Source organism: Eschrichtius robustus, chromosome 10 (genome assembly GCF_028021215.1).
Source record: "Eschrichtius robustus isolate mEscRob2 chromosome 10, mEscRob2.pri, whole genome shotgun sequence".
NCBI classification, from domain to species: Eukaryota; Metazoa; Chordata; class Mammalia; order Artiodactyla; family Eschrichtiidae; genus Eschrichtius; species Eschrichtius robustus.
Window position 1 is genome coordinate 92241663 of NC_090833.1, and position 70167 is coordinate 92311829.

A 70167-nucleotide genomic window follows, 5' to 3' on the forward strand; every position below is an offset into this window, starting at 1 on the left:
TGAGAGGAAGTGACCTGCTACTAGATTGAAATATGCTGGGTCCCTGGGCACCACTTGGTTGAAAAGCAGGAGAGCCCCCTTACCCACATCAGGTGTGTGAGAGTGAGAAATAAACCACTCTGTATTAGCCACCAAAATGCTGGGGTTCATCTGATACCACAGCAGAGTTTGGCCTCTCGACCAAAATACTCACACTATTAGTTATCTATCACTTTAAAACAAATAAGTGGCTTTAAAAAATAATCATTTAGTGTCTCTAATAGTTTCTGTGGGTCAAAAATTCAGAAGTGTCTCTGCACAGTGGCTCTGGCTCAGGGCCTCTTATGAGGCTGCAGTCAGATGTCAGCTGGGGCTATAGTCTCACCTGAAGATTTGAGTGGAGCTGGGGATGTACTTCCAAGGTGATTCACTCCCTCATGGCCAGCTGGTACCGGTGGCCATTGCTTGGAGGCTTCAGCTCCTCCCCACACTGGGCTCTCCTCAGTGCTGCTTGAGCATCCTCACAGTATGGCAGCTGGCTCCCGCAGAGAGAGTGATCCAGGAGAGGAAGACAGAAGCCACAGTGCCTTCTATGACCAAGCCATAGAAGTCACAAGCCATCACCTCTGCTGTAATTTATTGGCCATATACACTAGCTCTGATTTACTGTAAGAAGAGACTACAGAAGGGTGTGAAAATGAAAGCAAGGATTATTGTGGCCATGTTTTTTTTTTTTAATTTTTGGCTGCATTGGGTCTTCATTTTGGCACACTGGCTTTCTCTAGTTGCGGGGAGAGGGGGCTACTCTTCGTTGCGGTGCATGGGCTTCTCGTTGTGGGGGCTTCTCTTATTGTGGAGCACAGGCTCTAGGAGTGTGGGCTTCAGTAGTTGTGGCTCGTAAGCTCTAGAGTGCAGGCTCAGTAGTTGTGGCACACGGGCTTAGTTGCTCTGCAGCATGTGGGATCTTCCTGGACCAGGGCTCGAACACATGCCCCTTGCATTGGCAGGCAGATTCTTAACCACTGTGCTACCAGAGAAGTCCCTTGTGCGCATCTTGAGGCCAGCTATCTCACTCCCTAAATCTGCTTTAGAAATTTATTCTTTAAAAAAGTCATGGGTATGTGCAAAGATTTAGGTACCAGGAGAGGATGATCATTGCAGTATTGATTTTAGAAGCAGAAGAAAAAGGTGGGGGGGACATAAATTCCATAAAGTTGAATAAGGCATAATATGACATTAAAATAGAATTGTATGCAGTCATATGTTGCAGAAGAATTTTTATGACACGGTAAGTTGTGTTTGTAACATAATTAAGCAACAAAATAACATAAGTAGAATGATTCTGTTGTGTAAAGAACATGTCTTTATAAAAAAGCATAGAAAAGGTATGAAAGGCTATACGTCTGGGGTAATATGGATTATAAATGGGCATGTATCCACACACCTCCCCTTCAAATGTGAGTGGAGGACACTTTCCCACCATGTTGATCTTGGGCTTGGCCAAATGGCTTGCTCTGGCAGCAGCATCAGTAGCCGATTCCATTCCTAAACCTTCAGAGGACTTCCATGCTCTTCTTGCCAATCTGGGAGCTCCGGACTCCCAACAGGAGAGGAGCATGCCAAGAAGCATGTCCCAGGAGAATGGGAGACATGCGGAGCACACCTGGACCACACCTGAAGCTGAGGCTGAGCCCCATCCAACCCACAGGTGCAAAAGCAAGACGTACACCCTCACCCTCCTGAACCTCCTAGTATTCACGATGGCTGTGACTGATGATACAACATCAAACTGGGAAAAGCTGTTATTCCTGCATGATAGAATCATTTTCCTTTTTTTCTCTTACCTTCATTGTCTAAATTTTCTGAAATGAACATAATATTATATTATTATATTAACTAATTATATATTTTATTCAATATATTCATTATTTATATAATACATTATATTTTATTATTTAATTATATTATATTATTTATATAAATTTTTATTGTTTATTTAAATGTTTTTATTATTTTATATAAAGAATGTGTGCATGTGTGTGTATGTGTAAAACAAGGTTTTGGGAAGTTTAAAAAGAAAACCTTCCCCTTAAGGCCACCCTGTCTCTCTGTTCCCTGCCTCCTGCAAATGCACCGTAACTAGTGATAATCACAATGCACATTTTGATATCCTGTCTTTTCTCTGAAGTTACATTGTAAACACTCTTTTTGTTACTATATGTCCTTCATGAGTAACATTTACAGTGATGACAGAATATCCCACCAAGTGAATATAACAGCATTCTCATGTGTTTTACCTGCTGGAAATTTAAGTTACAGGCATAACTTGTTTTACAGTGCTTTGCTTTATTGCACTTTGTAGATACTGCATTTTTCACAAATTGAAGGTTTGTGGCAACCCTGCATCAGATGATAGTTAGCATTTTTTAGCAATAAAGTATTTTAAAATTAAGGTATGCACATTGTTTTTTTAGACATAATGCTATTGCACACTTAATAGACTACAGTATAGTATAAACATAGCTTTAATTTGCTCTGGGGAACCAAAAAATTTGTGTGACTCACTCATTGAATTGTTCATTTTATTGCAGTGGTCTGGAACCAAAGCTGCAATATCTCCAAGGAGGTCTGTATTTCGGAATTGTCGTTTAGTGAATGTGTGACCATGAATATATTCATGCATGTGCATTGTGTTTTTCCCTTTGCTTCCCAAAGATAAAATCACAGACTTGAGACACACAGGAGGGGATGAATATTTTACTCCCTCTTGATATGTATTTAAAAGTTTGCCTTCCAGAAGGAATCAGCCAATGTACCTCTCCACCAGCTGTACTTACAGGTGTGCCGGCCTGTAGAAGACACCACAGATTACCCACTGCATGTCCCTCAGGAAATGAGACCTGATTTGATTCTAGAGTGTGGGGGGCAATTTGCCCATCCCACCCTGTATCTATGGGTAGCTAATGAGATGTAAGCAGAATTACTGAGTGAGTCATCTGGAAAGCTCCTTAAGAGGGGATAACTGGAAATGAGCCCTTTTTGCCCCCATGCCTGCTTTCTGTTGTGATGGTTGGATCTCCAGCAGCCATCTTGGGCCATGAGGCTATTTTGAGGATGGAAGCTCCACACTATGCAAGGCAGAAAAGAAAGATCCCCCCCACTCCCTCCTGCTGAGCTGACATTGCCCTGTTGCATATCCCAGCTGCTCTGTGGGTTTTGTGAAACTGTGTGTGAAATCTCTATCTCACTGTATTATATGCAGGCAAGACTGAACTCTCCTACAGATGTCTGGAGTAAGCTATGGTGTAGTGTTTTTTTTGGCACATAATAAGCACGTTACAGCAGAAAAAAAATAATAATAATAATAATACTGTGGAGGAGCCATGCCAGCCTTAGATTTCCTGTCTCCAGGCTTGTTTCAATGTGAGAGTAAAATAAATCCAGTATTAGTTAAGTCTTTGAATTTTAGACCTCTATTACTAGTAACTGAGCTACTTCTTAACCTCTCCAGAACATTACTAGCATTGGCTTTAGCACATTACATTTTTTAAAATTATGTATAGGTGTCAAATAAGACTTAATTGTTGCTTAATTGTACATTTTTGGAGGAACATTACAGGCAGAAGGAGTAGCACAAGCAAAGCTGTGCAAATTGGGAATGACAGCCATTTTCAAAAACACAACAGTCACTTCCTGGGGCATAACACCGTCTGATATCATCTTACTGAGAGGGTGTCAGGTAAGACATAAATGCACGTCACTCCCATCATGGAGAACCATTGAGGCAGAGCATCCCTATGGAAACTCAACCTGTGTTTTCATGTCTCTAGTCTCTCTCTCTCCTCTCTTGCTCCCTCTCCCCCTTTTTCCCTCTCTCTCTAACAGTTTTAGCAGGAGAGGGATCAGCGAGTCCCCTGCCCAGGACAGGGTGAGTAACTCACATAAAAAGGGACAGGTTGCACAGCTTGGAGAAAGAGCTGGAAAACTGACACCCTCAGAGCAGGAGAGCCCAGCCTTGCTGGCACTCTGTGAAAGGCTACTTCTCTCCTCCCTGCATTCAGATGGAGACACACCATCCAGCCCAATAAATGCCCCTTTGTGCTGGATGGGTTTCCATCAACTTATGAGATGTCTTTAATGAGAGCTGGTTGTACTCTGCCCAGCCTCTGCCCAGCAACAGGCCTGCCAGCCTGGACACCATAAGAGCCAGCAACAGGAGATGGACGTTTTGGGGAGACTCCCCGGAGTTTTTAGCATCTGCACAGTGCAGACAACATCCACGGGCTGGACAGGCAGCTGGCCCCATGGAGAGGCCAGTGGGTCACATGCAGGGCCTGGCTCTTGGACCTGCCTTGAATATGCAGCTGGAGGCCCCAGTGGTCTGGTGGTTCGGCCCCCAAGCAGTTGTGGCCCCAGAACCAGGTCCTGGGGTCAGCCAGCTCCCATCCCACTCCATGTCAGACCAGGAGGACACACCTGCTTCCTACCTGCTCCTAAAGGGACAAGGGTCCTTTCCTTGGGCAGGCCAATTCACCCCTCAAACCTCCACACCCTCTCCCTTAGATGGGAGGTAGCAGTTGTGGAATTGAAATGGAATATCTCAGCTTCCAAATTCTTCTGATCAGCCTTAGCTGAAAGCAAGGAAAGAACCAGGGGTTAGCCAACCAAACAGGATTCAAGAGAAACTTGAAAGAAGAGGCTGTGGGGACCAACATTTTCAGACCGAGAAGCACAGCCCAGGCATTACAGCAGGCGAGCAGCGGCCAGAGGGTAAAAGGCAAGTTAAAGTAAAACCATCTTTCTCCCTCACCTCGTTGCCCTACAGTTGTTCTTAGCAAACAAGGTCCTCTGGGAACTCCTGCTTTTTGATGACATAGGCTTTACCAGGATGAAGGTAGCCTTGCTATCTTTTGGACCAAATCTGCTCATCAACTGTGAGAAATGACCGATGACAGGACATCACCTGGTCATCGGGAACCCAGCCAGCATGAAAACTGTGTCGGCTGACCCTGGAACCTATACAGGATCCCTCTTTAGGACTCTTTTCTTCACGGATTTATGCAAGTAAAATAACTAAAAATGGTGCCTTTGCAGTATAGTCATTTCTAACATGCTACACTGAGCAGTCAATTTTTCCACAGCAGAAGACACATGCCCTGTGCTGAGGGGCAATTAGTGAGTGCATCTGTGCAAAGGTGCCATGGCAGGTGCTGAGAAGTGGGGTCTCTTCCCCTCTGCACCCCTCAGTCAAATCCACTTGACTCAAATTCCCACCTTGGGGCTCAGAGTGGGGTCCCCAAAGCAGCCACACCAGCCTCCCTGGGACCTGGGTAGAAATGCAGGGGGTGGGCAGCAAGTAATGTCTCTCAGCAGTTCTGATGCTGGCCTAACCAGGATCAGAACAAGGACACCCCTTTGGATGGCACTGCATGACATCCGGCAGGCACAGGGGCCAACCACTGTCCCCTCCCCACCTCAGAGCAGGAGAGATCTACGCCTGTGCTCAAAGCCCCAACCCTGTTGTGGCTCCTAGGGCATTTGCAGGGGTCTCCCTAAGGAAAGTGAAGCCATGGGTCAGCCTGAGATCTGAGGTGGGCCACGCTTCTCCAGGGTAGAGAGGAAAGGGCCTGAGATGGCTGAGTGCTCCTGCGGGACTCACCCCAGCCTCGCGGTATCTCCCAACACCCATCTGGGGTAGGTGGGGTGGACTCAGGGGACCTGGGTTAAAATCTCAGCTCTTAGAGCCTCAGTTTCCCCACATGCAGAATGGGTTCATAGTGAGATAGTGCACACCAAAGCCCCAGACCAGGGTCCCTTAGCAACGCCTGCTAGTTCTATCCTTGGCTTCTCAGTGGCAGTGTCTCCACTTGTCCACAACCTGTGGGAAGCTGTGGGTGCTAAAGGAGACAGCCCCCAGCCTGAGCCTCCAGAGCCTCAGTGGGGCTGGGGGTCGTGAAAGGTGGTGGGAAAGACCTGGGGATGCAGAAAGCATGTCCTCAGGGGCATCTGGAGGTTTCCTGGAGGAGGCAGTCCCCAGACTTGGATAATGAGGAGACTGACCCTGGGCCAGGAAAGGCAGGAAGGCGGGGGGCTTCAGGCTGGGTATGTGCGGGCCCCACCAGTCCCTCAGCAACTTTTCTCTGAACACCTGTGTGGAGCTTTCAGACCCAGTTTACTATGGAGGAGCCATCGCCTGTCCACAGGACCTCCTCATGGCCTGAGTTTGGGCCTTCTGCCCAGCTGGCTCCCTGGACAGGCCAAGGCTAGCAATCAACCTTCGGGAAAGGAAGGGGGGTACTTAGACTAGACCTGACCTGCCAGCAGACACCTCTTTGCCAAACCACAAGCCACCTACCCCAGCAGAGCTCCAGACACCTGTCCTCACTCCCACGTTCACCTGTGGCCCAGTGGTTTCGTGGTCTGAGTCAGCGGTCAATGTCAGAGCCAAGAACATGGCGCTCCATCATTAGTGGTTTGCAAAGCATGGGCTTGGCCGAGCCGGCTAGGCTGAGGAACTCCTGGAGACTGGACAAAGCCCACATGGCCAGGGCATGCCCCAGGCAGCCACCAGGTGTGGACTGAGGGTCAGCAGTACCTGGGGTTTTGCGTCTGTGGTTGCGAGGGAGGGGGCAGTCAACACACAAACAGCAAGCATGGTGCTTTCAGGAGCTGACCCAGTGCACGGGGTAAGGGAGGCCAGGGGCTACTGCAGACAGGTGGTCTACAATCAGAGGTTATGAAGAAGCAGGCCACATGGAGACCTGAGGGTAGGATCTTCAGGTAGGGAATATGGGGAGTGCAAAAGCCCTGAAGTAGAGATGAGTCCAAGGAACAAACAGAAGGGCAATGGGGAGGGTGAGGAGAGGGGAGGATGTAGGGGTTTCAGTTGTACAGGTTCCAGGAGTGAGGATTTTCACCAGAAGACTTCAGAGGGACTTAAGCTGGTCAGTGATATAATCTGATTTACTTTTTCAAAATAGGATTGTGGGGAGGGATGAGTGTTTTAATCTGTGATATGTCCTGTGTTTAAAGAAAAAAAACCCTATTTATCAATGAAAAATATAACATATAAAAACTAGGACTGAGATCAGATGTATCAGGAAAAAAACAAAATTACAGTACCCTAAAACAAGACAGTGGTTTTTTTTTTTTCACATTTAAGAAGTATTGAGGTGGGCAGCCTAGGGAAGCCCTGTGATCCAAGCATTGGGGACACAGGCTCCTTCTGTCTTTGGTTCTGCTGTGTGAGACTCCCATGCCCAAAGTCTCATGTTCCAATATAGCTGCTGGAGCTCCAGCCATTACAGCCACATTCCAGCCAATGAGAAGGCAGAAGTAATAAAGAATGGCATACGTCCTCTGTTTAAGGTCTCTTCCCTAATGTTGCACAACTCTTCCATTGCCAGAATGTAGCCACACGGCCACACTTCGATGCAGGAGAGGCTAAGAAATGCAGGAGAGACCCCTATTCTGGGAAGCCATTTGCTGAGCTAAAAATCAGGAGCCTGTGACTAAGAGAGAAGGGAAGAACCAATAGTAGGGATGACCACTGTTCCTGCCACCTTTGCCCTGCTCCTGGGGACAAGGACTTTGCTGGGCATAGATACCCATAGACGGCAAGTGGAGTCAGCCCCTCGGGGACTGGGGAGAGACCAATGCACAGACAGGCAGGACGGATGGGTGGATCAGGGCTCCACGGAGGAAGCTGCATCTCACTGTTCTCTCTCCACAGTACTGGGTGGGCACCTCCAAGCCAGCTGACCTGCCTCTCACTAGCTCTGTCGATAGCTACATGACAGTCCAGAACATGATGAGCATAACTCAGCGACAACCTCATGGGGGGAACTCACTTTGTTTTGGGGTTGAGGGCCTTACTGTGTGACCTTGGGCATGTCACGTCTCACTAGAGGATCAAGTGAGGTGGTGCATATGCCTGCCTGTGTGCCCATCTCATGCTACCTAGTCCATTACCATGCTTGACCCAGGCATGTCTGCATGACCTTGGCCAGTGCCTCCCCACCCCCGTCTTTAAAATGGGGGTGATGACACAGAACCTCCTCACAGGCCTGGCCTCCTTCCTCTGTCCTTCTGGAAATGGGGTGGCAGCCCTGCCCTGCCTCCCGGCTCTGTGCACTGAACTAGTGGGAGCAGTGGTGCCTGGAAGTGCCTGACAGAAATGCAGAATCCTAGGCCCACCCCACTGCCATGAGATGGTTCCCCTCAGGTGGGTGGCGGGCAGGCGGGCCACCAGCTCCCAGGGAGTGCCCATTGCCCCAGGCTGTCCTCCTCCTCCCGCACTCCCTGGTGGTGGGCATGTGTAGGCCAGCCTGGGCCCTGGCAGAGGCAGGAGCTGTAGCTGCAAAGCCAGCCTCCCAGGGTAGGGTTGAGCACAGGCCTGCTTCACTCAGCCTGGGGCACCTCAGACATGCCACACCATGTTTCCAACCTTGGTCTCTCTCTCTCTGTAAAATGGAAATGCCATCTCTGCCTCCTTGCCTCTCAGGAATGGAAAAGGGCCAGGGATTCAGCCACTTTCGAAGGTTCCCATTCATGAGGTCTATCTGAATGCACATCTTCCCAGATCCCAGGTGACACAGTCATGATCTCCCCACAGTAATTCGGGGGCACAGGCAGTGTTCATCCCCCTCCTGGTGGTGTATTGGGTGAAGTGGGGCCCAGGCCCTTCCAGCCATGAGACCCCCATCCCTCCTGATGAGTGAAGCCGGTCAGGCATCCTCATCTCTGTATCACCCGGAGCATGAAGCCACCGCCCTAAGAGCCACCAGACTCTGGTGATGTGGCCCTTGGCTATCACTGGCCGGCAGGATTTCAGCACCTGCTCAAGGCAGCAGCATGAGGAGGGGGCTTAGGTCAAGGCCACCATCACCCTCAGTGCCGGGAGCTGGTCTGGGCTTCACCTGGGCTGGGTCAATTCATCTTCACAGCATCCCCATTTTACAGACAGTAAATGTATCCCCAGTCACACAGCTCGGAAGGGGCAGGTGAACTCAGCATCATGCTGCATGTGTGTGTCTGCACATGTATGTTGGCTGCACATACAGCCCCTCTATCACATGTGTCTCTCTGCTGGAGCATAGCTGCTGGCCCTGTCCCTCCCCAGCCCACCCCCTCTCCTGGGACATTACCCAATTGTCACTTCCCCTTGGACCCAAGCCTCATGGTCAGCATCTGGGAACCGGCCTTGGACAGTCATACTGGTCTCTCCAGCATTAGAATTTGAAACCAGGTAGATGTGAGGACACATGGTAGGCACTGCCCCTTTCAGTCTGTCCTGGGAACAATCTGGTAAACAGACACTGCATAGGCAAATGAAAATGACAAAGCAGACAGGGGAAGTCCCTCCCTGAGGACAGGCACGCCTGGAGAATGAGACCCTGCCCAGGGCTGACCAAGCCCCCCACAGGTCTACCCTGGGAAGGTGAAGTGCCTGCCTGAGTCCCTGGTGGTCAGTATAGAGCAGTTACAAACCCAGGTTTAAATGCCCAATTATTCCACCACGATCTTCCCTCGCTTCCGCCTTTTGGACACAGGGAATAATGAACCTCAGCACAGAGCTGCCATGTGGTCCACATGAGAGACCCCTATGACATCCACCGAAACCCTCTCACTCAGCAAACAGGCAGGAACAAAGCCCTCTCCTCCCGCCTCTCTTCATCTGCCCCACCCCCGCACCTGGGGCCTCCCCTGCAACCTCAGAGCCCTCTCTCCTGGCTGCCTTCTCCCTGGCCCCTCCAGGAGCCAGCACTGCCCCTAGGGCAGAGAGGCTAGTGCTTTTGTATGAATAATACCAACTTAAAATATCTGGATTTCCAGCTGCTCATGAATAGTTAGCTGTGGGTTATGTGAGAATAACAGTAACTGCTACTTGTAATGGCCACCATGCCCAGGCCTGATCAGACCCCCAGGCACTGCTGTGTCCCCACTCATGGTGTTTTTGTGAACTAGGACTGAGGCAGTAGCCACCTCTGTGAGCCTCAGTTTCCTTAGCTATGAAGTGGGCCAACAGCAGTTCCTCCTTCATGAGACGGCTGTGTGTGGGCAGAACTGATGTCCCATTGGGATGCACTGGGCCCTCAGCAGTGCTGCGACTGGGCAGGCCCTGCCCACACCTGCACAAAAGGGATACCTGTCGGTCTGAACTGTGGGCTGCAGGACTTCAGGGCTAAGGTCAGGACAAGCTCCCAGGGCAGCCCATACAGACCCTAGATACTAGGCCCCCACCATGGGCAGAGCACTGAGGAATCAAATCCAAACACCTCACTGAACGGAGAAGGAAACCAGCCACATCATACAGCGGGCGAGCGCCCAGCTGGGTTCAGCCAGTACTGTGGGCACCCCATGGCCCCCAGTCTGTCCTCTACCACAAATGGTTTGGACATGCCAGCAGGTCAGGAGGAGGACCTGGAGCAGGGTTTAGCGGAAGATTCCTTTTTCTGATAAATCTCCAGGGTGACTTGCATTTTCCATGCCTTCTATTTCACTTTCAAAACTCCCTCTAGCAGCGGGGGTGAGGCTCTGGGCAGGGGGAAACAAGGAGGGTCCAGTGTGGAGGGCAATCACAGGTGAGGCAGGCACTAGGTTACAACGCCCATGGGTGCCCACCTGCTGGCTGGGTAGACTAGCCGGGAGAGCATCCAGTCCACGCTTACAGGACTGCACAATCTCCCCAGTTCTGAGCGTGGCCCTCCTGGGTCTCTTCCCAGCTGTGCCTCAGTTTCCTCCCATCATGTGAGGGGGTAACACCTGCTTCCCAGGGCTGTAAGACAAAAAGTGATGCACCTGCCCCCACACAGGGCTGTCCCATGCCACCTCCCACCTGCCCCAGAAGTCCTGTTCCAGCCCACAGCACCTAGAACAGGGCATGGCATACAGCAGGCACTCTGTGGTTACAGGATGAATGAATGAGCCTCCAGCTCCAGACCAATGTAACTCACTATCTCCTGACCTTGGGCACTGCTGCTTACCCTCTCTGGTCTTTGGTTTATGTGGAGGGGGAAGGTCATGCCCACATGGCCTTGGTCTCCCTCGCAGGCAGGGAAGCTGACGCACAGAGGTCAAGCCACCTGCCTGAGCCACTCTGCTGAAGACATCAGCAGACACCGTGAGAGAGGGCAGAAAAGGGGCAGGGGTGGGGAGGGGGAGGGCGGCGCGACTAGGAGGAGTGAAAAGCAGGTGGGCCTGAGAGCCGGGTCAGGGTCAGGACAGGAGAACACAGAGGCCTGTACTTTCGCATACCTGCCCGGGGAGATAATGCCTGGCCCCTTCGCACACGCCTGGCTTCTGGGAGAGGCCCGCGTCCTGGCCGACAGAGCCAAGGGCTGGAGGAACCAACACGCTCAAGCCACCCCCAACGGTTGGCACAGGCACAGACAGGGTGCCACCCCAAACAAGGGGGCCCTGCCTGAGGACACAGAGGCTGTTTCATGAGGGGCAACGGCGGGCACTGGCACAAAGCGGGCCCAACCGGTGGTGATCCGCTCTCTGCCTCCCCCCTCCCTCCCCTCGTGAGTGCGTAGGAGGCCTTCATGCCCCCATTTCCTAGACGAGAAGGCCGAGGCTCAGAGGGTGTGAGACCCACACGACTCGTTGACTCAGGTTCCGGGTGCGGGGCGGACGATGTGTTGGCGAGACCTGCAGTGGGGCCCCCGGGGTGAGCCTCACCCCGTTAAAAAAAAAAAAACAAAAAAACCCCACACCCGCGGGAGCGCCCAATCGCCTTCACAGCTCGTGCGGCAGTTAGCGAAGCGGCCGGGGAAAGGCTGGTTCTTGTCCTCGTTTTATGGATTAAAAGAGTCCACGACAGGAGCACAGAGGGCGACGTGCTTTACCCACGAACACGCGAGGTCCGGGGCCTAAGAGTGCCGAAACGCAGCGCGGGGTCCTGCGGCCCTTAACGCCCACGCGGCGAAGGAGAACGGTAGTCTAAGTCTAGCCAGCCGGGCCTCCAGAGCCGGCCTGGGGGCGGAGTCTGAGGGCTGTGGCGTGCACTGGGCGGGCCGGGGGGGCGGGCGCGCAGCAGGGTCTCAGCGGCTGAGGCGCCGGCCTCCCTGAGGCCCGGAGCAAGGCTGCCCCAGCGCCGCACCATGGACTCGCGACCCGAGGAGTATGAGCTCAATGGCGACGTGCGCCCGGGCTCGCCTGGCTCCCCGGACGCCTCGGTAAGCACCCCTAGCCCCGTGCCGCTGTGCGACCTTGGCCGATGCCCGCCCTCTCTGAGCCCGGCGCCAGCGGCTCCCAGGGACCTATGGGCGCCGACCAGCTGCGCGCCGCGGCCTTAGGGTGGCGGTGGTCGCCACGCGCCGTGCGTTCCGCCCCCTACCCGCGCGGTCGGGGGCCCCAGCGGTGGCCCTGGGGCTCCAGCCACCCCGGAAGGTGAGCGGGGGCGTGGGCTGTTGGCAGAATGCCGGACGTGGCCCGGGGCAGGTAGCGCCCACACCGAGCTGCACAGCCGAGGGGCCTGGGCGCCACCTTCCTCCCTCCCCCCGCCACTTCCCGCGGGCCCCTGCCTTCCCGGCTCCCACACCACACTCCAACTTTGCCTCTCCTCCGGTTCGATGCGCTCCCGGACTGGGCGGAGTGGATCTCGGCTTCTGGGCCCCAGGCCAGCAGCGGGCAGACAGTTACGTCACCCACGGTGTCCACGGAGACCGCACAATCTTGTGCGTGCCCTGATGGGGAACTTGGGGCCGCTGTGGCCCCCTCTCCTCTCTCCACCCGCATGAGAGGCTCTATTCAGAGCCTGCCCTGCTGGCCTGGAAGCGCTGTGGGCATGGGGCAGGCCCTGGCAGTGGTCCCATATTACAGCTGGTACCCTCCCTCCCTGGGGTCCTGTCCCACTGGCAGGGCCAGAGTAGCGGTTCCTAACTGGCTTTGCCTTGGACTAGCACTTCCCCAGGGCCTCTGTTCGTGGCGCAGTCCTGAGCACTGCCCTCCCAACTTGTTGACTTTGGACATTCTTTCAGTTTCTGACCCCCTGGGGATGGGGGTAGGGACGGTGGCCATGAGCGCCTGACTGGGGCAGAGACCGGCCCTGCTCAGGTGTGGGTGACCCTAGGCGATGTTGTGGTAACAGGCCACGTTTAGGGGATGGGGGGAGAACATGTGGGGCAAGCAAGGCCTTGCACTGGGGAACGGGCCCTCAGCAGGCAGGACGGGTGTGTTCAGGGATCACTGCATTCATTGGCTTTGGGACCAGTTGCAGTTGCTGCAGCCCTGTACCACTCGGTCTGAGAGCTGAGACCCGTCCAGATGGAGAAGCCACGGCCAAAGTGCTGAACTCCCTGGGGTTGGTCCTGAAGGCAGGTGGGAGTGGGGCCAGGAAGGCTTCCTGACCAGTGGGGACATTGGCACTGAGCCCTGGAGGACTGGAATGGGGTACGGGTATGCCTGGGAAGGGCATCCCAGGCAGGGAGAACAGTGGGAGAAAGGCCCAGGGGCTGGACCACCAAGTATCAATACATTGGAGCTGGGGAGCTGGAGGTGGTATGGGAGGTCAGACCTTGCCAGCTATGGAGGCCCATGGAGGGGCTGGAAGCTCATGTGAGAGTGAACACATTCGTCCAGGGTGGCTCCAGTCACAGGCAGCGAGGCTCTGGGAGAGATGGTCAGTACTGAAGGCTGCTCTGCTCACCCTGCCTGGGGCCCAGGCCCACCCAACACTGCCCTCCAGCCTCCGCCTTCCCCTTCCCACCCTCAGGACCTGCCTCACTGTGTTCTTGAGCACATCACTCTGTGTCTCAGTTTCTCATTTGTGAAATGGGGTGAGAGTAGTGCCTCCCTCAGAGGGTTATGGTGAGGATTAAATGGGTTAGTGCGTGTGAAGTGCTGTAGGAAACTGGGCACACAGCATTGTTAACATTCCTGCCTGCCACATGAGACCATCTCCCAAAGATGAAGCCCAGGCAGGGTTTGGAAGGGGCAGCACCTTCCCTCAGGTGCAATCCCTGTGGACAGGCATGGCCCTCCCCCTGCACCTCACCTGGCTTTTCCACAGCCTTTTCTCCCTGCAGTCCCTGCCTGAATCTGAGCCCCAAGCTCCTGCTTGAGGAGGGGTAGAAAGGCTTGCTGGGAGGAGGGGCAAACCCCAGGATCTTCAGATGTGTCCCCACTTAAGCAAGAGCCCCAGACAGCAGGGTGTGTGGGCTGGGTCACCACTATGTCCTTGGCTGCAAGAGGACTGAGTGGGAGGCCCAGGCCCAGAGCCCCCATCAGTCTCGAGACGCCCTGCCATGTGGCCTTGGGCAAGTGCAGACCCTCTCTGAACCTCAGTTTCCTCCTCTGTGAAGTGGGCAGGATCACTCACCTCCCAGGGTGGCTGGGCTCAGGGAAGAGTTGTATGTGTAATCCATGGGCAGATGAGCCCTGTCGGGCCAGGGTGGTGGGGGAGCTCTGCAGATGTCCCCCTCCACGTGCCCCATATCCCCATGGCCTCCATGCAAGGCCGGTCTGCTCAGGTGCCCCGCAGGAGTGAGTTGGAGTCTTCACTAAGTCAGCTCACTTTTGGCTGGCAGCAGAAGGAGTAGTAAACAGCAATTTTATTGTGAAAGTAAATGTGGCCCTTGACTGTGTCATGCCCAGGGATTTATCTCAGGGGGCAGCTGCGTTGGACCCTGCAGCAGACTCTGGGACCACAGCCAGCTGAGGACACAGCAGGGAGGTGGCAGGACAGGGTGCAGTGAGGCTCCTGGGGCCACAGTTGGGCTTGGAAGCCAAGTCCTGGGAGGGAGGGGTGCGTGCACAGCCTCAGCTGCTGGGGGAAGTTTGCTCCTTTTCTCTTAAACTTTTTTTTTGGCCATGCTGCACGACATATGGGATCTTAGTTCCCCGACCAAGGATCGAACCCATGCCCCCTGCATTGGAAGCGTGGAGTTTTAACCACTGGACCGCCAGGGAAGTCCCAAGTTTGCTCTTTTTCTCATTTCTGCTCTCCTGGCAGATCCCAAGGCTGGTGGGGTCTTGGCCATGTTCCAAAAGGCAGCCCTGACGTGGCTGCGGGGTTACTGCTGGCCATTGCTGAGTCCACAGGAAGCGGGACTGCCCAACCCAGCCCAGCTGCAGCAGGGAAACCCCCCTGCCCCCCGCCCTAGGAAACTTCCTGCCATGAACTCAGACATGGAGCAAGAGACATCTCGGGGCTGGCTGGGTGCTGACGTTATGGGGACAGTGCAGGAGTAAGCCAGTGTGACCTGAAGCAGGTGCCTTCATGCTGAGTCCAGGCAGTGGCCACAATAACAGCTTATGCCCCGCACTAGTGGGTCAGACAAGGGACACCCCAGGCCCCAACAGATCCTACTCAGTCAGTTCTCAGGTCCCAACCAGAGGCAAGGACACCAGAGACCGCACATCCACTGTTGCCCACTGAGCCCAAGGGGAGGGGCCTTATGCAGGAGTGGCTGCGATAGCCCAGCATCTGGACCTGGACCTCCAGTGCACCCTGGGTCTCACTCAGCTCATGCATTTTCTGGGACTAGTACTTTCTCTTCCTTGTTATGGATTTTTTAAATGGAATTAATTACAAATTGGTACAGTTCGTTTGGGAGGTAACCTTTCAAAGTGGTGAGGCCTGGGTGGCGAGGAAGAGGAACATCCAGTCCTGCCCTGCACCAGCTGTGCTCTGACCAGCCACTGGGCCTCTGAGCCCTTCATTCACTCCCCCTTATGTGCCCATTTTATAGATGAGGAAACCGAGGCACAGACCAGTCACTCTGTTGGTCCGTGGTGTGGCAGGATATGGGGATGATAAAAGATAGGTGCTGATGGAAGGCCTGCACCCCAGCTCCTCCCAGGGTAGCTGATGAGCCTCATAGATTTGTTGGGAGCTTGGTTCTACAGATGTGAAATTGGGCTCTGGGAGCGTGGGCAGGAATTCCCATGTGGGCTCCTTGTTCCATACTTGTGCATGGGGTTTGGAGTCAGTGGCAGAATTGGGGCAGGCAGGATTGGAGGAAGTCCATAACCAAAACCCTGAGGGGTCCTGCAGGGGTTCAGTGGGCCACGGCCCTGGCCTGCCCTTGTCTCCCAGGGGAGCAGAGAGTATACAGGCAGGAGGCTGGGGGTGGGCCAGACCTCCTGGGCCCAGCTGGAGGCCATGGGCAGCCCATCCAAGCCCAGGGTGGACTGGAGGATGCATTGTGCTGAAACTGGGTTCTCTGAGTACCACAGATCTGCTTTGAATCCCGCTTCTGTCCCAACTCCCCTCCCTGTCCAAGCTGAGGTTGCCCAGCAGTGTGACCCTGGGCCAGGTGGCCTGGGTCCCTGCGAGCTGCCTACCAATGGCTGGGATGAGACCCTCTGTCCACAGAAAGTGGGCTCAAGGAGCCAGCCCTGTGGGCACCACTGCCAAAGCCAGCTCCCTCCCCACAGGCTCCTTCCTGGCTTCTAGGGGAAAAAGTCTGGCAGCCCCAAGCTTACTCAGCTTCTGGGATGCCTTTGAGGTTTCAGGGAAGTCCTCTTGGCCCTAGGGACACGTTAAACTGGGTATTTTGTTCCCTGCACTGCCCAGGTCATGGGCAGGGGTCTCGGTGAGATGGTCCCAGCATGGCTCCTGGCAGCTGGGTGGGCAGGTGGCCTGTCCAGGCCCATAGAGCTCCGCACCTGTGAGAGGTGGGCTCTGACCGCCCCCCCAGCCCCAGTGACCTTCTCAAGATAGCAGCCTCCCTGGGATTCACCTGTGCAGCAGTCACGTCTAGGGCCCAGAGCTCCCTCCACAGCTCAAAGCCCCTCCGCAGAAGGCCTAGGACACCAAGGTCAGGCATGGGAGAAGGGGATCAGCCCTGCAGCCTCCTCCCCACCCAAGCCCCTACCGCACAAACCTCCTGGGCCCCCTGACCAGGGTGGACATGAAGCTGTGCCACGTCCTGGGTGGCCCTAAGCTCTGAGGTGGATAGGCTGGTTCAAATTCTGATCTGCCCCTCCCTCACAGTGGCCCTGGGTGAGCCCCCCTGAGCCTTGGTCTCCCACTCTGTAGAATGGGAGAACAGTGCTCTTTCTCAGTGTTAGTGGGGGCACTTGGTGGGTTGTAGAGCTTCCCAGACTGTGGCCTGGGGTGTACAAATGGGGAAGCTAAAGCCCAGTGAGGGGGAGCATGTTGTCAAGGCTACACTGCCAGGCTATAGTGAGCTGGGGCTTGACCAGAGCTCCCCCCACCAGCCCCCTGGCCTGCAGCCTCTGGCCAGCGCTCCTTATCACTGCACAGGTTGAACAGGAAGCAGATGGCCATATGGGCAGGAAGTGCCCTGTATCAGGAGGGGCACATGGCCTGGGGCCCTTGCTTGCTAACTGGGGCCCTGAGACAGTGGCCAGACCCCCCAGAACCTCCCGGCATGTTTGCTCCGTGGCCCTGTTGCACACATGGGAGACTGAACCCCAGAGGGGGCTGGCTATCCTGAGGTCACTCAGCTAGAGCCAGGGGCTGGGGACTTCTGAGCACTCAGGCTCACAGGTGACCCAGACCCCAGACCCCCACTGCAGGGCCCAAGGGGACTGTGGTGTCAGCTCTCAGGGCTTCTGAGCCCTGGGACCTGGGTTCAAATCCCAGTGCAACCCTCACTTGCCATTGGCTTTGGGCAGGGTTCCTCCCCATATAGCCTCAGTTTACCCTTGGTAAGTGGAGTGTGAGGACAGGGGGGAACTCCCTGGAGGAAAGCACCTAGCTAAAGGGTGAGTAAGATGATGGACTGTGCCCTGGGCACCCAAGGTGGAGAACAGCGGGGCACAGGCGCCCTGTTCTGGGGGCACTGCTGCTGATGGTGTCATTCTGTATTTGAATGTGCACGTGGCTGCATGGGCATAAAATATTTAAACAGTTCAAGAGAGCTCAGAATAAAAAAGAATTCTCCCTCCTCCTCAGAAGCCTCCACAGTTAGCCTGGATGTGTACATATGTGGGTGTATGTGTGTTTGTTAATGCATATATACATATGTATTGTATATGTGTGTGTACATGTATGTATACATGTGTGTGCATGTGTGCTCATATGTGTTTGTGCATGTGTACTGTGTATACATGTTTGTGTATGCTTACACACATATATGTATTGTGCTTGAGATGTGTATTAGGTACTTACGTGTGTGTGGAAGACATTTTGGCACTTCTGGTTTATGAAACATAGGGGCACATGGCCAGCGGGCCAGTGTCTCCAGGATGCCCGCACCCAGAGGAGCACACACATGGCGAAGCATGGCCAGCTGGGCCGCTTTGCAAGAGCAGAGCTGGGAGACAGCCTGGTGCTTTTGAGGGGGGGTGGGGCACAGACCCTGGGGAGGAGTGGTGTGCCTTGGGTGTTCTTGGTCTGGGGGTGTGGCCCACCCAGACGTGAGTGCAGCTGTAGGCCTGGCATGGAGAGGCAAAGGGGAGACTTGAAGAAAGAAAGAGGAGACCCCAGGCTGCACATGGAATTTCCCAAAGAGTAGGCCAGGGCCCTGGGTCCAGCGGAGGAGGCTTTCCCTGGGGGCTCTTGGGTCTAGAATTTTAAACCAAGTGGATTTGCTACTTAAGAACAACTGACACTGAGGGAAAGCAGGACATAGCAGAGCCACCTACTTTCCCGTCCTCCCTCCTGGGCATGTTATTCTAGATTAAATTTAAAAGACATAATGTAAAAATGAAGACCCCGCCCTTCTGTAGTTCTGTAATTTCCATGGTGAAATATCTCCAGCTGCAGAAAGTAGAGGCTTGCCCTCCCCAGAACCCCCACCTCCCATCCCTGCATCTTTCATGACTCTAGAAACAAGATCTGAATGGCCCCAGGAGGCCTAGTGGCTCAGGGATTCCTGTGGACAAGTGGCCAGGGCTGAGGGGTACAGGTTTGTCCTGGGAGGTTGGGGAGGGGCCTGGCCAGGGGCAGCTTGAGGAGGGCAGATGGGCTGGATACAAAGAGGAGGCCTGGCAGCTTAGAGCTGGCTTCAAGTGAAACAGCCGCCCCAAGAGGTAAACTCCAGTCCTGGGAGGGGTCTTTGTGGCCTGGACTCCAGCCTCGGAGGCAGGCCTTCTCCTGCCTAACTACCCTCCCCACTCCTGCCCCAGGAGAGAAGAGCCTATCCAACAGGGGGAGTCAGCTCTGGGTGGGGCCTTGGGGCATGGAGGGCACTTGGGAGTGACAGGGGCCCTGGCCTTGAGGACTGGGGATGTTCTCAGGCAGAAGTGAGGGAAGAGGTATCAGAACTTGTGTTCCTGTTTTATCAACGTGAACATGAAGGCAGAATGAGCCCTGGAGATCGACTGTGCAGCATGTCGTGACCAGTACAGCACTTTAAGGGTGATATTAGTATTATCACAAATACTAATAATAAAGGGTCAGGAGAAGACTCTGGATGTGTGGTGGCCTGGATGTGGTGATGGTGTCACGGTACACATTTAGCTCCAAACTCTTCAAGTTGTTCACATTTATTATGTACAGCTTTTTATGTGTCAATCACACCTCAGTAAAGTGGTTTTAAAATTTTTTTTAATAAAATTTAAGGAAGAAGCTAAGCTCAGTTGCATTGTAGAATGCAGAGGCATCTATTGAGCACCTGCTGTGTGACTGCACAGCTGGGAGATGGCCTGGGTGGATCGGCCATCCCAGGAAGACTTGTTTCAGGTCTGGGCGAGTATGCAGGAATCTGGGATCCAGCTGCCGTCACGTCATTTCCCGCCCTGGCACCAATCACCTCCTGGAGAGGAGGGCAGGCAGGGGCATGCAGGGAAGGCTACCAGACGGCCCCGCCCATGGCAGGCAGACAATTGGCGGCATTTTCCCATCTAAAACCAGAGTGTGTGCTAAGGTTGTGTTTTGTTTCCTTTCTCTTCCAGGACTTGATTCGTAGGGTGGGTCTTGCAGGGGCTGCACAGCCTTCTCTGGGCCTCTTGTTCTATTAATAAGCACTTCCCTTTCGAGCCCTCATCTGGGCCCTCACCTGCTGATCCGATCAACCCCCACATCCCTGGGAAGGAGACCAGGCTCAAAGGGGGGGACACCAGGGTGGGCCCAGGCCTGCAGCCCCCTGCCGCAGAGCCCGGGCTGACCACCCCCCTCCCTGCAGCCACCCCGCTGGGGCAGGAACCAGCCCATCAACATGAACCATTATGCCAATAAGAAGAGTGCGGCAGAGAGCATGCTGGACATCGCACTGCTGTTGGCCAACGCCTCCCAGCTGAAGGCTGTCATCGAGCAGGGCCCTGGCTTCGCCTTCTTCATCCCCCTGGTGGTCCTCATCTCCGTCTCCCTCATGCTGCAGATTGGTGTGGGCGTGCTGCTCATCTTCCTTGGTGCGTGCCTGGGCAGGGGGCCCCAGCAGTGGGAGGGCCCTGGGGTACCCCTGCCCCACGGTCAGCTGATTCTGCCTGCACGCACCCTGGGATGCGTCACTTACCCCACTGAGTGTTTTCCAGGCCCTCACAGAGCTGCACGGGAGCCCCGGCCCTTCTCACTAGGCGCGTGGTCCAAAATGTAGCTCCCATCGTGGCCCCCAGAGGGACCCCCATGTCTCCATCTTTCCACTCACCCAAGCTGAGGACACAGGAAAATGTCATAACCATACTAAGAGTTGATATGTACTGGGCACCTACTGTGTACCCTCTAGACCTTATGGCGGTCTGTAGGGACTAGGTGGTAGTCCTGCCCCCAAGGTGAGGGTCAGGGCTAGGAGCAGCGAGAGCTTTGGGCTCCCCCCAGCCTCTGCCTGGCTGTGTGACCCAGGCAGGTTACATGACCTCTTGGGCCTCTGTTTCCTTGCCTAGAAAGTGGACATAAGGACAGCCTTGGGTAGGTGTGAGGATGGCTAGATTATCATGCACCAGCACTCAGAAAGGTGCTTGCCTGTGCATGTTCAGCACATTGTGCCTTAAAATCCAAGCCTGGGCCTTGGGCCTCCATGCCTTCCACTTCGTGACCAGGCCCCAGGCCCCTCTGAGCTTCTGTTCACTGAACAAGGGGGGATGCAGTGGTCAGGCCACAGATACCAGACTGCCCAGGCCAGAGCCCATTGTCTGTAATGTATTAAGGCAGCCATGTCTCTCTCTGGGGGACAGAAGAGGGCCCCTTGGTGTCGCACAGCCCTGGGCAGTGTCTGCTCCCTCTCGCCCACAGTCAGGTATGACCTCAACAACCCTGCCAAGCATGCCAAGCTGGACTTCCTCAACAATCTGGCCACAGGCCTGGTCTTCATCATCGTCGTGGTCAACATCTTCATCACTGCCTTTGGCGTCCAGAAGCCCACAATGGACATGGCACCCCGGCAGTAGGGGCTCAGGTGAGCTGTCAGGGCCGGCCCCAGCAGGGTCTACTCCACCACCAGCCCACCCGCTCACCCCACTGGGCCACTGACCCAGCGTGGGGGACTCAGGGTCTTGCATGCAGAGCCCCTGTGACTGCATCTGCCCTCACCTGGGCCTTGCAGGGTGGGCGCCCCTGGCCGTTTGCACCCCCACACCACACTCAGCCCACTGTCCTCACTCGGAGAGACCCAACGCCTGCCCAGGGTCACCCCACTTGGGAGCAGGAGCCACAAGGAAGTCGAGTGACCCTCATAACACACTCAGCAAGCCCCTACTATAGGATGGTTTGTGGGGGCTCAGACACAGGCAACCCTGATCGTCATGAGGGCAGATGCAGAAGGTCAGCAGGTCTGGCGTGTGTCATGTGTCCAGAGTCTGGAGCCCTGGCCAGGGCTGCACAACACAGGTCCACCCGCCCTTGGGTCCAGCAGTCCTCGGGCCTGCCCCAGAGGAGAGGTGGGTGCCACAAACAGACAACTGTCCATCCACTAGCACAGAAGAGTGGACAGGAGACTGTCCCTACACAGCAAGCACCTATGTGTCAGGGGCATACTGGAAAACCTTACAGATTGACCAAGTGGACAATGAGGTAAGATGCTGAGAGCAGGGCCTTTGTGTGGCCCCATTGTGAGCATCTGGCCTCCACTTGCCCATGCCATTGCTATTGGCCCCACCTGGCATCCGATTCACTGCCCAGCTGCTGGCACCAGTTTGTTGTTAAGTCTGTCCCCCATGGAGCCCTCTGGATGCCAGCCTGCTCCCTCACTCATTGCATGACGACTGGGCCACTTATTAATCACCTGCTTGTGTGCCCCAGACACAGTCCTGACTCTCCCCAAGCATCAGCCTAGCAAGGAGACCTTGTGGGCCCCACGGCACATGTCCACCCGCCGGCCCCTGCTCTCAGAGGCCCCCTATCAGAGTGTGCTGGGACCAGGCTTTTAAATCCTGACAGTGACCCAGGAGGGGAAACTGTGGCTCTCCCAGGTCAGAATTGGGCTGTCTGATTCCAGACTCGGAGTGACCCCAACATTTGTGGGCTGGTTGCCAGACACAACACTGAGGCAGGGTCACCAGAACAGAACTGGAGGCCCCTCTGGCCTTGGCGACCCTCATGCCTCTCCTCTCCCTTCTTTGCAGATGCCCCCGGATCGTGCCTGGCCGCAGCTGCCTAGACCCAGGAGGCGCCTTGCCCTTGAGGCCCACCCTCCTGTGCGCACATTCCCCCAAACCGCCATAGCCCAGGCTGGCCCCACTGGACTGCATCCAAACAAGCCACACACGGTCAGGCCACTCTGGCCAGCACAGGGCCTGCTCCATCCTCAGCTGCTCCTCCTCCTGGAGCATGGCGCAGTGAGGCCCAGAAGACAGAACTGTAGAGTCCTCAGCAAGGGTCGTCGCTGCCGTGGACACGCAGCAGGCCCAAGGATGGGGGGGCAAGAGGCTGGCGCCGTCTCAGGACATTTCCAGAGGGATGAGGAGATGCCTGCCCTCTGCCGGTGCAGCAGTGTCCTGGCCTTGTGTGCTGCCCACCCTGAGTGACCCATGACCTCTGCACTTCCTGACCCAGGACTGTAGACCACCAGTGACCCTGTGGGACCCCCACCGTGGCCACTGACTCAGGCCTCACACCCTCCACCAGCAGTGACTCGGCAGGGCCCTAGCCCCTCCTTGGCGGTCTGAGCCCCCACTTTTCTAAGTACAAGTAACCAGTAAAGCTGATGCTCCTCCTCGTGTGGCTCCCAGTGCCATCCTCCCCTCCCCCAGGCCTGGGTGCTGCACCCTGTCCCTCAGAGCACCAGCCTTTGCAGGCCTCCTCTCTCTCTCCCCACAAGCCTGTGACCTTTGTGGGGAGCAGCCTCTGTTGGCATCTGCAGACATCACCCCCATGTGTCCTCGGGGCACTCAGCCTGGTGACCCCTGACCAGACCCTCATGGGAAGTTCCAGCACTCCCACGTTTCCTGCAGTTTGCATGCCCACACAGGTCCCTTCTGTACCCACAGTACTGGCTCACCTTGTGGTAGTGCTGGGCACTGCTGGTCAATCAGGCCGAGGGGACCGAGGAGAGTGGGGCTGGTGCTGAGCAAGCCTCGACCCTGCAGAGGCACCAACAAGGGCCAGGTGCTGTCTCGGGGGGCCATGGGGCCACATCTCACCTGGCTGGGCCCTCCAGCTCCCTCAGTCCACCCTGTGGCCTCTAGGGCCTGAGCCCTCACTCTCTGCCCCCTTGTCACCTCCTTTCTGACTCCTGCTGGCCCCACCCCCTCATCTCCTTGAGGCAGCAAGGCCCTTACTTGGTCCTCTCCAGGTGGGATACCTGAGAGTCCCCTCCAAGCAACTGGAGCCCCAGGTGGGGATGCAGCCCCTAGGAGCTCCCAAGGCCCCTCCCCCATCACTTCTGTTGCCCTCTCTACTCTGAGCCTGGGGCAGCTCCAACACCTTGTTCCCTTAAGACATTCAGGTGACCCCACAGACTCTTCTGTGGGGCTGAAAATTCAACTCTGCACAAAGTGATTGATAAACAGGAGTGCTTATGGGTGAGATGATCTAATCCTGGGCTTTACTTTAAAATAAATAATCCAGGAAAAAACGTAGGGAAATGGATGAAATAAGATTGAAAGTGCTAGTGGCTGCAGAGCTGGGGCCACGGGGCCAGCTCTCTGCTCTTCTGAGTGTCTGAATGTCCCATAAAGAAGGTTTTTAAAGGTGATCCACACATGGGATGAGGTCCATGAAGAAGCAAGACCAGCAGGTAGGCAGTGGGTGGACACATGTTCCCAGAGGATCCAATGAACCTGGGGCCACCCCAGCCAGAGGGGTCAGATGCAGAGCTGTGCAGGTGGCTGGGCCCTGGGAGCAAGTGGTACAGAGGACCACCCCTCCTGCCGCTCACTATGAGCACATCTTACCTTGGCTGTCTTGTTATTGCCAGGAAGCAGCAGAGGTCAGGCTCCCGGCTGTGAACCTCCCCTACCACCTGGCCCTCATGGTGGGTCCAGAATGGTGTCTGGGCCCATGCCCCCAGGTCCAGCCCTGCCCAGGGCCCAGCACAAGTGGATGCTGCCCAGCCCTACATGCCTGGTGTAGCCTGAAGCAGTCTGTGGCCTGTGGTGTGGGCTGGCTGGCAGCCATACCAGACGGATGCCAGCCTGTGTGGACCGTGGACGTGGCCAACAGATGGCCTAGTTCCTCCTTTGGCCAGGACAGGAAGCTGGCCCAGATGTGGCCAGAGAGGTTAAGCCCCAGATGGCTGGACTGGGTCCCCGGTCACCAAGCCAGGCTGGCCTCCACGGGTGCTAGGGGCATTGGGGACAGGGCATGACAGAGGGTGGGTCTGTGCATCCCAGCCCCCTACAGCCCCTGCCCCAGCTGCTCCCACAACAGGTACACATGACAGCCCCCCACCTGCCCACCCACCAGCACCCAGGCTCATGTCTCTACAGTTCCGGCCCCCTGACCCTCACTCCAGATGTATTCCTGTCTCAGGTCCATGGCATGTGCTGCTGCCCTCTAGGGTCAGGGCTGTGCCCTGGGGTCTTCCCCACTGGCCCTCCTGACCACCACTGCTGGTCACTGTCATGGTGGGCCATTTGGGTTTACTCTGCCTTTGGTGCCATTGGCTAGCGTCACTGCCCACAGTGTCCCCCTGGGGCCCATATCTGAGCCCTGACTACCCTTGCACCGTCTGGCCCAAGACCAGGGCTGCTCCCTGAGAAGGAGGGTCCTGCCCACCAACTCCCTGAAGGCTGAGGGAGCTCTGCCTGAGCTGGGGGAGGAGGTGGACCCCTACTCATACTTGCACTTCTATTTGGTCTGACCTGGCTCTCCCACCGGTTGCAACCACCCACAGCCTATGTCCCCAGCACTTTGTCTGACATACAGTAGGTACTTAGTAAATATCTGCAATAGATTCACTCCTCCTCGAGTTCCGAGCCTTGTGCATGTGTCACAGTGGCCAAGGGATGGACAGAAAACCGAGGCCCAGAGAGCGAGTCAGGGCCAAGCCAGACCCAGGGGGGTGTGACAACCCTCAGGGAGTCCTCCTAGACCCTAGCACATCCACTGCTTGTTAGCTACCCCCTCTGCCCTACCATGCAGCTGCCCCACCCGGGGACACTTCTCTGCCCTCCCTGGGGATGGCAGAGACCCTTAAGGAGTAAGAAACAAGGAAACATATGTGCCGAGTTGGAGGACTCCACAGAGGGACACACAGGGAAGTCGAGAGCTGGGGAGCTCTCAAGACCGATGCTCTAGGACCCAGGACCGGGAGGGAGCCCCAGGAAAAGACAGGCTGTGGTGCACGAGCCCTGAGGCCACGTGAGCTGGGGCTGGCTTTGAAGGAGTGTGGGGTGGTCAGTGCAGGGGAGGGGGCAGTCATGCAGAGCTTGTTGAGCAAGCTCTGGGGGGACTGTGTGCTTAACCTTCTTACTGTAAAAGATAGAGAGATGATGGCTGATGGATGGATGACGAAAAGATGATAGATTGATGGACAGATGGATAGATGATAGATGATAGATAGATAGATGATAGATAGATAGATGATAGATAGATAGATGATAGATAGATAGATAGATGATAGATAGATAGACAGATAGATGATAGATAGGGGTAGGGATAGATGAGTCATCCCCAGGTCACCCCTGGCAGAGTCACCAGATGAGGAAGTAGCTCTGTGCCAGTGGAAGCCCAAACAGGACCCCTCTGTCCCTCCGGGAACCCTTGTTCTTGTCTCCTCATTTCTCATGTCCCCTGCATGTGTCTGAGGACACCACAGTTTATTCCCGCCTGGCTCAAACCCTGGGAGTATTCTAGGTCCGTTTCACTCTACACGTTCTCCTTCCCTGACTCTCCATCCCCACTGTCCACCCTTCAAGGCCATGGCCCACTTGACCTGGGTGGGGGGAGGACAGGGTGAGTCAGGGGGCTCTGAGGAAGGTAGGCCAGGATGGGATGGGGGCCAGTGGACCAAGAAGGTGGACTTTTGCTGCAGGATTGGGTCATTCCTCCTTCCCACACCTGCCACACCCACCTACCCATTTCCCTCCCCTCTTAGGTGCCTTCTCTCCCACCTGCCTTTAATTGAACTTAATTCCTCTTTTCTCACCACATTATTTATAAAAATCAAGGAGCTGAATGTTTTAACATTTTTCTTCCTTTTCTCTCAAGTATTTATTTCAGGGGAAACTCAGCTAAGCTGCTGGATCTGCGTGTGGCCCAGGGAAGATGCCCCATGGCAGCAATGCCCCCCAGGCCCTGCCCCAGCCCTTGGTGTCCTCAGAGGGGAGATGGGGCTCCAGTCCTGCCTCTAGGTGGAATAAGAATTGAGGTCCCAGCTGCCACATGGCCAGCGATGAGGAAGGGCCCCTGCTCCGTGCTCCCAAACCCCCATCCGGTCTACAAGACTGGGGTCCCAGAGCCCATACAGCAGGGACCTGACCCAGGGCTTGGTCAGGCCTGGGGTTTACGCAGAGGTTTTGGGGGCACAGGGTGAGCAGTATCTTCTCTGAGATAGTCCACAAAGCACTGACATGGCGAGAACTGGATATAACAACCCTGGATTCCAACAGTGTCAGCACCCCCACCTGGACCCTGTGCCCTCCCCCCCGCGGGAAACCCTGCATTGTGCAAATTGCAGTTGCATCTCTGGTTCCACAAACACCATCCTGTGACCTCATCCGGCCTGAACCACATCACTGCTGGCAAGAGTATCTAGGGCCCTAACTCGCTCCATCACAGGACCACTACTCTTCACACACACGCCTTCTTCTTCACAGACACACTTCTCCCAAATGCCCGCCATCACTTCCGTCCCTCCCATCCTCCTCACACCCTCCCTCATTCCTCTCCCTACACATGGGAGTTCTTCCTCACCCCAGGCAGACTGGAGATGGGAGTCATCCCAGCACTGTGGTAGCCAGGATGAGGAACTACTCTTTTCTTACTAGAGTTTTGGGGGGACTTTCCTGGTGGAGATGGCATTTCACCAAAGACCCGGGTTGAGTAGATGGGGGGTGGAGGGCGGATGGTTAGTAAAGAGTGTTCCAGCCGAGGGAATAGCATGTGCAAAGGTGCAGAGGCATGGATCATGGGCAGTTCCAGCTGTTGAGGTACGGAGGTGGGGACAGGGGACAGAGGGTCAGGGGGCCAGCAGGGGAGACGGTGGCCCATGGTGTCTTTCACAGCCTGATGAACTTAATTCATTCCAGGTCATGGTCACTGACTGACAAGGTGGTTGGCAGGGCATGGCCTCATGCAGGGAGGTACTGTGCCTAGACATGGATGCCCCATTGTTTTACCTCCCTCAGTCCCAGCCCAGGAGTGGAGGCATTGCATGGCAGCAACCAGCCAGGGGCAGGCAGATGGGAGAGGGGCCTGGCTGCTGGTCTGGGCTGTTGTTGCAGACTTCAGCTGCAGGCATGGAGTCCAGGCACAGTCGGGGAAGGGGCCGTTGAGGCAGGGATCCACGGAAGGGTCCAAGAACAGCCTGAGCTCGGGGGCTGCTTTGGACCTCCAGGGCAAGGCCTTGGTAGGTCATGGATGGAAGGAGAAAGTCAGCAGTCTCAAGAAGTAGCCCAGCTCGAGCCAAGGGAATAGGTGTCCTGGACTATCACAGCTCACCAGACGGGTCCTGAGACCTGGGACAGGCACTCACTGCCCCTCGCTCAGGGGATGGAACCCTGCCACAGGGCCTCACAGGTCTCAGCGGGTGGACAGTACCCAGGCCTTCCCTGCCACAGGCCTGCGGGGCCACAGTGGTCTCATTTACTTCTGCCCAGATGTCTCTATCACCTACAGTCAGGCATCTGTCACCTTCACCCAGTAGTGCCCTTTACCTAGTTGTGTCTGTCACTTTCACCGGGCATCTGTCACTTTTACCCAAGCGTGTCTGTCAGAGAGCAGGACAAGCATCAAAAATACCCCAGGCATCTGCCCAGGAAGCAATTACCCTCGGAATCAGAATCTCGCTCGCTCACAGTGGGTGGAGGGGCTGCAGACTGGACAGGACATGCTGGGCTGGGCCTCAGGAGTCTGCTGACCTCGAGAACCCCTGCCACCTTCTGAGCTCAGAGTCCAGAGCAGGTGCAGGGACTAGTCCCCTGGTCTGGCTGGCCAACCGGGAAGGCGGCCTCCAGTCAGTCTCTGCTGCAATAAGAGCCAGTTTACATGGGGATCTGTCTGCAAGAGATCTGGAGTACGGCGGTGCACGTTCACAGCCCTGAGGATGGAAGGGAGTGGGCACGTTCACAGCATCCCTAACCCTGGACTCTGAACAAGATCAAGAGGAACCTTCACAGCCATTGGGGGATCCGTTCAGCCCATTCAGCTCAGGGTGGCACCTGTGTCCTCCCTGCTGACCACTGGCAACTGCACTCCTTTCACCCAATGGGAGTCTGTCCCAGAGACAACATGCATTAGCTGTGCCTTCCAGCAAAGTGGTAAATTCATGAAGCGATTTCCAGAGAACAGTACTTGGAGCAGTGCTATCCAGCTCAGGATAACCATGCTCAAGGAGGGGTCCCAAGGTTGTGTCCCTTTTTACAGATGGGTAAACTAAGGCTCAGAATTTGGAGACACACACCCACAGCCTGCAGTGCAGAGGTGGAGGAGCGAGTGGGAAGCTGCACTGTCCCGGGCTTCAGGGTAGAAAGGAGAGCTCTTATGCCTGGCTCTCCCTTGCCCTGGCCCTCACTTTAATGGCTGGGCATGCAAATGAGTGAACTAGCCCACAAGCTGGCTGAATGAATCAGCCAGAGACCATGTCCTGAAGCTGATTCCTCTGCCTCCCATCTTGTCTCCTTCCCACATGCTCTGAGAGACTAAAACCTGGGAGTGGAACCCTTCCTGGCGGCCCAATGGTAGCGTCATTCCTGGAGTCAGGCTGTGGGTTCCTCCAGAAACCCCCTATGGAAAATGCAAGCTCATGATGATTCTTGGGTTGACAAACATACTTCTGTTTCCCCAAAGAGGCTGGAGAGGGAGGAGCTGACGGGATGGGGGCAATGGGGAGGGGAACCCATCAGGGGCCAGGCCCAGGCCCCGGCAGCCCATGGCTAGTGCGGTGCACGTGTGTATCTGAGCATTGTGCACGTGTACATGTGCACACTTTTCGTGTATGTGTGTATGCCTGTGTGTGCACGTGCACGCGTGGGGGGAGGGCACTCTTGGCAGCTGTGTGGTCCTGGGCTCTGAGCTTCAGCTCCCTCATCAGTAATGAGGGTGGTGACAGGGGTCCACATAAAAGACAGGTGCCAGACAACCACAGCCTGCAGGAGGGTAGTAGGCACTGGGGACTTGGCTCACAGGGCCCCCAGAGCCAAAGGCAGAGCACCCTCTTGGACATGTACACTCACCCTCTTGTGTCCACGAGGGACATTTCCATGACAAGATCCTAAGCCTGAGGCCGGCAGGTGAGACAGATAGGTACAAACACCCTGGTCAAGGGGACAGGCCCATGTCCCCAAGACAAATACAGGGGCTCAGCTCTGAGGAGGACAAGGTGCTGGGTATGGCCAAACCCCAGGCTGTTGGGGGAAGGTGTGAGGAGCCAGAGCCCAAGACTTCAGATGGCACAATTACATTTTTCATCTCTAAAAGTTCTAGAAGTTTTTGTGGACTTTTTTTCTGTCTCAACCTCCTCTCCACCTGGGATCAGGGACAAGACTTTGTACTTATTTCTAGGCTCTGACCACATCTGTGTCAACGGAACCCTCCCCAGACCCGCCAAGCGCAGGTCATCGCCTCCCAGGGGGGAAGGGCTCCATTTCCAGGATAGTAGTCTGAGGGGCCTCGAGGGCCCAGGATCTGGGTGTTGGCTCTGGTGACTGGACAGAGACAAGGGGGATGATGGGGGAGGGGGTATCTCCTTGGGACATGTCACAGGAAGGGAATGAAGATGGTGGTGGAGCCTCTCATGCACTGGGTCCCCCTTTCCTGGCTGAGTGATCTCTCCTTTCAGTCTTAGATTCTTCATCAGGAAAGCAGGGGCAGCAGCCCACCTCCTGGGGCTGCTAAGAGGAATCAAATTAACACATGCTGGTACTAGGTATCATGAGGCATTTGGCTGGCGCCCCTCCATGGCCCAGGGCTCGGGTAACAGAGCAGCCCAGTGGGCCCTGTCCATCCTCGCCACCTGGGGCTGAGAGCTAGGGAAGGAGGGAAGATGGGCAGGGGCAGGTGTGGGGACCAACAACACCCAGGCAGGGGATGGCAGGAGGGGTTCAAGGTAGGGAGTTCTGGAGAGAAGCAGTGGAAGGCGGCCAGGGAGGGAGGGAAGGGAACACGTGGCGGGGGATATCTGGACGTGGGCACTGGGGGACACAGCAGGGGTCATCTGGGGCAGGTAGCCCACATGGAGGGGTGAGGCCCAGGCCCACAGGGGTCTGAGAAGGTGGCCTGAGCAGGACCTGGGTCTTGGGTTGGACTCGGGAAGCCAAGAGCCCACAGGGTCAGCCCCAGCTAGACATGCTGTCATGTCTTGTGTTGGTATCATCTAGAAAACACTCCTGAGAGAAGGGATAAGACTCAAACATTTAATATTGTTGAGCACCTCTGTACAGTGAAGGTAAAGTGCTTGTTACATAAGTTATAAACAGTGAAACGTAAACACTTAGAAAAGCAAGCCAGCCCCAGGGCAGCAAGCAGCCAGGCGGGCAGGGCTGGGATTGGTCAGAGCCCCCCCAGGTCATCTGTGAGGAAGGTCAGCAGGAAGCGGCTGACGTGCCTGTCGACGATGACAGGGGAGAAGCCCAGGACACGCCGGGCCCCTGGCAGCACCTTGGGGTCTGGAAGACAAGGGGGTCTCAGAACCCATCGAGAAGGCGCCTTCTCTCAGCCTCATGGCATCGCTAGCCCCACACCTGAGTGATGTGGGGTCCCCATGCCGAGTGGGCCTGCTTGCCACTGGCTCCCCACACAGGACCTTGACAAGGTCAGCATGGCAGGAAAGGAACCGCAGGGCTGCCACGCTGGGCCACAAGTAGGGGGCCTCAGGTGTAGGCCTCCGTCCATCCGGCAGGGCTCTGCCCCATGGTCTGGAGAGGACTGGGCTGAGGCTTGGCCAGGCAGCACCCACCTGGGGGGCAGCAGTAGACGAGGAGTGCCAGCCCTGCGGCCAGGCCGAGACAGGTCAGGAAGGCCACGGGTCCTGGGGAGAAATGCACGTGAGCAGCTCCCCGAGCCCAGGAGGGCGGGGAGGGGTCCAGAGGCCTCGAGGGACAGGCTCACACCCTGTGCTGTGGTCAGCTGGGCAGGGACGTCCCCAGTAAGCACCCTGAGGGGGTCTGTCCAACAGGAAGCCAGGAACAGAACCCGACTTGGAATGGAGAAGCCCCCGAGGCAGAGATGGAGCCCTGGGTGGGGGAACAGAGAGAAGGGACATGGGAGGCGGTTACCCCTGTCACTGAGCTCACGGCCTGCGGTGCCCGAGTCTAGCTCTGTGCAATCTGAGTTCTCTGGAAACAAAATCACAGGGTGCAGTTAGTCATGGGTGGGCCAGAGGGTAAGGTGGTTGCCCCGCCCTCGGGAAACCAACGGGGCTGTCGAGCCCCCTCCCCCAGACCACCCAGGCTTCTCAGGTTGTACTGGCGCTAAGCCCTCCAGGCTGTGTTTGGGGGGAGTCAGCGCCAGGGAGGGAACCCTGCACAGTTTTGTGTCTTCTCCTTTTGTCCACTTCATGAGAACTTGAGGACCATGGAGTAGGGGGTTCACTGTTCCGTGGCAACCACAAGGCACCAAACACAGCGCAAACACCTGCCTGTCCAAAGTCTGATGATGTTGATGTGAGGGCAGGGCGCTCTTTCTCTTTCCCCAGACCCCACTGGGGCTCCCCGTAACCAGCCAGCTGCCAGACAGCCCTGAGGGCACCCTGGTAGGTACTTGACTCCAGGCAGGGCTGTGTGGTCCTGACAGCTGTGGTGACAGGATCGTCCCATGCTGGAGCTCAGGGCTCAGTCCTGCCAGCCTGTCCTTGGGGCCAAAGACACTGGCCCCAGGTCCAGCTGAGTGGCCTGAGATGAGCCACCTCTTCCCTCCCGGCCTGCAGCCTCTCATCCGAGGACTGAGGGACAGTAGCCACTCCTCCTGGGGACCTGGGTGCAGAGGCCTCAGGACTGAGCTGCCATCCCCGCTTGTACCTTCCCTGCACCCAACCTGGCAGCTCAGAGGATCCCTCGGGGCTCACAAGCCTCCCGGGCCCACAGGCCAGACCCTCTAAACCAAAACACATGTGTCTTGGACCAGCCATCTGTGTTAGAAACTGTTCTACAGAAACAGCCATGCCATGAGGATCTACCTGGGCGAAAAGTGGACGCAACCTGCTTCGTGGGGATTGGGGGGGTCAGTTCACTCAAGGCTGGTACAGCCTTCAGCTGTGAGCTATTTCTGATCAGAAGTGTAAGGGTTCCCAGATTCATTAGATAACAGAGGGAAGGGCAGAGCTGCATGCAAGAGATGCTACCTTTTGTGTAAAAATTGGCACAAGAAAAAGGGAGACAGAGGAACAGAGAGACAGAGAGAGGGAGACGTGGAGACAGAAATATCTATATTGTCTGAAATACTCTGAGGGCCACACAAGATGCAACCAGAGGGCAGTCTCTGGTGAAGGGCTGAACAAGAAGATGCCGAGGCCTGGGGACTGGGACACGCACTTACGCGGGGTGTGCCGGCTGGGCAGGTAGCTGTGCAGGGGCTGGGCATGGATGTACAGGGCCCGGTAGAACTCCTGGCAGTCCCGCTCACCGCTCCGCTGCAGGTGGCCCAAGAGGTCGCAGAGACGTACTCGCAGAGATACCTTGGGGTTCCGGAACTGGAGGAGGAAGGGGCACAAGACAGGTCAGGCTGGAGGACTCTGGGCTCAGCACCCAGCCCCAGCTTCCTCAATGGCTGTGATACCATCTAGGTGCTTGGAACACCCACAGGGAGGTAGCAATTGCTACCACAGCCTCATGCACTCCCATGTGGCACCCAAGACTGTGCTGCATGGCCACTAAGCCTTGCACTCCCACTGGAGGCCAGGACAGGTCAGCAAGAAAGATGGCGGTGACATTATTCCAAGTTTGGAAATTTAGTGGCTTGCTGACTTGGTTTTCCCATTTGTAAAAAGGGAATAATAAACCCACATGGTAGGGTCATTACAGGGAATCTCTGAGGTAATGATAATTTCTAGTGGTTTACACTCTACAGGAATGTGATTCAAGTTTTAAAAAATAAATCAAGGATTAAGGAGAAAAAAAAGGTGGCTTTCTTGATGTGGTTGACTGAAAAATATGTGGTTGTAAAGGTCAATGGACAGGGTACTTGGCATTGACCCCCAGAACCTGGAGGCTATGGCTCGGTGCTGCCACCTGGTGGTGGTGTACCATGCTACAAGGAACTAGAATCAAACCACAAAGGTACAGAAGCTGCAAAGCAAAGGCAGATGTGCAGCAGAAGCCATGGGTACCTATGAGGAAAGGAACTGTAGTTCTGTGTGTGGAGTTTCCTTTTTCTCATGTAAACATCTGAGCTTTTCAAATTGTTTTTTTACAATGAATGTGTATTCAACTTTAATTACAAGATATAAATTTGAGCCCCTACTTTTTAACTCACTGTACTACTTCTGTAACTTAAGAAGCATCTGGGCCAGTAGCAGGGTCTGTGTTGATTTTAGTTCTGTTGAGGATCAATCTCACCTGTCCCTAGGAGAGACCACCAACCCTCCAAATAGCCCTGCACGTGGCACTGTTACCCTGTGCCAAGGCAGGAAGCTCAGCTCCAAGAGGAGAAGGACTCGCTCAGTCACCCAGATGGGAGGCAGGTCCTGCACCCCAAAGCCCGGGCTGGTCTCTAGCACCCACCCCAGCCCCACGGGGGAGCCAGAGAAGTGGGTGGTGCGAGCAAGGAGCACCCACTCTCACCCAGTGTCCCTGAATAGGATGGGCCAGATTACACCCAAAACGTTTGCCCACTTTGAACTTTTGGAAGATGCAGAGTAAAGAGCCCTATGGCACTGGGTAGGGCCTATCTGGTATCCCTGATCCCCTCCCACCCCAGCACTCCCCCTGTTCCCCCTTCCAGGTTTGTCTCATGTTGTGGCATGTTATCACATGTCTCCTGTGATCCTCCCAGCATTTCTGGAAGGGGCCAGAAGGCCTGATGGCATATAAAGAGACTAAGGCTCAAAGAGCTGATGTTCTGGGCCCAAGGTCACCCTAAGGAGACAGGTTTTCACCACCAAGCTGTCCTGCCCCCCGCTTCTCCCAGCCCAGAGAGGAAGGGATGGGAAAGCAGCCTCAGGTTCCTTGGCACCTTTTCCGCATCCTTGTTGCTGAGGATCTGGGGGTAGTAGCGGTTCAGCTGGAGGATAATCCTGTCCACCTGCTGCTCACTCAGGCGCCCAAGGCCTGTGAGGAAAGGCATGTCCTGGACCAGGCGGTCACAGTAGGTCTGCTCTGAAACAGAAGCAGAGAACACAGAGGGAATGAGCCAGCTCAGCCCAAAAAGGGGGTGGTGAGACCCACACACCATGATGCAGCCATGGCAGGGACCCTTCGCAGCAAGGTCCCCATGCCGACCAAGAGGTGTACCAGCTGTAAGCACCTGGACAACTGCTGACATCCCAGCTCATGCACAGCCCAGAGTTCCCCCATGTCATGCCAACACCCTTGCCAGAAAGTGGGGTGGGTGAGTGCAGTGATAAAGGTTCACAGTGGTCAAAAGCAAAGCAGAGCCTCTGGCTCCTATCTTTTATGCCTGAGAGCTTATCGCAAAAAAACTCAGAAGGGCGAAGAACCTGCTGTCTGTTGGGCTCCCTCAGTGCCCTCTGGAAATAGCCAGGCCCGAGGAAGAGCACAGGCAGCCTGGAGAAGGCCCAATCTCGAAGCTCCTACAGTCGCTGTTGTCATGGGGACAGGAGACACAAAGACAGGAGCACAGGGTTTGGAATGGCCTGTGCTGGCATGGCCACCAGACACAGTGTATCTGCAAGGCCTTGAGAAGCTGCCACCAACAGCAGACCAGCATGCTTGCTGCCCAGGAGGCTGGGGAATGCCTTTTCTTTTGTTTTTTTCTTTCAGAATCACCATTAAAGCATCACTGTTGCACTATCTTTCCCATTAAGAATGTCCCTTAGAAGACAAGTCTTTAAAGGCAAGGGGTGGGGAGAGGTCGGTGGGCAGTTGACAAAGAAATCTCTGAATCTCTGAGGGAGGGTCCCAAGTTCCTGCAGCACCAGCTGCCTGAACAAGTGCACCACCATACCTACCTGTGGCACCTTGTCCTGTTTCCTGGTGGACCCAGGGGATGGGGGGGCAGGCAGAGCCGTATAGGAGGAGAGTTTCTGTATGTGACTGAAGTTAAGTTGGTATCAATTCAAATTAGATAGTTGTAACTTTAGGGTATTATGTATAATCCTCATGGTAACCACAAGGAAAATGTCCATAGAATATACACAAAAGGAAACCAAAACGTGTTACTACAGAAAATCAACACAAAAGAAGGAAGGGAAGAAATGAAGGAAAAAAAGCTACGAGACAGACAGAAAACAAACAGCAAAAAGGCAGAAACAAGTTATCCCTTATCAGTAATTACTTTAAATGTAAATGGATTAAACTCTCTAATCAAAAGACATAGATTAGCGAAGTGGATTTGTAGTATCGTGATTTATAATAAGAAATACATATTTGGTCTTTGTCCCAATTCCTGGCACACAGTTTCTAAAACCCAAGGAATTTCCTAAGTGATGAGAGCTGTGAAGGTGAAAGGATATCTTTTGTTACTCATAACAATCCCTTTCCAACCTCATCTGACTTTGTATTAATGAGGTGATTTTGGGAAAGCCCCTAAATAACCACAGGGTGGGAGCTGATTGCCAGTGGAACCAACCACGTAATTCGAGGGGTGGAACTTTCAGTCCTCCCCATCTCACTTCCCCTTGCAATGTCTGGGGAGGGGAGAGGGGCTGGAGGTTCAATCAATCACCAGTAGCCAGTGATTTAATCAGTCATGCCTACCTAAGGAAGCCTGCATAAAACCCCCCAAAAACGGGGTTTGGAGCACTCTAAGTTACTGAATATGTGGAGGTGCTGAGAGGGTGGCCTGCCTGGGAGAAGCATGGAGCTTCCATGCTTTGCTTCTCACATGCTTTGCCCTATGCATCTTTTCCATCCGGATGCTCATTTATATCCTTGAAATATCCTTTGTAACAAACTGGCAATAGTGTTTTCCTGAGTTCTGTGAACTATTCTAGCAAATAGGGTCACAAGGAGAGGGTCATGGGAACTCTGATTTACAGCCAGTCAGTTAGAAGCACAGGGGACAACCTGGACTCGTGATCAGCATCTCAAGTGGGGGCAATCTCGTGGGACTGAGCCTAAAGTTAACCTATGGGATCTGACGCTATCTCTGGATAGATGGTGTCAGAATTGAATTAAATTATAGGACTCCCAGTTGGTGTCCACCGAAGAACTGGAAAATTGCTTGGTAGGGGAAAAAACCCACACATTCCATAACCAGAAGTGTCAGAATTATTGAGAAACATAAGTGTTGTATGTAAGAGTAGAAGAGAAAATGAATTTTTTCCTCTCAGGATTTAAAAAACATGATTTAACTATATACCGTCTTCAAAAGACTCACTTTAGGTCTAAAGACAGAAAAAGGTTGAAGGTGAAAGAATGGAACAAGATATTCCATACAAATAGTAACCAAAAGAGGATTTACATTGCTATACTAATATCAGAAAAAAATAGGCTTTAAGGCAAAAGCTGTTATGAGACAAAGAAGTACATTATATATTAATAAAGTGATCAATCACCAAGAAGTTAGAACATATATGCACCAAATATCAGAGCCCCAAAATATTTAAAGCAAACATTGGCAGAATTGAAGGGAGAAATAGAAAGCTTTATGATAATAGCTGGAGACTTCAACAGACCACTTTCAATAATAGAATAACCAGACAGAAGATCAATAAGGCAATAGAGGACATGAACAGCCCCATAAACTAATGATACCTAACAGACATAGACACAACACTCCACCCAACAATAGCAGAATATACACTCTTCTCAAGTGCACAGGGAACATTATCCAAAATAGACCACAAAACACAGTTAACCATAAAATGTGTCTTAATATATTTTAAAGGACTGACATAATAAAAGGATCTTTTCTGATCACATGGAATAAAGCTAGAAATCAATAACAGTAGGAAAAGTGGAAAATTCACAATTATGTGGACATTAAACAACAAATGCATCAAAGAGGAAATCACAAGAGAAATCAGAAAATACCTTGAGAAAAATGAAAATAAAAATACAGCATACTAAAATTTAAGGGATGCAGTGAAAGCAGTACTGAGAGGAAAATTTACAGCTGTAAATGCACATACTAAAATAGAAGATCTCAAATCAATAACCTAATGTTACATCTTAAGGAACTAGAAAAGGAAAAGCAAACTAAACCCAAAGCTTGTAGAAGGATGGAAATGATAAAGATTAGAGTGAAGATAAATGAAATAGAAAAACAATAGAAAAATAGAAAAACAAAACCAAAAGTTGGTTCCAAAAAGATCAACAAAATTGGCAAACCTTTAGCTAGATTAACAAAGAAAAAAGAGAAGAGATTCAAATTACTAATATCAGAAATATTACTATGAATTTTACAGAAATAAAAAGGATTATAAAAGAATACTGTGGACATTTATACCAACAAATTGGACAACCTAGATAAAATGGACAAATTCCTAAAAACACACAATCTACCAAAGCTGAATCATGAAGAAACAGAAAATCTGAAAGGACCTATTACTAATAAGGAGATTCAATCAGTACTTAAAATGGTCTCAACAAATAAAAGCCCAGAATCAGATGGCTTCACTGATGAATTCTACCAAACATTTAAACAACTAATACCAATCCTTCTCAAACTCTAAAAATAAAGTTACCATATGATCCTGCAATCCTACTCCTTAGCATATATCTGGAGAAAACTCTAGTTTGCAACCCAATGTTCATAGCAGCACTATTTACAAAAGCCAAGACATGGAAGCAACCTAAATGTCCACTGACAGATGAATGAATAAAGAAGATGTAGTATATATATATATACAATATTACTCAACCATAAAAAGGAATGAAATAATGACATTTGCAGCAATATGGTTGGACCTAGAAATTATCATATTAAGTGAAGTAAGTCAGACAGAGAAAGACAAATATCATACGATATCAGTTACATGTGGAATCTAAAAAAATGACACAAATGAGCTTATTTACAACACAGAAATAGACTCACAGACATAGAAAACTTATGGTTACCAAAGGGGATGGGGGGGATAAATTAGGAGTCTGGGATTAACATATACACACTACCATGTATAAAATAGATAAACAACAAGGACCCACTGCATAGCACAGGAAACTATACTCAGTATCGTGTAACAACGAATAACATAAAAGAATCTGAAAAAACTATATATATATGTATGTACATATGTATAACTAAATCACTTTGCTGTACACTTGAAACTAACACACACTGCAAATTAACTATATGTCGATTAAAAAACTTAAAAAAAGGAATAAAATACTTAGAAATAAATTTAACCAAGGATGTGGAAGACTTGGACACTGGATCTACAAAACATTGCTGAAAGAAATTTTAAAAGACACACATAAATGGAAAGACATCCCATGTTCATGGGCTGGAAGACTTAATATTGTGAGTATGACAATACTACCCAAAATGATCTAGGAATTCAATGTAATCCCTATCCAAACCTCAATAAATGTTTTTTGTTTTTCATCCTAAAATTCATAAGGAATCTCAAAGGACTTTTATGGCCAAAACAATCCTGAAAAGGAAAGAAGGTGGATGACTCATACTTCCTGATTTCAAAATTTACCATAAAGCTACAAGAATCAAAACTGTGGTACCGGCATAAGGACAGACATATAGACCAATGTAATAGACTAGAAAGTCCAGAAATAAACACTATTTTGAGTGGGGAAAAAAAAAAGACTGAAGACAACCCACAGAATGGCACAAGTATTTGCAAAGCATATATCTGATTAGGCATTAATATATAGAGAGAGAGAATATAAAAAGAACTCCTACAATGCAACAACAACAACAAAATCCTATAGGGCTTCCCTGGTGGTGCAGTGGTTAGGAATCTGCCTGCTAATGCAGGGGACACGGGTTCGAGCCCTGGTCTGGGAAGATCCCACATGCCGCGGAGCAACTAGGCCCGTGAGCAACAACTACTGAGCCTGTGCATCTGGAGCCTGTGCTCAGCAACAAGAGAGGCCACGATAGTGAGAGGCCCGCGCACCGCGATGAAGAGTGGCCCCCGCTTGCCGCAACTAGAGAAAGCCCTCGCACAGAAATGAAGACCCAACACGCCAAAAATAAATAAGTAAATAAATAAAGAAAGAAAAGAAAAGAAAAAGAATATAAAAAAAAATCCTATAAAGTAACCAATACAAAAATGAGCAAAAGACTTGCATAGGTATTTCTCCAAAGAAGATGTACAAATGACTACTAAGCATATGAAAAGATGCTCAACATCACTAGTCATTAGGGAAATGCAAATCAAACTACAATGAGATAACCACTTCATACACATTAAGGTGAAATAAATACATGGAGAGAGAGGGAATATGAATATGAGGATGAGGAGAAACTGGAACTCTCATGCATTACTGGTGGGCATGTAAAATGGTGCGGCCACTATGGAAAACAGTATGGCTATTCCTCAAAAAGTTAAACAAATACTTCAGCAATTTCATTCCTGGGTACACACTCAAAAGAACTGAAAGCAGAGACTCAAACAGGTATGTGCACACCAAGTTCAGAGTAGCATTATTCACAAAAGCCAAAAGGTAAAAACAACCCAAGTGTCCACGGGCAGATGAATAGAGAGACAAAATGTGGTATACATACAATGGAATATTATACAACCATAAAAGGGAATGGAATTTTAAAACATGGATTTGACAACATGGATGACTGTGAAAACATTATGCTAAGTGAAATAAGTCAGACACAAAAGGACAAACGTTGTATGATTCCACTTACATGAACTATCTAGAATAAGCAAATTCTAAAGACAGAAAGTAGAATAGTGATTACCAGGAGCTGGGGGTAGGGGAGAAAGGGGAGTTATTGTTTAATGGGCACAGAGTTTCTCTTTGGGATGATGAAAAGTTCTGGAAATGCATAGTGGTGACAGCTTCACAACATCGTGGATGTATTTAATGCCACTGAAATGGTTAAAATGGTAAATTTTATGTTCTGTATATTTTACCACATACATACATATAAAGGTGAATGGATAATATATTAAACTGTGGTTCAGTTTAGTAAGTTACAATGGAATATAATTCAGTGATAAAAAGACCTATGAAGTCACAAAAAGACCTATGAAGTCACAAAAAGACATGGAGGAAACTTAAATGCATTTTGCTAAAGGTTAAAGAAGCCAATTTGAAAAGGCTATATACTATATGATCCAAGTATATGATATTCCAGAAAATGCAAAACTATGGAGAACAGTAAAAAGATCAGTGGTTGCCAAGGGTTAGGGAAGAGGGAGGGATAAATATGTAGAGCACAGATTTTTAGCCAGGTAAAACTACTTGTATGATACTGTAATGGTGGACACAGGACATTACGAATTTTTCAAAACTCATGCAATACACAACACAAGGACTTTAGTTAGTAATACCTAAAGTTATTAATATTCTATCAACATTGGTTCATTAAGTGCAACAAACATACCACACAAATGCAAGATGTTAATAATACAGGAAACGGGGTGTGGGGACCCTCTGTGCTATCTGCTCAATTTTCTATAAACTAAAAATGTTCTAAAAATAAAATCTATTAATTAAAAAGAAATCCTCTTTAGAAATTCCGTAGCTGAATTTTAAAGAAAAAAAATGAGAGTCACAGAAAGCAGATGAATTCTTGGATTGGGTGGGGTTCCCTGGAAAGGAGCATGAAGGAACTTTCTGGAGTGATAGAAATGTTCTGTCTTGATTAGGCCTGGGCTAGTTGTTCCATGGGTGCATTCATTAGTCAAAACTTATAGAATTATTCACTAAAAATGAGTGTATTTGTAAGTAAATACTACCTCAATAACGTTGATTTTTTTAAAATAGGGTCATTGAGGTGGAACAAGTGGGGCCTCCTCCCTGATTTCTTCCATGAGGCCAACTCAACAGACTGTCTTTCTCATCTCTCTCTCCTGATGCTACCTCCTCCTGGATGGTCTTTTCTCCCCCAGAATATGAATTTCTAACTTCTGATCCTCCGAGCGTCTGAAAGTCAACCTTGAAAATGGACTTGTCAGCAGCTCCAACTTGGTGAAGAAGCCATGGACAGGGATGCAGAGAGACCTGCCACCACCACACGGCAGGACCCTCCTGGCCACCTGGCTTCAGCATCTACAACCTCTCTGATTAAAGAGTTAATACTGGCCATAGTTCATGGAGTGTGCCCCATGCTTGGGCATTCTGTGGGCTCTAGGCATACAGATAATCATCATTCTTCCATCAGCTCTGCTACACAAGCATGACTACCACCCCCATTTTCAGAAGAAGAAACTGAAGCACAACGAGTAGACTTATCTAAGACCTGCCTGAGACCTCAACCAGCTAGGGAGTGATGTATCGAGGTCAGGACCCAGGCACAGTATTGGGGCCAACTCTTAACATCTAAATTTTCTGCCTCTCTAATCAACCTACTAATTAACTATGCAATTAGCTGCATCATGTCTGTTCCTGGCCAAGCCGTAGGCTGTCTTGCCCAGCACTGCCAGTGTGTGCACCTGTGCATAGAGCCAGCACACACTAAGCACTAGGGAAGTTTGGGAATGAATGGACGTAGGTCCAAGGCTCAAGGGCGAGGGTTGTCAGTGGATGGTGGCCAGCATCTTGCAGTGGCTCCTCCTACCCTGCAGGCTGCTAGCCAGGTGGTGCCTCCATTGCCTGCAGCTGCCAGTCACCTGGCACGATGGCATAGCCTGGGGGCCAAAGCTCTGGGCTCTGCTGTGCACTGTGCTTCCTGTGGTCTTTGTGAGCTGTGCACACAAACCACACCCAAGCAGCCATTCAGAGGCATGAGAAAGCACAAGAAAGGAAACCACTTTGGTCCCAAGTGCTGATAAACAGTCCCAGACAGTTTTTACAGGACAAAGGAAGAGGAATGCTCTGGCATAAAATTCACCAGACCTTCACCAGCAACCTCTGCTAAGCCCTACCTCCCCCATCATCTTGCCCTCCTGGCAGCACCACAACCATAGACACCTCCCCCCCCAACCTGTTAGCCTGGCTTGGCAATCGAGGCCCTGTGGGAGCTGGCCTCACTTGCCCTCACCGGGCCTCCCAGGCCCCTGAGCCATCCCTGCACAGCAACCCCCAACTGCAGTGTACTGCCCAGGATTCCCGCCCTTGGCACAAGAATACCTGTCCCTGTGGTTTCCGCCTGGCTAACTCATGCTCACTGCCCTCCCGCCAAGAGACCTTCCTGAGCTCCCCTGCCGCCCCACCCCAAGCAAAGTCCAGATGCTTGGACTTCAACCTCCCCTCCCAAATTGAATCTCCCAGAATCCCCTCCTGTCCCAGTGCCCAACCTGGCCTCAGGCATGGAGTTGAGATGGCGCACTCCCCAGCACACCACAAGGCAGGGACTGGTTCTGCAGCAACAGCAATTGCTGCAGTGACACTCGGCCAGTGCTGGCCCTGAGCAGACGCATCAGGCCCCACACACTCACTCTGCAACCCTTTGTAGAGGCCCCAGAAACAACACGAGGCAGGTTCCTGTTAGTGCATGGAGACAGTGAGCCAGGAACTTGAGGCCCGCAGCCTTGCAAGCCTGCCCATTTGACCCTCCCAGGCCTGTGCTCTCTGGGCCCCAGTTCCCCATACCAAAAATGAAGGGCTCTGAGGGAAGGGGTCTCTAGAGGCCCAGGACACAGAGATGGCAGGGAGAAAGGGGATTGGTGGGCCTGGACAGGGTCTAGTCCTGGCTCTGCCACTGACTGCCCCAGCGGTCTGGGGCACCTGCCCAACCTGACACTTTATTTCCTCATCCACACATAGAGATATTCCACTTTTCCCCACAGAGCAGTTCTGAATGGGAAGCACCTGATGCAAGACCATGTGCACAGTAGGTACAATAGACCCCGGAACAATGCGGCGGTTGGGGGCGCAGATCCCTGAGCAGTCGAAAATCCACACATTACTTTACAGTCAGCCCTCCATATCCATAATTTTGCATCCAAGGATTCAGCCAACCTGGGGTCATGTAGTACTATAGTATGTATCGAAAAAAAATCCACATATAAATGGACCCTCACATTTGAAACCTCAGCTCAAAGGGTCAACTGTACTCAGAAACAGCAGCCACAGATAAAAGAATTCAGAGAGATGACAGGGGAATGCACAGCAGCTGGGGTCTCTTCTGGCTAAAGCTGGGACACTGGTGTCCTGGAAATCACCAGGTTCCTGCCCATGAAATCCTACTAGTGTGCAGGACTCAGGGTGGGACTCCAGTGAGTGCTGGGGAGAGAACAGGGGCTTCTGGGGCCTCCCTGACCCCGTGGGCCACCCCTAGGTAACTTCTACCTCATGAAGCAGCCTGACCATGCTGTCATGGGCTCTGTCACCAGCCTGTCTCTGTCATGGAGCTTCTCCTACAGGGAAAGGTCCATAGAGAAGGGTCACCCTGCTCAGTTAGGGTCAGGAAGGTGGTGGGCGGGTCCCCATTCGAGAGGCCCTTGGCGGATGGCTGGGCTGGAGAACCCATCCTGGGAAAAGAAGGAGTGACTGGGGCAGTTCAGTATGGGGCACAAAGCCTTCGGGGAACGAGTCTGTGTCCACAATTCCCCTGGGCCTGTCGCTGGGCAAGGGGTGCAGCCTGGGAGGCACCACAGAGTCCCACGGGTACCACGCACTGCCCAGGTATGCACCACCTGTTGGGCATTCTCCTCAGGTGGCTGTGAGAATGGAGTGTCTATATTCCCTGATAGAAGCACAGTAGAATCATTTTTACTTTCACCTCCCACTGTCAGGCCTCAACCCCCTCCCCCCCCCCACTGCCCATGCAGCATCTCCCCACCTACAGACGTGCACTGGTCCCTGCCCTCCCGGAACCACCCACGACGTGGCCCCCACCCACTAGAACCTTCCATGGCCTGACCTGGCCTCACCCCACAGAACCATTCCAGGCCTAGCCTCTGTCCCCCAGAACCCTCTAGGGCCTCACCTGGCCTCGCCCTCCAGAACCCTCCAAGGCGGGGCCCCCAACGCTCAGAAGCCTCCAGGGCATGACGTGGCCTTGCCCAACAGAACTCTCCAGGGCGTGTCCATGGCCCCCCCCCCCAAGAACCCTCCAGGACCCGGCGTGGTCTCGCCCCCCAAGAACCCGGCCCCGGGCCGCGAGCTGCTCTGCCGTCGTCTAGTCGACAGGACACTCAATCACGGGCAAGGTCACTCGCCGCCGCGAGGAGCGGCCCCCGGTGTGGCATCGGGACACCCGGACCCTATGGGCCACCGTGGCCGCGCGCCCGTCCCTGTATGGCAGGCACTACCCCGGACCGTGCTCACCTGTCATGGCGCCGGCACGCCGTGCACCCAGCTGGCCCGGCCAGTCCCCCTGCCGCCGTCAACCCCCTGGCTGGCCGTGCGCTGCCCGTCGACCCCTGTGACGGTCGCCCGCTCTTTCCCTGTGAGCCCCGCCCCCGGCATCGTCGCGGCTAAGCCCTATCCCCGCCCTCACTGAGCCCGTCCCTTCCCGATAGGCCCAGTCTGTAGCGTCCGCTGCGTAGCCTCAAGGGCTCTAAATCCCCATCCCTCACTCGAGCCCCGCTTCCGAACGCGTGGGCTACGAAAGCTGCCGAGCCCTTAGCCCCTCCCCTCACTGGGCCCGCGCGGGGCATCGGCTCTGTCACCGCGAGAGCTCTAAACCCCGCCCGCATTGAGCCCCACCCTCACGGACGTCAGCTCTGTCGCTGCCACAGCCCTTGAGCCCCGCCCCTTGCTGAGCCCGGTCCTCATCAGTTACTGGGCCTCTAGAAGCCTTAAGCCTTGAGCCTCGCTCCCGCCCGCAAAGGGTACCCTCAGCTCCGCCTCTCACTGAGTTCCGCCCCCGCTGTCCTGGGCTACGTCACCACCAGATCCCCTGAGCCCCGCCCTTTTCCACGCGGCCCCGCCCCCGCCTGCGTCGATGGCGTCGCCGTGACCACTCTAAATGCCGCCCCCATTCTAGCCCCCCCCCTCCGGCGCCAGCTAAGTCGCCACGCAGCTGTGTCCCGCCCCTCACCCGAGCCTCGCCTCCATCGCTGGCACAGCCTCCGTTATAGCCTATGTTCTCCTCCTTGGCCTTTCCCTGCTTTGGACCCGCTCAGTCTTGGCCTCCCGGGGCGGCCAGGGTCCGTGCCCGTGCGCAGACCCCCCCCCCCACCCCATGAAGGAACTGGAGGATGGGTGCAGCTGTCGGATGGAAACCCCAAAACTCTTGGGCCGAGTCGTGGTGGTCACCACACGGGAACCATCCCCGTTCCGAACACTGAGAGTGAGTCTGGCCCGGCTTACTGGAAAAGCCCAGCGGGGTCCTACCCCAGTCCGTGGGACAACACGGGCAGTGCCTGCCTGCGGCAGGAGGGCTGGATAGCATGACCTGGGGGTGCACTAGGGGAAGTCCAAGCCTGCTCTAGGTCCCACGGCCGTCCTCCTGGAGGGGGCCTCCTGCCCACCAGTGGAACTGGTGTGACCCCCCCTCCCCCATTACTCTGCATCCCTCATGCTGGGTCATGACTCTGCAGACAAAAAGTATTGCCTGTGACATCCCAGTAAACATAAATGTTACCCACTATTAAGCCATTAGGCACTGCAGCAACCCCCCTTGAGGGGAATTCAGGATGGAGAAAAACAGGATACAGGCCCCAGATAGTTGAGATGCATATCTAAGGAATAATTTCAATAAGCCCAGATTCTTGTATCTTCCCAAACAGAAAAGCACTAAGATCATTAGCTTGACATGTCTGTTTTTGCGATTAGTAATCTTTTGATGTTCGACTACATGGGTTTTTTGGGGTTTCTTTGTGTTTTTTTTCTTCAGCAAAAGCTCTTGTGTATCCTGGCTCCTCCTTAACTCTTTGAAACTGTCAACTGAAAAAAATGCACAACCTAAAAGTTGAGAATTATGTTTTATTTGGTAGACTTTCTGAGGACTTCAAGCCTGGGAGGTAGCCTCTCAGATAGCTCTGAGGGACTGCTCCAAAGAGGTGAGGGAGGAGCCAGGATATATAGGAGTTTTGCAACAAGGACCAGGTAGTTGGAACATCAAAAGATTACTGTGTAAGACTTCCCTGGTCGCGCTGTGGTTAAGAATCCTCCTGCCAATGCAGGGACACAGGTTCGAGCCCTGGTCCGGGAAGATCCCACATGCCGCGGAGCAACTAAGCCCGTGCACCACATCTACTGAACCTGCTTTCTAGAGTCCGTGAGCCACAACTACTGAGCCCGCACGCCACAACTACTGAAGCCCCTGCACCTAGAGCCTCTGCTCGGCAGCAAGAAGCCAGTGCAGTGAGAAGCCTGTGGACCGCAATGAATAGACCCCGCTCACAGCAACTAGGGAAAACCCGTGCGCAACAGCCCAAAAATAAATAAATAAATAAAATTTATGTTAAAAAAAAAAAAAGATTACTGTTTGTTAAAGAAAACCAGGTATCTCAGGTTGATGAATTTAGTGCTTTTCTTTATATGGGAAGATGCAAGAGTCTGGGCTCATCGAAATCATCCCTTTGATATGCACCTTACCTATCTATGGCCAGTATCCTTTTCTTTCCCATCCTGAGTCCCCTGATGGTGCACCGCTGGGGTTGGCTGCAGTGGCTGAGGGCTTGTGGGGTAAGGGGCAGCCTGTTTGTCTGCATCCTGAGTTCCCTCAGCGCTCTCCATAGGAGGCAGTGGTAGCGGCTGATGACTGCAACATCCTTTTATGTTTACTGATATAGCAGGCAACATTTTTCATTCACAGAACAGTTCCTCAGAGCTACCTGAGAGGCTGTCTCCAGGGCTATAGTCCTCACTAAGGTCCCTGAATAAAACATAACTGGCAACTTCCAGGCTGTGTGTTTTTTAAAAGTCAGCGGCTCCTAGCATTTACTTCTCTCTGTTCCTTTCACTTTCTAGGAGTAATGTCAGTGGCATAAGTGTGAGATCTAGATGGACAGGGGACACAGTGAGGAAGGGGAGCTCCTAGGCCTGACTCTTTCCTGGGTGGCCAGCATTCCATGCCACTCCCACCAAGGGACAGATAGGGAAACTGAGGCTCAGAGCAGCAGATTTCTGGACCTTGCCCCTGTTCAGCAATGACAGGGCCTCCGAAGTGCAGGATTTGCTAGAGGGACCCCACTCCCTGGCAGACAGGCCCTGTGCCCCTCGGAATGTGCATGCCAGGCAAGCTAGGGCAGGGGATCCCCACCCTGTGAGTGGCAGGCAGACGCTCAAAGGGTCAATGGGTGGGCCCTGGGCACTCCCCTCCCCAGATGGGGTGGGGGGTGTGTGCAGTGTCTCCCTCCTTGCGCACTGCCCCACTGCCACTGCACGATTCGGATCGAAAGTGAGCACTCAGGAAGTTGGGCCATCTAGGGTGGGAGGGTGGGCCTCCTGGGGACCCTCCCCAATCTGCTGAACACTGTGGGTCTCACATGCAGAGGGAAACAGATGGCCCTGTGTGGACTTACTGGTGCGAACTGACGTTGCTCCCCACCTGTCCCTAAACATCCGGGATGCACTGACCCTGACCCTCACCCCCACCCCCACTGCTTTCACTTCTGACTTTTGCTTCCATAGAATTTTGTAATCCTGGCATGCTTTATGTGATCAGAAAGTAAATACAAGTTTAAGTCAGGTAGGGAGAGCTCGTCCCACATGGTGTCTGCACTTGCCACTTGCCTGATCTCCTCAGGACTGCCCTCCCCTCCAACATGTAGGCAAAGTCAAAAAGCAAACAAGAAACTGGGACATGTTAGCAACTCATCTCCCTAATTAATAAAGAGCTCCTAGAAATCAGAAAGAAAGAAGTCAACATTCCTATATTCAGAAAAAGAGGAAATGCCTAAGGAGCTGCTCAATTTCATTCATAATAAGAACATCGTGTTCCATGGTTACAACTGGCACAAATCCAAGATCCTGATCAGACCTTCTGTGGACCAGGCCATGGGAACACCTCACCACAGGGCACCACCACAGGCTCCCCATCCTGTCCCCCCAGGCACTTCCGGCTACCCATCTCCCTACTAGAGTGTCAGTTCCTAAAGGCAGGGCCATGTCTACTTTGGTCACAGTGCCAGACTTACAGCAGGTGCTCTGTAAATGCACTTAGAGCCTAACTAGATGAGCTGAATAAAGCGGCAAGCACAGGCCAGAGGCAGGAGGAATGCAGTGTGTCTGTGGGCTGAGAAGCAGCCTGCCTGGGTAGAGCTGACCATGCGAAGGGTTGGGGTGGGTGATGAGGGGCCTGAACACTGAGGAGGTGCAAGGGCATTCTCCTCCCACATTCTCATATGGCCAAGGGCCACAATTCATTCATTCAATCATTAATTTACTTAATAAATATCTCCCAAACACCTGCCATGAGCCCAACCAAGAGGTAGATTGTCACTGGGAGAGCAGAGGAGCCCTGATCCCATGGAGCTTCCATCAATAGCAGCAAAACACATCTGAGTGCAGGTGCTGAGTGTTGTGAAGAGCAAGAGGCTAGAGGCTGCCTGGGGAGGCTGCCAGCCTCCAAGATGGCCCCTCACATTTTTACTGAACTCAGGTTTGGCTGCTCACTGCTCAAAAGTCAATAATTGAGGACCAAGTGTCGATAGAAAGAAAAGGTGCTTTATTCTGAAAAGGCAGCAATCTGGGGAGAAGGTGAACTCTTGTCTGGAGACCAATTCCAAAGATTCTGCTCAGCCATGACAACTTTTAAAGGGAAAAAGGGGAAACGACCTCAGTTAATCATTAATGTAAGAGGTCAGATTCATCATCATTTTTCCATTGCGTGCAGACCTGCTGACTTCTCCTGATCTTCCTTTGGATGCTGTCTTGCTCACATGGTCCCCCTAGAATTGGATGTTCTCTTGCCTATGTGGTCTGCCTTGCAGATGTAGCAAGGGTAAGATAGAGATAGAGTCAGTCATTCTTTAACTACGTAATTCTTCATTCTTACTCCTTTTAATCCAGGAATGAACACATTAGGCTAGGCATTGTGTACATCCAGTAAAGCAAAAATCAGGAGCTGGGTTAAATGTTGCCTAGTGATCTCATCTTTCTGATTAAGGTCTGAAGAAAACAGGGATGAACAAATGGAAAAGGGGCAAAAGAGCTGCTTGCAACATACTGCGTCACACCCCTGTGCAGTCTCCTCCACAGAAAATCAGGCTAGTCTTGGTGAAATGTGGCAGAGGTGATGATGTGTGACTTCTTTGGCTGGGTCGTAAAGGGGATTGTGGTTCCTGCCTTTCCCTCCTGGATCACTCTCTCTGGGGGAGCCAGCTGCCATGTCATGAGGATGCCCAAGCAGTGCTGAGGAGTATAGGGAAGAGCTGGACCCCCAGCCAACAGCCAGCATCAACTTGCCATGAGGGAGTCCCTGGCTCCAGTCAAGCCTTCAGGAGAAGGCCTGGCCAACATCTGACAGCAGCCTCAAGAGAGATCCAGAGACACAGCCACCCTGCCAAGCCTCACCTGAAACTGTGAGAGATAATAAATGATGATTATTGTTTCGAGCAGAAGGGCGAGGTCAGGTGGTGACAGGCAGGTCACACAGGGTAATACAGGCCAGGCAGCTGGGAGTGGACAATATGAGGGTTATGAGCTGGGGAGGCGGGTGGGGGAATGGAGATCTGCTCTGATTTATGTGTTCTAAAAATAACCCCCTGTACACACAAAAGTATTGAAAGCAGGGTCTCAAAGAGATGTTTGCACACCCCTGTTCAAAGCAGCATTATTCACTGTAGCCAAAAGGTGGAAGCAACCCAAGTGTCCATAAGGGATAGATAGATAACCAAATGTGGCATATACATAAAATGGAATACTATCCAGCCTTAAAAAGGAAGGAAATTCTGACACATGCTACAACATGGGTGAACCTTAAATACATTATCCTAAGTGTGATATTACAATTTATAATGAGAAATATATATTTGGTCTTCATTCCGGTTTCTAGCACAGTTTCTAAAACCCTCAAAATTTCCTAAGTGGTAAGGTAGCCAAAATTCAGTCTCTGTACCCTGGTACCGAATTGAATCGCAGAAACAGAGTTTTGGGTGAAGCAGAAAAGAATAGCTTGTTGGTGAGAATGTAAATTGATACAGCCACTATGGAGAACAGTTCCTTAAAAAACTAAAAATAGAACTACCATACGACCCAGCAATCCCACTACTGGGCATACACCATGAGAAAACCATAATTCAAAAAGAGTCATGTACCACAATATTCATTGCAGCACTATTTACAATAGCCAGGACATGGAAGCAACCTAAGTGTCCATCGACAGATGAATGCATAAAGAAGATGTGGCACACATATACAATGCAATATTACTCAGCCATAAAAAGAAATGAAATTGAGTTACTTGTAGTGAGGTAGATGCACCTAGAGTCTGTCATACAGAGTGAAGTAAGTCAGAAAGAGAAAAACAAATACTGTATGCTAACACATATATATGGAATCTAAAAAAAAAAAAGGTTCTGAAGAACCTAGGGGCAGGACAGGAATGAGGACGCAGACGTAGAGAATGGACTTGAAGACACGGGGAGGGGGAAGGGTAAGCTGGGACGAAGTGAGAGAGTGGCATGGACATATATACGCTACCAAATATAAAATAGCTAGTGGGAAGCAGCCGCATAGCAAAGGGAGATCAGCTCGGTGCTTTGTGACCACCTAGAGGGGTGGGATAGGGAGAGTGGGAGGGAGACACAAGAGGGAGGAGATATGGGGATACATGTATACGTATAGCTGATTCACTTTGTTATACAGCAGCAACTAACACACCATTGTAAAGCAATTATACTCCAATAAAGATGTTAAAAAAAAAAAAAAGGGCTTCCCTGGTGGCGCAGTGGTTGAGAATCTGCCTGCCAATGCAGGAGACACGGGTTCGAGCCCTGGTCTGGGAGGATCCCACATGCCGCAGAGCAACTGGGCCCGTGAGCCACAATTGCTGAGCCTGCGCGTCTGGAGCCTGTGCTCCGCAACGGGAGAGGCCGCGACAGTGAGAGGTCTGCGCACCGCGATGAAGAGTGGCCCCCGCTCGCCGCAACTAGGGGGAGCCCTGGCACACAAACGAAGACCCAACACAGCCAAAAATAAATAAATAAATAAATTTAAAAAAAAAAAAAAAAAGGAAAAGAATAGCTTTATTGTTTTGCCACGAAAAGGGGGCCACAGAAGGCTAATGCCCTCAAAACTGTGTCCCAACCTGGAGGAGATAGTGAGTTTTATAGTAATGGTTCAAAGAGGAAAGCGTGATCATCTTGTGGACATTCTTCTGATTGGTTGGTGGTGAGGCAGTTGGGAGTCAGCGTCATCAACCTTCTGGTTCTAACCGGCCTCGGGTCTACCTGCTTGTGGGCAGCATACAGTTAACTTCTCCCATGTGATGGGGGTTTCAGTACCTGTAAAGCAGCTCAAAGATATTGCTGTGTATATCCCTAGAGGGGAACCAGGACCACTGTTTCTTGACTGTTCCTCCCTTGTCTCCACATCCTCTCCTTTCCCTGATTAGCAACTGTTTGAACCTGCCCTTTGGAACTCAGGGAAGGTCATGGAGGCTGAATGAAGCCTATTTCCTGTAAGCAAGAAGTTGGGGGCACAGAAGGACTTTTGTGCCCAGGAGCCCCACAGGGTCCTGCTTGGTTTCAGTAAGAGAGAAAAAGGTGTCTTTTGTTATGTTAATGAGGTAACTTTTGGAAAGTCCCTAGGTCACCTGAGGATGAAGGTTGATTGCCAGGGGAACTAATACTGTGATTAGAGGGTTGGAACTTTCAGTCCCACCCCCTTACCTGGGCTGGCAGAGGGGCTAGAGGTAGAATCAATAACCAATGGCCAATGATTTAATCAATCTTGCCTATGTAATGAAGCCTCCTAAAAACCCCAAAAGGTTGCGGTTTAGAGCTTGCATGTTGGTGAACTCATGGAGGTGTGGGAAGAGTAGTGCACCCAGAGAGGGGACGGTAGCTCCACACCACTTTCCTCATACCTTGCCCCATGCATCTTTTCCAACTGACTGTTCCTGAGTTATGTCCTTTTATAATAAACTGGTAAACTAGTAAGTAAAATGTTTCTCTGAGTTCTGTTACTCTAGCAAATTAAGTGAACCCAAGGAGGAGGTCATTGGAACCTCTGAACTATAGCCAATTGGTCAGAAGCACAGGTGACAGCCAGGATTTGTGATTGGCATCTTAAGAGGGGGGCAGTCTTGTGGTACAGCCCTTAACCTGTGGAATCTGATGCTATCTCTGGGTAGATAATGTCAGAATTGAGTTGAATTGTAGAAAACCCAGCTGGTGTTGAAACCGTGCACCTCAGATTGGGACTTGAACCCATGTGGCTGGGAGTCGAACCTGGCCAAAACCCTCGGTCTTCCAACCAAGATCACACACCTGGTTTCAGGACTTAATGAAGCTCAGGTTCTTGATGTCTCATCGCAGAAAAAATTCAGTGAGAGACAAAGTGTTAGGTAAGAAGTAGATTTATTTAGAGAGAAACATACTCCACAGAGTGTGGGCCATCTCAGAAGGTGAGAAAGGCACCAGGGTATGGGGTTGTCAGTTTTTATAGGGGTGGGTAATTTCATAGGCTAATGAGTGGGAGGAGTATTCCAGCTATTTCAGGAAGGGGCAGGGATTTCCAGGAATTGGGCCACTGCCCACTTTTTGATCCTTATGGTCGATCTTGGAACTGTCATGGCACCTGTGGATGTGTTATTTAGCTTGCTGATGTGTTACAGTGAGCATATACTGAGGCTCAAGGTCTAGTGGAAGTCGACTTATCCACCATCTTGGACCCATTTGGTTCTATTCAGTTTATGTCATGTCCTCGAGCTATGTCATTCTTTCAAAGGTTGTGCCCTGCCCCCTTCCCTCTTGTTTCAGCGTCTGGAGAATTGCTTGTTGGATGTGTGGGGAAACCTCCTACCACGTTGGAAATTGGATGCTCATGATGCCGAAAGCTTGGCCTCTCTGCACCAGTACTGAATCGAATCTCGGAGACAGAGTTTTGGGTGAAATGGAAAAGAATAACTTTATTGCTTTGCCAGGCAAAGGGGGACAAAGGGGCTCCCACCTCAAAAAACTATGTGTCCCAACCTGGGAGGATTTGATGAAGGGTTTTATAGCAATAGTTCAAGGGTGGGGTTGCTGGACAAGATTTGGGTGTGTGCAGGGCTTGCACTACCTTAATCTCATCTCAGGTGGTAGCTCTCCTTAATCTTCATGGGCTTCTCTGGTCTAATCTTGCCTCAGGTGGTTTCTTGGCTGCTCCTTCTTTGATTAGCAACTGTTTGAATCTGCCCTTTGGAACTCAGGAAAGGTAATGGAGGCTGGGGTCTTGCCTACAAGAAATGGGGGACAAAAAGGCTTCTGTACCCAGGAGCCCCACAGGGTACTTCTTGGTTTCACTCAGAACACAAAAGACTGAGTGAAATTGTTCTCAGAGAGACAGCAGTGAGTGGTCTTGAAACAGGATCTTATTTCCCTGCCCAGGAATTGAACCTGAGTAGCCTGGATGAAAACAAGAATCCTAGCCACCAGTCCACCAGGGGCTAGAGGCTAGAAGCAAAGTTGCCCTGGCTCTTGCCCCTGTTTGAAAGCAAGAATGTTTCAAGGAGGCAAAAACTGCAAAAACAGGTACAAAGTTTATGATTAGGGACACAGCACAACATGTGGGATAGACACAGAGAAGCAGTTTATTTAGACAGAAGCAAAGCAGAAATACACACCTGGAGAGAAAGGGGGTGGGCATCCCCCCTAATGAGGAGGAGCAAAGTAAAGAGGTGGTTAAATCATTTATATGGGGGCAGTTCTTCTGGGTCTTTGTTCTCCTCTGGCCAATTATCTCGCTTCTTTTACCACATCTGACCTGTCTTAGGGCCCTTCCCGATATGCATGCACATCTTTTTGCCAAGATGGATTCCAGCACAAAGGCTAAAGGGAGGTTTGACAGCACCTATTATTGGATAACGCCCCCTCCCTTTTTAACCCCCAAGGAGCCTTCCTGTGCAAGTGCAGTTGGGGAGGTTTCCTTGCCCTCAGGAGTGATAGATGTGGTTATCTTATCTCTTTGCTCAGCAGAGCCCAGCTCCTGCCATTAACTTTGTCCTTGGAGTGTCAAGGAAAACAAAGCTCCAATTTACTCCACTTGACAAACCCCAGCTGCTCAGCCCAGGGGCTGTCTACCTCCTACCTCAAAATAAGCTAGTCACAAAAGGACAAATAATGTGTGATTCCACTTATACAGCGCCCCTAGAGTAGTCAAACGGCGGGTGCCAGGGGTTGAGGGAGGGGTGGAGGAGTTAGTGTTTAATGGGAACAGAGTTTCTGTTTGGGAAGATGAAAAAGTTCTGGGTATGGATGGTGGTGATAGTAGCACAACAACGTGAATGTGCTTAATGCCACTGAACTTTACACTTAAAAACGGTTAAGATAGTAAATTTTATGTTATGTATTTTTTACCACAATTAAAAAAAATAAAAGTAACCCTCTGGTAGCTGTATGGGAACTGACTCTGGGGCCAGGAGGTTGGGGCTTGAATGGAGGAAGGGAGACCAAGGGGCAACCAGGAGGAGGCTACTGTAATGGTCCAGGTGAGAGGAGGAGGAGGCTGGAACCAGAGTGGTGGTTGTGCAGGTAGGAGATGGGGTGTGTTCTGGTTGAATTTTGAGGCTGAACCAAAAGGACTGCTGCAGGATTGGTTATGGGGTCTGAGAGAAAGTGGGGCTGGGGTTTTGGGCCTGGGGAAGGCGAGGGAGAGAGGTAGAATGGAGAGTTCTTCTCTGGCACACTGAGTTCAAGAAGTGTGAGCATATCTAAATCTTGGACTGCATGGCAATAGTCTGGGCCCAGGCCATAGGAAACCAACAGCCCCTACTTCCTGTTTCTGGGATGCTTACCCTTGAATCCCAGCCACCACGCCTGAAGAATACTCAGGCTACATGTGGTGTTTCCACCTAGAGCCCCAGCTGAGGTCCCAGACAACTAGTTTCAACTATTAGCTGTGTGAGTGGTCGCCTCTAGAAGATTCCAGCCCTGGACTCTGCTAACTGCAGCTGTGGGGGAGGCATGCCAGCAAGAACCCACAGAACCAGGAGAGATGACAACATGGTGGCCACGGTTTAAAGCCACTGAGTGTTGGGATGACTCACTATCCAGCAGTGGATAAATGGGACACATAGGTAACCAAATTGTTGAGGAAATGACACATGAGGTACAATTTTTTCCCAAATGCTGTGCCCCAACTGCTGGGTAATGAAGTCTCCCTTGTGACATCTTAGCCTGATTCTGCACAGCTACTTCTGGGGACAAGAATGGCGCTGTTCCAGTATTTAGGTCTGACTGGTATTTCTCTGATAAATTAGCTGTAATAGCAATTGAAAACCATGGGACTCGCCAGCACTGTATGTGAAAGAGCTGATGCAGGATGATATGGTAGTCCTGGTGTTGTTCTCACCTACCTGTTCCCTCTCCTTCTGCACACCCAGGAGAGTCACTCTCCTGGCCCCAGAGGTCAGTCTGGTTGATGTGTCTTGCACAGAAGTGAGGTGTGTCCCCTCCAGGCCAGAGGATTGCATTGCTGGTCGAAGAGGCTCCAGCATCCCTTCCCCTTCCTGGAGACTGTGGAGGTGCAAGTTGGAAAGGGGCTGCTCCACCAGGTGAGGCCCTACGACTCCACTGAGCAGAGTCCCTGCTGATTGAACTGGACACGCAATGTGAACAAGGAATAAATGACGTTGTTTGAGCCCCTGAGACTTAGGGGGTTGTTATGGACTGAGTGTTCCCCCCAATCCATATATTGAAGAAGCCCTAACTTCCAGTGTGGCTATATTCAGAGATGGGCATTTAAGGAGGTAGTTAGAGTGAAATGAGGTCCTAAGGGTGGGGTTCTGATTCCATAGGATTAGTGTCCTCCAAAGAAGAGACACCAGAGAGCACTCTTTCCCTCTTCCTCTCTCTGTACACGCTCCAAGACCACGTGAGGACATAGCAAGAAGGTGGCCATCTGCAAGCCAGTAAGAGAGCCCTCACCAGAAAACAAATCAGTCAGCACTTTGATCTAGGACTTCCAGCCTCCAGAACTGTGTGATATAAATCTCTATTGTTTACATTGCCCAGCCTGTGGTATTTGTTACAGCTGCCTGAGCTGACTGAGACAGGAGTTGTTTGTTTCAGCAGCACAGTCTCGCCTATCCTGAAAGATATAACAGTGGTTAATGTTTCTTGAGCTAAGAAGGCAAGTGTGGGAGTGAGCCATGTGGCCTGCAAGGGAGGGGGCACAGCAGGTGCTAAGGCCCATCGGTGGGGGCAAGCTTGGCATTTCGAGAAACAGCAAGAAAATGTGTTCACTCCTCTCTCTTCCTAGTACAAGCTGGCATTGGTTTTAGGGGAGATTTGGGGCTGGCTCCCCCTCCCCCTTCTCCTCTGGTGCTGAGTGAAGTCCCTCTGCTCTAAAATGCCTGTGAGAGAACGTAGCTCTCTTCCTGCTCCTTGGCAGGCATGTCTCCCAATCCAGCTGAGACTCCTGGCCATGGTAGATGGGGTCAGGGCCCAGCATGCTGCACCACAGAGGCCTCATGCCCCACAGCTCTCCTGAGCAATGGCTCTGATGTCCAGCCTGCACCCTTTCCAGCTGGGCACCATGTCCCTTCCTTCCTGCCCCTGTAGCACCTTGTGGCCATCTGGACGCCTATCCCTGTAACTCTCAGCTATTGGGAGCTGGAGCAGGATGGGGCCATCCTCTTTGCACCACTTCACCCCAATCCTCCTGTCCTCTGCTCCAGTAGCCCAAGGTCAGTTACCTGGGACAAAACACCCACCTCCTGTTGAAGGCACCCCCAAACCCTGATGGCAAGCCTCCCATCACCTCATTCTGATAAGGGCATGGAGAGGGCCTGGTGGAGTTAGCACTTATGACAGGAACTCAGAGCCTTGCCCAGTGTTGCTGAAGCCCCGTAAGGAGCCTAGCGGTTTCTGACAGTATCCACACGTATCGACATCACACCCTGCAGGATCGGGGGGTGGGGGGGGTGGACCTTCCACCCCTGCCTGGCCCCATAAAGTTGAGCCCACAGGCCCCTTGCAGGCATATAGTTGAGGGCCACTGCTTGCCACTCCCAGAAAAGCTGGAGAGGGCCTGAGTCTACCAGGGACCCCACAGCGTGAATGCTGCACTGTCTGGTTGAGGGCTGGGTCTGAGCTTACCCACCCAGTGTCCCCACACGTGACCTCCCCACCACTGGAGCACCACACACTCCCTCTGGCCTCACAGTTCCACTCTGGAACCCACCTGATGGAAAAGTATCCCAGAACAGAAAGGATGTTGGCACCAATGTGGCAGCTGAAAATGTGAAACCACCCAAGTGCCCCCTGCTGGGGGCTTCCCAAGTGAATCAGAGGACAGATGGACTGCCCTGTGTAGCCTGTATCAAGATGTATTTGTTAGTGATGGAAACCATGACAAACATGGCTTCAGGGTAGCACAGGCTCCTTGAGGACCACCAGCTCTTCTTTGTCAGGCTCCACTCCTCATGGGCCCAACGTGGCTGCAGGGCCTCCAGGAAGCAGGAAAGTTCAGAGGGCAAACATCAATGAGGTTCCTCAATGGCAAGAGAGATCACACCCCAAATCTCAGAAGGCTGGAAGTCAGATTTCAACTGGCCCAGGAGAGGAGTGGAGTCCAGCTGCCTCCCCTCGTTCAATGGAATGCAGCAGTAGTGACCCAGGGTGACTTCTGAGGCCCTGACAGGTAAGATTTGCACTCAGGACTCTCACTGTGGAATGCCATGATGTGAGGAGGCCCAGACCACTTGAGGCGGCCACCACCCCATGAGGTCTCTGCTGACACCTGTGAGCAACCCAGCCAGCCTTTGATATGACCCAGTGCGTGCCACCAGCTGCCCACAACCACATGGGAGAGGCCCCAGTGAGCACTGCCCAGTAGAGCCCGGCAAACCAGGAACCCCGAGCTGTAATAAGAAGGAACTATAGTTTTGTGCTACTACACTTGAGGTTTTTGTTACGCAGGGATTGAAAATTGAGACAGTGATTTTTACCTTTGTTGTTTTTCAAAGAATTGTTTATTTCATACCCCTTACCACAACTTTACAGATAATAGATGCAGCACCCCAGCTGGGTCCCTGCTTATAGATACAAGGCAGCCAGCTGTAATTGTTGAGAAACCTGCTGCCATCTTCCCATTCTGCTATGCAAAACTAGACGTGCTTAAAATGTCCCCCAGTCTCTTCAAGGGAGCCTGACTAGAGGCAGGCTGCAGCTGGTTCTGTGAACCTCAGTGGTGGTTTCAAGGAAGGCTGTCTATAAAAACCACTACACTACTGGGGTCCCCTGGGACAGAACACCCCCCAGATAGGGTCCCCAGCTCAGTGCCCCGAGGGATCCCTAAACCCGGAAGCTGATTTCACTGACCAATCTTGAGCTGGACACATGTTGAGATGCAGCGACCGGCTGGTGGGGTCAGCCTGGCCCTCCCATTGTGGGCTCTGGCCTCCGCATTAGTCACCCCGGGACATAGGCTGCAGGCTGTCTGAGCATTCCCACAGTTGGCCTGGAGGCAGGCAGCATCTGCCCTGGGTTCGCTGTATGCACCATCACCTGGGCACGGGATGAGCTGGTGGGGCCACTGGGGGTCCAGGGGTCCTTGTCAATGCCTCGGGCCATGCTGGCCAGCTCTCTGGTCCCCTCGCCAAGGTCTCTGCAGGAAGAGGAGGTGTGAGCCTGGGGGCAGAGCGGGGGCCCCATTTAACCCCAACTCTGCCACCATGCTGGGTACCCAGGCCCTGGTCTTCAGCAGGCCTGGGATAGACTGCTGCCCCTAGGTGAGGGCCCCCATTTCTTTTTGCCTTGCACCCAAGGAGGCCCCTCCATCGGTGCCCCTCCCTGGGCCTCAGGCCCCTCACTCATATAAGGGGGATGACTCAAGGAGCATCACACCCACCTTCCAAGGGTGGGAAGGGGCTTCCTGGGGCTTTGTAGAGGAAGGGAGCTTATTCAGAGTGTGTATAAACTATGTGCACCAGGATGCCCTAGGCAGAGAAGGGGCACTGGGGCCCCAGGAACATTCTGGAGGACACCCTCGCAATTGCCAGGCTCTCCTCTGAGTCTGGGACCAGATCTCCCACCTTCTATATCTTCAGTTCCCTAGGGGCCTCCCCTAGCCCCCAAGCCACAAACCCACCCATTCTCCAGGCTGAGCAAACCCTGGCCCCATCCTTGTCCACCTGGCCCTGCTCCCATCTCCCGCTTACTCTGGACTTTGCTTCCTGAGGCTGCCTGGCTGCTTCCTCCCTTTAAGATGCTGTCTCTCTCCATCCCCCCCAGTATAGGCTCTCCTAATCTGTTCACCTCAGGCATCACTTCTTCCAGGAAGCTTTCCCAGATCTATGTTGTCACCCACACCTAGTTCTCAGAAAAGCTCTAGGCAGTAGTAGGAATTAAATTATCTGTTGGTTCAATGAATACGTGAATGATTCAATTAATTAGCGGAGAGGAAAGTCAGCTTAGTGAGCAAGTCCACGGACTTTGGAGCCACACAGCCTGAGTTCAAACCTGGCTTCATGCTTAGTAGTTATGTGATTCTAGACAAGTTTCTTAAAATGGGATAAAAATAGTGCCCACTCCTATGGTTAGAACAGGTAATATTTGGAAAAGCTAAGAACAGTGCCTGGCATAATGTGAGTGCTGGGAAGCGTTTATAAAATAAAAGTAAGGTCAAGGGGCAAACCTCACCTTACTAAAGACGATTTCACCACCAATCAGTGAGAACTGGGGTATCTGGGCCTTGCCTAGGATGGCACATCCTGAGAGGCAGCAATTCCTTCCCCTATTCCACTGGGGTTTCCCAATTGAGACACAATACAGTGTGTCACAGGTCTATAATGGGGAGAGGGTGCCACAGGGCAGGGGGCAATGGAGAAAATTCGAAACCTGCCAAGGAAACATGACTATATGAAAAGGATGTGCACTAGCAAGACAACCCCAACATAACTGAAACAAAAAGGAAAGTGCTTGCAGCCAACTGACAGGTAAGGGTCTCTTCCATAATGTACACAGAGCTTCCAGTATTTATGAGAAAAAAACATCAGCAGGCAATTCAGCAGAGCAAAGTGAAAGTGACTAAAACCAGCAATGCAACTGCTAAGCAAAGGTATAGAGAAAACACTCTTTCTCAATGTTAAAGAAATGCTGATGAAAACCACCTATGTAACTCACCCCTGCTAAGTAAGTGATGGAAAACAAATCATTAACACTCAGTGACAGTACAGGTGTAAAAATGGCTCAACTAGTGTCAGGTTCCTGGAGAAAGAATTTGGTAATAAAAATATTCGGACTACTTGGCCTAAACAGTCTGTTCCTAGGATTGCCCCAAAATGTCATCTCAAAAAAGAAAAACAGCTCTAAGCACAAGCATTTACCCAAACCTGAGCACAGCAGTTGAAGTATCTGGAGCATAGCTCCAGGGGCCTCAGACCACCATGGCAACACAATGACATGCCAAGCCAGGTGGAAAGGGTGCAAGGCGGCATTTCTGCCATGGCCATCATGACGTAGGCCTAATGTGTATCAAAAGCTCAAGGGAAGGAGGTAGGAAACCAGTCCTTCCCACAGGCCTCGCCACTCCAGGAGTCAGCCAGGCCTGGTGCGTTGAGTGTGGACATGGGACCAGACAGACCTTCGCCACGCCTGCACAGGCCACCACCTCCAGCACCTCAGTTTCCTCACGTGCACACCAGGATCAAGAGCAGAATTAACAACAACGGCTGGCACTCACTGAATCTGTACTCTGGGCCCAGTCAAGGCCATTGACTTATATCACCTCAACAGGGCCAGGAGGTGAGCCCTGCCATAATCCTCACTGTACAAGGGAGGAAAACGAGGCATGAGCAGTTGTCACACAGCAAGGCGTCAGGCTGGGGGCAAGCACTTGGTTCCCTGGGAGGTTCCTGTGGGGACAGGCTGAGGAAATGAGCAGACTGCCTCTGCGACGCCAGGGCAGGGCAGAGAAAGCACTAAATGGGCCAGAACATCTGTGCAGAGAGGAGGCACTTGGAGAATAAAAGGCATGATCAGGACGCAGCACAACAGGGCTCCAACCAAGAAAGAACTGGAGCCCATAGGAAGCATGGGTCCAGATGATGCAGGGGGACGGTGACCCCTGAGGATAGCAGACGGGGACAAGAGACCCGTTACACTATTCTCTCTGCTTCTGTGTATTCGTGAAATTTCCCCATAATAAAGTTTGAGAAAAGAATACCTATGAGTTCAGAGTGATACAAAAACAACAAAACAAAATGAGAAGGAAAGGAAGGAAAAAACAGAACTCATTTTCATTCCTCATAGAGGGAATAACAGAATCGCAACAGAATTAAAATCATTCTTCTGTAACCCCCAGGGCCAAAACCGATTCTGGCTGGAGCATCCCTGGATGCTCAGGCCACAGGTCAGACATCATGGGGGCAGCAGAGTGACCCTTAGCAGAGTCCCTTCTTCATCACTTGACAGCGGACTCATTTCAGCCAAGAGCGCCCAGTCCTCGTGCCTGCAGGGGGACAGCCTGACCCGTATCTGTGATTCACACCAGCACCGCCCATGGGGCACCCACATGAGAAACGCTGCCCGAGTGCAGTCATGAGGGAACGTCAAGACAGTCCAGAGCACGGTGTCTGTAGGAGGCCACTGGCCTAGAGTCCGCAAAAGGCAATGCTGCCAAAGACAAATATCCTGCCCCATTTAAGGAGCCCAGAAACCGGACAGCCCTGTGATCCTGGGGTCAGAGGGTGCTCACTCAAAGCTAGTAACAACCCTGGGAGATGTTCTATCTGCAGTCCGTGTTCAGCCAAGATTAGACTCCTTGAGTCAAAAAAAAGTCAAAAAAAAGTATGTAAGAAATGTCCTTGTATTGGTTCATAAAAAGTGTGTGTGTGTGTGTTTCTAAAGAGAGACAAGAAGAGATAGAAACTGAGAGACAGAGGAGCAGGGAGGGAGATGGGAGGAGAGAGCAAGTTGACAGGGCACCATGGGTCCTGGTGAAGGGTAATACTCGTGTCCAGAAGCCTCCTTCTCTAGACAAGGGGTGACAAGATAAAGACACGGGGTGGAGCGCAGCTTTAGGCACTAGGGTGCAGGGTCTGACACGGATACTAGCCCCTGTCTTAGGGATGGGAGTTGAGGCCCTGGTGAGCCTGGGCTCGCAGCATGCTGGGGCCCCCCTGCCCTCACCACTGCCCCACCGCCCCGTTGCTCTGCCCATGCCCACGTGGTGAAGCTGTGGTTGTCATGAGCCTGGATGGGCTGGATCCTGGCCTCGCCACTGATGTTGCGTTTGTTGTTGAGGCCCTTGAGGCCGAGGGAGGCGGCCTGTACTGTCTCTAAGTCCTCGCCTCTCAGCTGGAACCACAGCTGGGCTGCCCTGGAGAGAGATGGGGGAAGGACATTCAGGTGCATGTGTGTCCAGGACACCGCCTGCAAGCCTCTGCAAGGCCGATAGTGAGTATTTTAGGGCCATACAGTTCCTGAGCAATTACTCAGCTCTGCTGCTGTAGGTAGAAAGCAGTCATGGATGATGAGTAAATGTCAGGAAAACTATACTTACAAAGACAGGCAGTGGAAAGTTCTTGAGATGAATCAAGCTGATGGCGGCACAACACTGTGAATGTAACTAATGATTCTGAATTGTGCACTTAAAGATGGTTAAAATGGTAACTTTTATACTGTAAATATTTTACCACAATTTTAAAAATAGCAAAAAGAAAAAAAGGATAGGTTTCCGTGAAGAAAAGTAGAGGTGGGCCAGACTCCACCTGCAGGCCCTAGTTAACCGTCGTGTAGTCAGCCCTTCACGTCCACACAGAGCAGAGCATATACTGCGTGTGTGCACAGTCTGCAGAATGAGACAATTCCCTGTGTACCTGCCACCTGTCTTATGGAAGACCAAGCGAGCGAGCCACGTGCCCTCCACGGCCTCAATGCTCTGTGAACAGCAAGATGCCAAGATCCCAGCAGCCCCGCTCCCTGACACACCCAGGAGTCTCGGAGTGACTTGCAGGTGCCCCGCGGCAGTGCCAGGTCACTGTACCTGTTGGATCGCCGCTGCTCACTCCTCTTCACACACTTCATGAGGCAGCAGGTGAGGAAGGCCATGGACATGAGCATGATGATGGCACAGCTGACGATGGAGGAGATCACGGCCACCTTGAAGCCAAAGGTTTCATAGGGAGGCACAGCTGCGAGTGAGACAAGACCAGCTCTTGGGCCCAGCCTGCCCTCAGGGAGCCCCGTTCCATGGGGGAGGCAGGGAGGCGCTGGCAGCTGAGGTGAAGGTCTGTGCAAATTGTTGTAGGGAGTGGGGCTATCAGGCAAGATTGCCCCCCAAGAAGGGGGTGTTTGAGCAGGGTTTTGGAGGGTGTGTAGGAGTTTTTGGTGGCACACTGGGGGAAGCTCTGACAGGGAGTTCAGTGATAGTCCCTTTGGCTCCCACCCACTGCAGACTGGGCCCCTGAGACCAGAGGACAGCAGACAACACACAGTCTATTTTCACAATGCCTCAAGTGGGCAAAACCCTATGGGGGCCTATGTGCTTTCTCTGGTCACTTTCCAGGAAGGTGCAAAAGCAAGAAAAATGCCAGTGTTTGGGGTCAAAGGGCCTTTGGCACATTATCAGCTGTGTGACCAAGAACTAGCTATGTGCCAAGAATTACTTCTATCAGGTTCTAAATGATGTTCCTGGGAATCAAGGCCCAGGATCCTAATTTGAACAACACTGCATACTCTCCCCTGTAGTGGACACTGATTACGCTCCCCAGTCCCTAGTCCCCCAGCCCTAGCTGGACACTGGCCGTCCAGACTGAAGACTACATCTCACAGCTTCCCTTGCAGCTACATGTGGTCACATGACCATATTCTGGCCAGTGGTGAACAGGGGGGAGGGGTGTGGGACAACTTCTAAGAGCCTTCCTTGCCATGCAACTAATCCTGTAACAACTGCCTGGATCATGCAGTTGAGGTCATGCCTAACAGATCCATAACGTGGAAAGGACCTGAGTCCCCACCATGGGGTGCTGTACAAGCCTAGGACTGCCCATCTTGAGGGCCATGGGCAAGAAAAAGCTCTCATAGCCCCCATTATTTTGGTAACCCCCATTATCTTGGGTTTTCTATCTCTTGGAGTCTAATCCTAACAGATACTCTCCTTCTCAGAGATTCAACCACCACATGAGTATTTCAAAGGCTCTGAGAAGTCCTGCAGCCTATTAACCTAGGCTTTTCCAAATTATATTGACTATAAAGCCCTTTTCAATGTACAATACACATTAACACAATATATGTATCCTCACTTTGGAAAATGCTGTGCTGGGTATTATCCTTTAACACCCTGTATAACAAATACAACTAGAAAACCATCTCCTCCCCCAGATTGGGGCCCCATGGCCAAGAAATCCTATTCCCCAGTTCTAGAATTCTTGGCACATGAAACATCCTATTAATGTTTGCTGCATGTGTGTATGAAAGAACATAGTTTTCTGCTTAACGGATGAAGTACTAGCTCAGACAGCACAAGTAACCTCTTGGAGGTGACAGGCCAAGTCAGTGGCAGAGCTAGAATTTGGAGCAGCTGCTAGGACTTGAGTCTACACCGCTGACATGGAGCCCCAAGGGACCACCAGCACTGGGAACAGGACCCTACACAGACGCCCATGGAACTTTCTCTGTGGACACCCACACCATCCATGTGACAAAATCAGCAACCCCCCACCAGGGGTCGCTGCTGAGCTGGGTGCAGCTCACAGGGAATGGGGCTCACTCTTGCACATGGGGGTCTCTGAAGACCACTCAGCAATGTTCCCCTTCCAGACACAGGTGAGGAGGCCAGACCCCACCATCTGGTGGCCCGAGGGGCAGTGGAACACGATGACAGTCCCCACAGAAGTGCCGTCCCCACGAAGTACTTGGAAGGTGCCCTGCAGGGGTGGCTGCACTTGCACACACATGCCTAGGAGAGAAGAGAGGAGAGACAGAGTGAGGACCTCACCCTGGAGGGCAGGGGCTTCGCAGGAGCCCTCACCTGGGACAGGCGTCATTGACCCAATGACCACATGATGCTCTGGAGAAGGTCACACAGCCACCCAGACAATTGGAAGTGGCGTCCGTGTGACTAATGGCTTGGGAACAAAAGTGGAGCTAATCCCTACATTAAGTGAAATCTAGATGCTCTGAAGACCATGGTGTTGATAAAAGAAACACACATCTAAAGACAATAAAAGCAAAAGGACAATTATTACCCAAGTGTAGCTCAAAAGGCAGAATCAAGGGGGAAAAAAAGGACGGAGAGAGATCAACAGATGTGATTTCATTAAAAGTAAAAAACAAAAACTTTTGTTACTCCCTAATAACTGAAAAACAAACAAACTCAGATGAAAAAATTAGAAAAAGGTATTTGGAAAACATAGCACAAAGGTTCAACACCCTTAATTTATAAAGAGACCTTACACGTCAGTAAAAGCTGAACATCCAAGTAAAGCAGAATGGACTGGTGTGTGAACAAGCAAATCACGAGATACAAGTAGCCAACAGACATGAGAAAATGCTTGCCCTCATAGTAACTGAAGAAACACTATTTCAAATGAGAGCTAATCTTTCACTCCTCCACTTGGCAAAAAGGAAAAAAAAAAAAAACCATGTGTGAAGTTAGCAAGGGCCTGGGAGCCACTCCCCTCAGACTTGCTGGTGGGGGCACAGATCCAAACCTTTCTGGACAGAGTCTGGTAAAGTGTATTAAGAGCTTTATGTTGTGTACACATCTGAGAATTTAGCCAAAGGAAGTAGTTATGTATCTGCTGCCAGGATTTCTATACCAGGATGTGTGTCTACACCCACATCTCCAGCTGTGGGGATCAGTACAGTTAATCAAAGTACATCTGACATGAATGCCAGCAATGCCATCCTAAAGTGTTACAATGATGTCCTTATATAAGGACACAGAGAGGCACTCTGGATAAAGTGGCAATCACAAGCATTTTTATAAAATTGTAACAATGACAACAGCTGGCACATAGAATTTACTGTGCTGGACACTGTTCCAAACGCTTTACGTGCATTAACTCATCAATCCACAAAATACCTCCCCACTTGACAGGAAAGCAAACTGAGGTACAGTGTGGTTTAATCATTTCAGTCACACAGCTGAAGCCACACAGCTCCTATGTTGTAGGGTAGAGATGTGGAACCACACAAGGAGGCTCTGGGCCTACCTTCTCAACACACACGTGTGACAGATACATCACGTGTCCCTTGTGTCTGGCTTTCCTTGCTTAGCACAATGATGGGAGAGGTGCCGTGCTGTGTGTGTTGGCAGCTGTCCGTATTTATGGTGGAGCAGAGTCCCGTTGTATGGATGCCCTTGTTTGCTTCCCTGTTCCTGCTGATGGGTGTGTGAGTTGTTTCCGGTGTTCATGAATACGGAATGAAGCTGCTACGCATGTTCTGGAGCACACCTCCTGGTGCCTGAGTGCAAGAGGCTTTTCCTTCTGCTTTTCTGGAACTTTCAGATTTTGAGCACTGTATACTACTAGTGTATAAAGCAGTTAGTCTCAGGCAAAAGGGAGACTGGTTGAGCTGATTGTCCGGCCTGTGGCTGAGGCAACACTGACCAGAGGCAGCGTCTGTGTCCAACTCCCTCCACACATCCAAGGCCTAGGTGGGAGCAGTGGTGGGGATTCAGACAGAGGCTGGCACTGCCCAGGCTGAGGACCACATTATTCCACACCAACCCAAGACAACCCTTCCCCTGTCCTCCACGGGATACCTCCAGCTAGGACTGTCCCCTGGGCACCAGGAACAGATGTCCTAAAGCCCACTCAGCCTGCCACATCTAGCCAAGCTCCTGCACTGGCCCACCTGCTCATCACTTGGCCTGCCCCATTCTAACTTTGATGTTAGCCACTATGCCCTCCATCCTTTACTTGCTCCAGCCCCAAAACTTGGAACCTACCTGGACTCTTTTTCTCAATCCACAACCAATTCACCAGCAAACTTTGTGGGCTCTGTTTTCAAAATATATACCCAGAACATCTGTAGTGGGCTGGAGAGTCCTCCAAAATCCACATCCACCTGGAAGCACCCATGAGGGGGATCCACTGTGGAATGCATGGTACCCCATTTCACATAGGCTGTGGGGACAGAGGACACCCGGAACTGCCCAAGGGCAGTAGCTGTCACTCAGGAGGGCCACACACATGCATTCACACACCCCGTGATAGTGCTTCACATGTCTGTGCACAACCAGCCCTGTCCAGAGGGGAAACTGAGGCTCAATGAGGTCAAATCACCCCTTGCATGGCCCCATTGGCCCTACCCCACTTAGGGTGAGGGTGTTAACAGGGCAGTGGCAGAGCCAGGCTTCAGCCTCAGTCTTGCATTCTGCCCTCCAGGAGGCCAAGGCTCCTTGACCCTCGCTGTGGGCAGTGACACTGAGGGACAGCGTTTGGCTGAGATTGGCCAAGCTCCCCCTAGCTCTGCCCTACCAAGAACCTGGGGGGGGCCTCACCAGGCTGAAATGCTGGGGGGATGAGTGTGAGCCTGGGGGGGTCCTTGTGGTTTGTGTACCTAGCAGGGAGGGGGGGCTGACATTCGAACAGCACAAACAACACTGGGCACCTAATGGATACTTCACTATATTTCAGCCATATGAGGAAGACCATCCATCTCCATCTTACAGATGGGGAAACTGAAGCAGAGCAAGGCTGGATGACATGCTGAGGGTGGTAAGGGTGGAAGTGTGCTGGGCCATGGCTGCCATGTAAACTGCACATCTGGGAGGATTTGGGCTTCCCTGTCTGCAGATGTCCATCATTAGTGTCACACTAACAACGGCAATGCAGGTCCGATAGAAACATCTGGTCAAGAAGGACCCCAATTCCTGACCTCACGCAGCACTCAATCATCTGCAGAGGACAGCAGGGAGGGAATTGTTATTATCGTCATTTTAACATGAGCAACCAAGCCTGGAGTGGTGGCTGACCTGCTCAACACCCACAGATAGAGAGGGCACCCACAGACAGGACTGACGCAGAGCTTAATATTCCTAATTAATAGCAGAACAAGGGAGTGTGGGTATTTGCAACATACATGTAACAGAGCATCTTTCCTACATAAACAGCACTTACATAAGATATGACAAAAATTACAACAGAAAAAATGGTTAAGTTAGAAAAGAAAAATATGGAAATAGCCCCAAACCAGGGGGCAGAGCAATTAATTAAGAAAATTAAACAGCATCCACATCAGAAAGGAAGCAGCAAAACTTGTCCATTAAATGACATGATCCTGTATCGAGAAAATCCCTAGGAATCTGCTAAAAATCTACAGGAACTAATAAATGAGTGCAGCGAGTTTGCAGGATACAAGATCAACACACAAAAATCCATTGTATTTCAGTACAGTGGCAATGAGCAAACTAAAAATGCAATTAATAAAACAATTCCATTTACAAGAGCATCAAAACGAATAAATTACTTAGGAATAAATTTAACAAAAGAAGTTCAAAACTTAAACTCTGAAAACTACAAATCATTGTTGAGAGAAATTAAAGAAGACCTAAATAAATGGAAATACATCACATACTCATGGGTCAGAAGACTTAACATGGTTTAAGATGGCAACGCTCCTCTGCTCATCTACAGATTCAACATGACCCCTATCAGATCCCAGCTGCTACCTTTGAAGAAATTTACAAGCTGATCCTACAGTTCATAAGGAAATACAAAAAGAACTAGAATAGCCCAAACAACAATCTTGAAAAAGAAGAACAAAGTTGGAGGACTCGTACTTCCTTATTTCAAATTTTACCACAAAGCTACAGTGATGACCACAGAGCGGCACTGGCATAAAGAGAGACGTATAGGCCAATGCAAGGCTTTAGACTCCAGAAATAAACTCATATTTACAATCAACTGATTTTCAACAAGGGTGCCAAGACAATTGAATGGGAAGAGAATAGTTTTTCAACAACTGGTGCCAGGAAAACAATACTTACATGCAAAAGAAGAAAGTTGGAGCTCTCCTTACATCATATACAAAAATTAACTTAAAATGACTCAAAGACCTCAATATAACAGATAAAACTATAAAAAAACTCTTAGAAGAAAACAGAGAGGTAAATCTTCCTGACCTTGGATTAGGCAATGGTTTCTCAATGATACCAAAAGACAAACAACAAAAGAAATAGATAAACTGGACTCCATTAAAATGAAAAAATTTGTGCTTCAAAGGATACTATCAAGAAAGTGAAAAGACAACCTACAGAGTGGGAGAAAATATCTACAAATCATCTATCTGATAAGGGACTGTATTTAGAATGTATAAATTATTATACTGAATTATAAAAAGACAACCCAATTTATAAATGGGCAAAAGATATGAACAGACATTTCTCTAAAGATATACCAATGGCCACCAATAAGCACATGAAAAGATGCTCAACGCCATTAGCTTCAGGGAAATGCAAATTAAATCCACAGGGAGGTACTTTTGCACATCCACCATGAAAAAGACACATGAAAAAAAAAAAAAACCAGATGATAACTGGTGTACCAAGAACGTGGAGAAACTGGAGCCCTCACACACTGCAGCTGGGAATGTAAACGGG

At 51.8% G+C, this 70167-nt stretch overlaps 3 protein-coding genes across 9 annotated transcripts in view; 1 reads left to right on the forward strand and 2 right to left on the reverse strand.

Moving 5' to 3' along the window:
• The first annotated feature begins 12001 nt into the window (after positions 1-12001).
• On the forward strand, positions 12002-22987 carry NINJ1 (ninjurin 1). The gene is made up of 4 exons (XM_068552778.1): positions 12002-12158; positions 20022-20247; positions 21068-21230; positions 22396-22987. The coding sequence occupies exons 1-3, from the start codon at positions 12084-12086 to the stop codon at positions 21220-21222; spliced, it is 456 nt and encodes a 151-aa protein (XP_068408879.1). The 5' UTR covers positions 12002-12083; the 3' UTR covers positions 21223-21230; positions 22396-22987.
• Positions 22988-30772: 7785 nt separating this feature from the next.
• On the reverse strand, positions 30773-45161 carry CARD19 (caspase recruitment domain family member 19). Of its 7 annotated transcripts, XM_068553209.1 has the most exons (7): positions 44842-45158; positions 35025-35126; positions 34541-34683; positions 32906-33059; positions 31648-31707; positions 31329-31400; positions 30773-31038 (listed from the first exon to the last, which is right to left on the reverse strand). In XM_068553209.1, the coding sequence occupies exons 1-7, from the start codon at positions 44846-44848 to the stop codon at positions 30923-30925; spliced, it is 654 nt and encodes a 217-aa protein (XP_068409310.1). In that variant the 5' UTR covers positions 44849-45158; the 3' UTR covers positions 30773-30922. The 7 variants fall into 7 exon arrangements, 6 of the variants coding, with proteins under 6 accessions (XP_068409310.1, XP_068409308.1, XP_068409311.1 ...); XR_011075183.1 differs by lacking the exon at positions 31648-31707 and having other exon boundaries at positions 31329-31605; positions 32902-33059; positions 44842-45160; XM_068553207.1 differs by lacking the exon at positions 31648-31707 and having other exon boundaries at positions 31329-31605; positions 44842-45160.
• Positions 45162-58600: 13439 nt separating this feature from the next.
• SUSD3 (sushi domain containing 3) overlaps positions 58601-70167 on the reverse strand; it is an 18909-nt gene continuing 7342 nt past the window's right edge. Inside the window, exons 2-5 of the mRNA XM_068552931.1 lie at positions 65326-65514; positions 63601-63748; positions 62782-62934; positions 58601-59220 (exon numbers count right to left, since the gene is read on the reverse strand). Coding sequence (XP_068409032.1) covers positions 59025-59220; positions 62782-62934; positions 63601-63748; positions 65326-65514 — 686 coding nt within the window. The 3' untranslated portion in view covers positions 58601-59024. The remainder of the gene's footprint in view (positions 59221-62781; positions 62935-63600; positions 63749-65325; positions 65515-70167) is intronic.

Excerpts from the sequence above, each read along its gene's own strand:
- NINJ1 (XM_068552778.1), top strand. The coding sequence starts at position 12,084 with ATGGACTCGCGACCCGAGGAGTATGAGCTCAATGGCGACGTGCGCCCG. Across the intron at positions 12,159-20,021 it reads CTGGCTCCCCGGACGCCTCG|CCACCCCGCTGGGGCAGGAA; the intron begins GTAAGCACCCCT and ends CCCTCCCTGCAG. Across the intron at positions 20,248-21,067 it reads CGTGCTGCTCATCTTCCTTG|TCAGGTATGACCTCAACAAC; the intron begins GTGCGTGCCTGG and ends TCTCGCCCACAG.
- CARD19 (XM_068553205.1), bottom strand. Across the intron at positions 33,060-34,540 it reads GCAACAAGGATGCGGAAAAG|TTCCGGAACCCCAAGGTATC; the intron begins GTGCCAAGGAAC and ends TTCCTCCTCCAG. Across the intron at positions 31,606-32,905 it reads GCCCAGCCGGCACACCCCGC|GGCTCCATCTCTGCCTCGGG; the intron begins GTAAGTGCGTGT and ends TCCCCCACCCAG.